This window comes from Meriones unguiculatus, chromosome 18 (genome assembly GCF_030254825.1).
Source record: "Meriones unguiculatus strain TT.TT164.6M chromosome 18, Bangor_MerUng_6.1, whole genome shotgun sequence".
In the NCBI taxonomy this organism is placed as follows: Eukaryota; Metazoa; Chordata; class Mammalia; order Rodentia; family Muridae; genus Meriones; species Meriones unguiculatus.
Genome location: NC_083365.1, coordinates 19,344,889 through 19,415,137, shown reverse-complemented (window position 1 = coordinate 19,415,137; position 70,249 = coordinate 19,344,889). Strand labels below are relative to the sequence as shown.

The window sequence follows — 70,249 nt, the reverse complement described above, 5'->3', positions numbered from 1 at the left end:
GTGAGCGAGGAGGCTCAGAAGAGGAGCAGGGAGGACGAGTGGTTCTTAGCAGAGCCTTTCTGTAGAGAGGGTGGAAACCGCAGTTGCTGGAGGAGGAAGTGAGGCCAAGGGCTTTTCTTTGTTCTTCTTGTTAAATGGGAAAGTGATAGCATAGTTGTGTATTTGGGAGGGAAATGACTAATAGGAAAAAAACAAACAAGCAAAGGAATTGCTGAGGGCAGCCCTTGCTTTAGAATGTCTTGGGAAGCTGTTGCAACTTTGTGTCTAATGTGTCTCATCTAGGCTAGATACAACGCCCAAAGTTCTGGTTATGCAAATGCTCACTGTGCAAAGTGTTTCAAGATCCTTAGGGAAGCCGCAAGCCCACTATATATGCCCGAGGTCAAGGTGCATGGATGGAAATGACAGTTTCGGTGTTTCAGATTTGACCCGGAGGTACGTTTTCCTGGGCTTCCACACAAAACCCAGCCGAGAAGCTTCTATTTGTAATATAGGCAAAAATAGATCGTAGCATTTCTGATGTTTGGAAGAGAAAAAGATTTCTTTATAGCGTGGAAGTGGTTTTCTTTTTGGTACAAGGTACATGGGAAATTCTACTCAACATTTTGAAAGGTTGTAGGTACAATCGAGCATAATGACACTTGTAATCCTGGCGCTTAAGAAGCTAAGGCAGGATGGTTGTTATCGGGGCTGCACAGAGAGGCTCTCAAGAGGAAGACGAGCACAGCCTTGAGTACGTGTGTCCACGCACACCACAGCACGTGTGTGGAGGTCAGGGGTTGGTTCTTTCCTTCCACCACCAGATGCGGGCGTAGAATTCAGGTCGCCAGCCTTGCATGGTAAGCGCTTTTACCTGCCGAGCCATTTTTCTGGGCCTGAAATAAAAATAAATAAATAAATAAATAAAACAAGAAAAATACTTCTTCCCTCTGGCATGATCCATAGGAGTCTTTGACGACTCTAAGAAAACGAGAGAATGGACTCATGTAGGATTGTCCAACATTTTAAAATCGCCAAATTACCCCTGAGAGCAAAGAGAACGGAGAGAATGCGAGTTCAGTCAGATAGAGCCAATGAAATAGTAATGTTTCTTCAAAGTCTTCTTTTTTAAATATTAAAACTCACATGAATTTTACAGTCCATACTTTAACAGTGCCATATATTTTCTTTTGGGCTGAAGTAGATGGCTCTACAGTTAAGAGAGTTTCCTGCTCTTCCAGGAATTGGTGCCCAGAACCCACTGTGAGTGACTTAAACTGCCTATCACTCTAGCTCCAGGGGGATCTGAGGACCTCTTCTATCAAGCATGCGTGTGTATGTGCTCATACACACACAGAGCATACATTTATACACACACACACACATAAATAAAAATAAATATTTAAAGTTTTTAGTTTTTAATTTTTATGATACCGGTGGCTTAACCCAGAGCCTTATGCTGCTGGGCACAACACATGCTACCCCTTTAGCTCCATGCCCAGATAATAACACTTTAAATGATGAAGGGCATATTCTGCTCGTCTTACTAGTTCATCAAGAAACTGCTGCTTTGTCCCTCTCAGGAAAACCAGCTGACTCATCACATTTCCAGTTTTGGGAGTAGATTTTGACCCTGTGTCAAAATCTCTGTATCTCTGGAACCCAGATACACAGAGAAACAGTAGGAAGATGGCAGCAATTTTCCCCTCTGTGTGATTGGGGTAAAAGGGAGGGGCTAGTCCCAGAATGCATCTAGAGGGAGTTACAGTGGAATAGCTTCATGTTAACATGACAGAAAAATGTTGGTAGGTCTGTCATCCTGCATACAGGCCATATGACTGGTGTCGTATGCTCCCATCAGCCTCTTTAACTATTTCAGGAGACCTACATGAGTTGAATGTGTTGTACTTGGTGCTTAATGCTCTCAGTGTGGCCTTTAAAAATCTCCTGAGCCCTCAAACAAACCAACACAGAACATCTGGCTATGGGGCTTAAAGATCTGTGCTTCAGCAAATATTCCAAGTGGTTCTAATGCACATTAAGGTGCTATACTTGAATGTCATAGGAAGGGATCACTTTGGGGCAAGAGAATACAGATTAAAGAACAGGCATTTTGGCTTCTGGAAGCTAATTCCGTATTTTGCAAGGTCTGTACCATGATGCACCCACAGAATTGCTTCCAGACTGACACCCCTTCCTTTCTGCACTGGTGCGTCTCCCAAAACCCTGGCATGATGTGAACCCTCACTTTTTAGGTATTTACATACTCAGATTGAACCATCTTTCTACAGGACCTTTATGAAGATGCACTGCTGTTCAGATGAATTAATTTCTGATTATAGAATTCCTGATTTTATTTAATCTATTTTAGAAGTAAAGGCTAAGGAGTTGAAGGAAAGTTTACAGCTACAATAAATACCTTTGTGGATATTTGCCTAGTGAGGCCACATGCCTCACTAGGAGACAGGCTTGTGGCACCATGGATCCTTGTATAAATCATAAGTACAGGCAAGTTGGTTTAAACTTCTTGTGAACCCAAAATATAATGGGGCTACCAAGAATGTCTAAATTAAGTACAAATCTTGATATAAATAAATACAAACTCTTGTTGTAATTCCTTATACCTGTTCGCTTATGGCATAATATACTGTCATTATAAATTTTACTTTGTTTCTTGGCATGAAAGGCAGGTACAATTATTGTCCTAAACTCACTATAAACTAAGACACAGCTGGAAAATGTGTAGCCAGGTCAGTTATAATTGAATAGACATATATCTTGTTGTAGCATTGTGGACCCTGTTAATGTTTAGGTCTTATCAACCTTTGTTGTCTGCCCTGGACAGCACAGGTAGGAGGCTGAGTCCTACCTACTCAGGGCTCATCACCTGGTGGGCCCATTTGGGATTTGAAGAAATCAAATCCATAAAAATCACTCACAGAAGGCTGAGCATGAAGTAAGAGTATGGAATAAGCTCTTCCTAACGGCAGACGTCTGCCGTCTGTTCTTCCATTACAACTGTGTAATCTCAATGATGCAATCTGATTGGAAATGTCAGCCAGTGGCACCAGTGCCCGGAGCCTCTGGCAAGAGTCCACAGGCCCTACTTAATGTGAACTCTTCTCAGCCTCTGAACTAGAAAGGCGCCAAATGCTTCCATTATTCTCCTTTTGAAAAACACTGAACAATCTTGTTATTGAGCATTTGTGCAATAGCCCCAGTAGTCAAAGGACATGGCCATGTCAAGACTCAAAATATCAAACATATTATGGGGTGGGATCAGAAAGCATTTCAAAGCGTTGAAGAGACACAGTTCTGAGATGGAAATAGTATATACAGGAGCATTCAGTTAGGAGCCTCCTTGACAAACTTTAGGCCCCTTTCTTGTAGGACTTCTAAGCAGGAAGAGTTGACTGTTAGTATTGTTGACAGACTCAACCTATCTAGCAATTACCCTGACAATCAGCTTGGTTAAAGATGATGGTTCTAGTATCAAGGGTCATGGTTCAGTGTGGAAAACAGCTGCAATAAATTCAGCATGTGACAAAACCTTCATTTGTGGAGAAGATTAGACTGCCAAGCCAATGGGCTGGAATGACTTGTGTTCCAGGTTTGACAAAAGTGAACATTAAAACCCTCATGCTATATCTATGGATGTGTAATGATCCTTGGGGGTCACTGACAGTGCAGCTGGTCTAGCAAATGACCAATAGGGGACTGGACAACAGAAAAGAATTGAGAAGATGGTAGGTACATGCAAGCATGGCCTGCCAGACTCCAGAAAATAAACTAAAGAGAGTTGAGCAACAGCAATGGGTATTTTAAAGAGTGGAAAAGGAGGGGTAGGCCAGCTTGTCCATGGTGCTGGTGGGAAATGCCAGGAAAACTCTCTCTTCTCAGTACTCTGAGCCAAGTGTGTGGCACACGGCACTCTATGCAGCAGCCATGTGATGCCATTTATAAAAGTTCTCTGTGGCTGGAGAGTCAGTGGATTCAAGGATGTGCCACACAAGCTTGAGGACCTGATCTTCTGTGTCCACTAGAAGCTGGGAACAACAGCACAGACCTGTAGTCCCCGTGCTGAGGAGGCAGAGGCAGGGAGAGCCCTTCGGTCTTTCTGACCAGCCAGTCTAGCTGCATTGGTGCACTCCAGGCTCAGTGAGAGACTGTCTAGGAAAACACGGCCTGGGGAGATGGCTCATAAGAACACTCACTGGGCAAGCATGAGGAGCTGAGCTCAGACCCGTAGAACCCAGTTAAAAAGCTGGACGAGGCTATGTGCTTCTGTAACCCCAGAGCTCGAGGTATGGTGGCATAGGGGTGCAGACAGGAGGAGCGCTGAGACTTTCTGGCTGCCAGAGTTGCTCCCAGATGGAGAACCCCAGGCTCAGTGAGAGACCCTGGCTCAAGAGAATAAAGCAGAGAGCAAAGAAGGCCCTTGATGTTCTCCTCTGCCTCCCGTTCACGAGCGTCTGAGACACCCACCCAGATAGACGCATGCACACATAAGCACCTCTCCCATATAGTAATGGCAAAGGGCGGGGTGTGAGGGGAAGATACCCAACGCATCTTTTGGCCTCGGCATGCATGTGCAAGCACCTCACAGTTCACATGTACACTACACACACAAGTGAAAAAAAAATGATAAAGTTGAGAGGAGTGATAGAGTAATACATTCTGTTGACCTATGACCTCCATAACTACACAAAGCCACACGCATACAGAATGCATGTGTTACACACACACAGACTGAGAGAGAGAGACAGAGAGAGAGAGAGCGAGAGCCTTGCTGTGTTGGAAGCTCAGCAGCCTGAGACCCTTTGAGAACCCCAGGGAAAGTGTCATAAGGCTGTACATTGAAACCTGGTCCATAGAACACTGCTAGACAGAGAAGAAACTTTGAACCAGAACCATGCACTATTCAGCAAGCTGGAAACTGGTCAAAGACAAGAGTCTACAAGGAACTTAGAGATAAACTTGAAGCAGCATGCCAGACATTCAAGATAGTACAGAAAAAAAAAAAAAAAAAAACAAAAACAACCCAGACTGTATTTGCAGACAGATCCCTGAAGTATTGCCTAGAGGTATACCCAACACCTGAGGCTTGATCTGTGAAGCACATGGGCCCAGCCAGGATCTTGAACCTGATCTCCTCAGGGAAGATCTGGAGGTGAGAGTGGGTTGCAAGCAGCTATGTCCTAGTTAGGGTTTCTATTGTTGCAATGTAACACCATCACCAAAAGCAAGTTGGTGAGGAAAGGGTTTATTTGGCTTGCATTTCCACACTGAAGGAAGTCAGGAAAGGAACTCCAACAGGGCAGGAACCTGGAGGCAGGAGCTGATGCAGAGGCCATGGAGGGGTGCTGCTTGCTGGCTTGCTCCTCAAGGCTTGCTCAGCCTGCTCTCTTATAGAAGCCAGGACCATGAGACCAGGGGTGGCAAGTTTAACACAAAACTAGCCAGGGCAGCCTGTGAGCCAACATCATAAAGGGTCCCCAGGGAAGGAACACTGAGCATGAACCCACCCCACAGGTCAGCGTGTGCTCTACATCTCCACCCAGCTCTCTCCCTTTCACAGTTGCTTCTCCTTTATTTACTACCCAGTCGACTCAGCAGGCCATCTCTGTCCTTGCATCTCCTCCTCTTCCCTTTCTCTCCATTCTTTCCTTTCTCATTTTCATTTCCCAGAGACCCAGGCTGGCATGATTCATGGTGTCTCAGTGTCTCAGCCTTCTGAAACCTGGGACTGTTCTATGGTATCTGATTGCATTTCTTTACCTCTCTTTTCAGTCTATCCTGTAACCCAAGTTGCTTCATCTTCCCTCCTCTCATTGCCTGAACTGTTTCTTTCCTCTACTTTATAGCAACTGAACACAAATCACTGGTCCTAATGTGCTCATTGATTCCTTTTAACACTTCCCCACAATAACCAATAGAGCACAAGGTATTTTATTTCCTGAAACGGTTGGCGATTACATGGTTATTGCCTCTTATATGACTATTACTATATTAAAATTTTTTTTAATTTATTTGTATGTGTCTGTGGGAGTGTGGGTGCCCACAGAGGTTGGAGGAAGGTGTCAGATCCCCTGGAGCTGGAGTTACAGGTAGCTCTGGCTGCTTAACAAGAGTCCTGGAAACCAAGCTGGAATCCTCTGGCAGGCGCTCTTGACCGCTGAGCCATCATCTCTGTCCAATATTACTATATTGTCGATAGCGACTGCTGTTACAGATAGTATTGTACTCTCAGCGGAGACCGGGGATTGAATATGAGTCTAGATGAGGAAAATAACACCTCTACCCTAGTGCAACCTAGTCGCTTTTGAACATTGCAAACACTCTCATTGAATGGATAAAAGTAACAGGAAACATTTTAAGGAAACTACTAAAACCAGATGCACAAAGTCTCAATGTATACACAAGTGAAACATGATGCTTCAAGACAACATGATGCTTCCAAATATTACCTGTCAGTCCCATTCTTCCAGAAAGAATGACTTAGATGAGATCTCAGACACGCAATTCAAAAGAATGGCTATAACTGTGTCCAAAGAAACCAAAGACACAAACAAGCTCTTGAATGAAGTCTAAGAGAACCCAAACAGCTGAATGAAATAAGGAAGTTCATACAGGATACGGCCAAAGAATTCAATAAGGTGATAGAAGGAAGTATGAAAGAGAAAGAAAACTGAAGTGATGGAAGCAAAAAATTCAAGAGGTCAAATAAATTATACCCTTTGAACAGAGCCTGAAAATATGCCTGACTTGAGCAACAATAGGCTGATTACAGTTCTCAGTCATTCAACAGGAATATGCCGTAAAGAAAAGATGGCTGTAAATTGGGTAGCCAAATAAACTATTGAAGTTACTTTTAAAGTATAAGAAAGTAGCTGGGCATGGTGGCACACGCCTGTAAGGGTGGCAGCACTCTGGGAGGCAGAGGCAGACAGATCTCTGTGAGTTCGAGGCCAGCCTGGTTTACAAAGTGAGTGACAGCCAGAGCTACACACAAAAACTGTCTTGCCCATCCAACCCTCCCCCCCAAAAAAAAAGAAAAAAAGGAGAAGAAAGTTTATGCTGAAATTTATTATTTTTTTACTATAAAGTCCTAATATGTGGTCCTGGATGGTCTTGCTCTTAGGGTTCCTCTCCCTCAGTCTCCTCAGAAGCATGTAGCACAATTCCCCTAGTCTAAAACTTTGGTGTAGGCCAGCTTGATGTTTAAATCCAAATTAACCAATTATTACAGATGTGTGGAATCTGCATGTACATTTTGAGTCTAGGATTTATAAGATGTGGGGAGCCCTGGAACTAAAATAAGCCTTTTTGTCCTAAAAGGGCTTTGAAATGGATCAGAGATCTAGACTGTGATACAAGGGACTGATATCTTCTGAGGTGAGGAGCACACATTCACCTCAGGTGGGTGGTTCTGGGGTTATGGAAAAGACAGGTGTAAAATGCTTCCGAAGAAGGAACCCGTGATAGCTCATAGATTATATTTGTTTATATAGAAGTTTCTCCACATTTGCTATAGCGGTGAGAGAAATCATGCTTCTAGAGCACGGTGTGTAAACACAAGCACTGAAACAAAGCCTGACATGGTTCTCTAGAGTAGTGCTTCTCAACTTGTGGGTCAAGATCCTCCCGGAAGACACAGGTATTTACATCACGATTCATAACAGTAGCAAGGTTAGAGTTAGGAAGTAGCAGTGAAAGTAATTCTACGGCTGAGGAGTCACCAAAACAGGAGAAGCTGGATTGAAAGTTTGCGTCATTAGGAAGCTTGAGAACCGCTGGTGTAGAAGCTTAGTGGGTAAAGGCCAGGAGAGGGAGAAGGGCAGCGTGGGCTGCCATGTACCTGCAGGGACTGGGCATCAGCTGGAGGAACTGAGGTCCAGGGGTCTCTATTTCCTTAGAGACAAATGGAGTGTGCTTGGTTGAGAAAGCGGAGGGAAGGGCTGGGACAGGTACTGAGCTGGATACAGAGGGTGTTTATTAGAACTTCAGAGGCGGTTCAGGTCCTGCCTGGGTGCCTTGAGTGTGCATGAGCCCACACAGCTGCATTCATTTCTCAGGCGATATCAGTTCGAGTGCCACACGAGCGCTTCTGTGTCCTGAGATCTGACATGAAGCAGTTAAAGGAATGGCTGAAACCAGGGATTCATTTCTCATCCTATGCAATGTTTGTGTGAGCATCCATTAACTCCAAAACTGAGGATCCCTTTCCTTCGGGGCACCAGGACTGCCCCCTCCATGCTTACAAAACATTCAGCTTTGAATGAGTGAGGAAGTCAGTAAGCCAAACTGACTCCTGCTTATTTCTTTTCCTTCTCTTCCTTTCCTGTTTTTGCCTTTTCTTTTTTCTTGTTCTCATCTCTTTCCTTCTCTGCTTTCCTCCTTCCTTCTTTCTTTATTTTTTCTAAGACAAGGTTTCAGGTAGCCCAGGCTGACCTGGAACTCCTGATCCTTCTGCATCTACCTTCCGAGTGCTAGGATTATGACCAATCTCTGTCAACCATTTTTGAATGTAATAATAGGTTTGAATTTGGGATGAATATCTTGGTTATTTCAGAAAGTTTAAATTCTGCTCCAAGGTGGGCTGTTGGAATGTATGCAATTTACCCTCGTTCATTCAAATGCTGATTTCTCTACCCCACTATCTGGTTTCACATTGCATTGTGATACTTATTCTAAGCATCACCTGTCTCAAGTTTGTGTAAACATGCCATCTTTTGTTCTCTATATTGTCAGTTAAACAACCAGCCCCAATGCTGTGCAATGGTGAGAATAGGGTGGGACATCCTGGTCCAGAGGGAGTAGGAGAAGGAAGCGAGTAGGAGGAAGAGGAGGAGAGGAGAGCAAAATCTGGCAGGAGAGGTCTTGGAACCACGTGGAGAGATGGACCGGACTTAAGATATGACTCAAAGCAAGTATAATGGGTGAAATCTGCATGGGAGGAAGCTATGAGGGCTTGGAGGTTTAGGCTGGAGTAACTATTGCCCAGCATTGTGGTCTAGATTAATTAAATAAATCCCAGTCTCTGTGTGGTGATTTGGGTATACAGCTGGTTTATGACTAACTGCTGCTTAACTCAAAGGTATTTCAAGAGTAAATATTAAAAACCCACAGCAGCGGGCTAAGAGGAAAGCTCTGATGGTAAAGTACGCATACAAGCATGAGATCTGCATTTGACCCCCAGAGCATAAGTAGAAAAGCCAGGTATGGTGCTGTACGCTTAGAATACCAGCTCAAGGAGGCAGAGACAAGGGTATCCCGGAAGCTTCCTGGGCCGGTCAGCCCAGCGTACTTGGTGAGCTCCAGGCTCGTGCAAAAGAGACCCTGTCTCAGCAATGAAGGTGGGTGGTGCCTAATGAATGACCCCTGAGGCTGACCTCTGACCTCCACATGCATACACACACAGGTGAATACCTCCCTCCTCTACCCATATAGTACACACACACACACACACACACACACACACACACTCAGCTCTCATCCAACAGCTTCACTCCTGTAACTTACACTAAAGTAATGAGACTAAAGCCAAACTCTAATAAAATCCAATTTGGAACACAAAAGTTTATTAGAATAAAAATACATATATAATATCCAACATTAAAATTATTTCACGTCACATGTATCTTTTACCTGCATTAGTCTCTTTAAAAAAAAAAAAGCCTTAAAACTCTATGCTTTAAATAATTTGCGCATATGTAAACAAGTCTTAGATTACCAAAGATGCCATTATACCTGTTAGATATTGAACAACAACATTCAGGAACGGGAACTCCGAGCTCTACCCTATCACACTGAGCACTGCTCTACATTTTTTTGGAAGGAAGGAAGAAGGTAAGAATAACCCACTTGAGATGAGGTAAGCTGCAGAATGATATTTTAGTATCAAATATTGACACAAGAATGTTAAAAAGCATTCACGGAAATGTCATTTCAGTTTTTTTTCAGTGTTTGCATAGTCTAGGTTATTTAAAAAATAATTTTAAAAAAATACCCAAATTTGTTTTTTTAGAAAAAAAAGACAAATATTTGACTCCACTTAGGATCTGTGTTTTTGTTTTTGTTTTTTTCTAAGTCTTTGTCCCATTTAGGAAAAAAGAAGTGATATGAACATTCACAAGTCTACCAAAGAGGAAAAAAAAAAATAAGGTTAGGACTGACATTTCAAGCTGCCTTTCGGAAAGAAAATTAAAAAGAGGTAGATGGTTAAATATTAGCGGCCAAGTTGCTTGAGTGACTAATTTTTGCCTTGGTATACATTTACTCAGCTTTTATACTTGAAGCCAAATAGTAGGAGAAGAAAGTAAAACCTAGCAAAAGTTATCTTCCTTATGTCAACGAAAAGTAACCCGGGCTTGGGAGCCCTGTGAAGGAGGTTGATTGTTCAAAGCACTACAGTTCATGCGTCGACTAAAGCGAGAGAGAGCGGGCCTTGCTGCTGCGCTTCTTGGGTATGGGTGAGGCTGTGCCCCAAGCCAGGCCTGCTCAGTCGAAGTACGACTGAAGGCTGCCTCGGCGACGGACGTCACAGGTCCAGCAGTGGAAGCCTCCTCCCAGGGAATTGGCATTCCGGATGTTAACCTTAATGGTACTGATGCCTGCGTTGAAAGAGAAAGACAAGGTCAGTTGGACAGGCTAACGTGAAGACACCCCTACAGAGGGTAAGCCCAAACACCCGGGGGAACACCGAAGTTCAAATCCCAGCCGTTGATTTGTGAACACTCAGCAGAGCACAACTTGAGTCTCTGTTGACTTTGGTGAAGACGGTGTATTAGTGGCGGGCTGGGTTAAATGACATGTAGTCTACGGAAATAAAATCCAGACCACCAGCCTGGGATGAGCAGATACACCTACCAAGGACTAAAACGAAGAGCTGAGAGGTTGACAACGGGGCAAAGGACACTTTCATCCTTTACACATTAACTGTGCCAGGCCACCTCAAGGAAATGGTGCATCGGCGTTGTAGCTTATCATCTGGGTTCTGTGGCTATTCAGGTGTCAGAGCTGACCCGACAGTTAGCTTTACCTGGCACCGTCTGTTAGGACGTGCCTGCAGTGTGAACGGGCTACTTACTTAGTAGCATCAGCGAGAATGTGTTATATTAGACACGGTAGGACCTTAAAATAGGAAATCTGTTCTTTTTCCTCCTTTATTTGAGGGGGCAGACAAGCTGCAGAGTCATTGCAGCGCTCATGGACGGTGGAGAGAACAAGGAGGAGAAAGACCCCCCCCTCGAAGACTAGGAGTGAGGTTTGAATGTGGGATAAGAAGCCTCCAAGTCCTGTCCAGTCATATCATACTCATCCTGAACTGGGGGAATCAGGATGCTGGATGAAATGTATGGAAGTTCTCCATGTCTGAAAGATGTTAACTGCAAAATTAAACCATCAAATCAGATTGCTTGGTACTTTTTTACTGCTTTAAGTTAAAAAAAAAAATCATAATAGATGAAAACGTGGAATCCAGACAATTTTGTTACTTAATGAAAGCCAAGGAAAGAGCTTGGTGTCATGAGCCCAACCATCAGATTCTGCTGGATTCAAAACAATCAAGCTATTTTTTTTTTAAACTGACTCTACATTAAGGACAGATTTGGCAAATAAGAAAATTATCTTCTATGGCGTATATCTGAAATGTAGAGCAAAAACTTAAAAACCCAATTCCAACAAGTAAGCTGCCTGACTCTTACCGAGTTCACACCGAGGGTCTGTCCAAAGGCTCACACACACGTGATCTATACCTTTGGCTCACGGGAAATCCTGCCTTTCGCTATTTTCCTCAACAGTATTAGAATCCTGGTCTAAAATTTAAACATCAGAACAGGAGAACTTTGCTCCAAGTAACACCCAATCCTGCTCTTGAAAAGTAGAACGGCTGGCTGGAATCCTTTATCATAGTTCGGAACCATGTTAACAGCTCTTACCTTACAAGCCCCCTGAAACATGTGATTACCGGTTGGATGATTTCTAAAGAGCCTTCAGTAAGTTCTTCTTTGGAGGAGGCGGAAAAACTCGTTTGAATGTGGGCGACGCTCAACGCACGGGCATCAGGAAACCAGCAGAGCAGCAGACATATTAACTACTGCCAAGGGGTGTTTCAGAAACTGGCAATGTACTAACAACCTTTAAAGGCTGTGCTTATTAGACACAGTTATAAAATAACCCACTGGTACCTTCAAAGGAAACATATGAACTCAACGAACCACATGCTAGACTAGCATGCCTTTTCGTGGGTTGGCGGTGAACATTTGCGCGCATGCCTGTCACACGTACCCAGCTTCTCGAACATCTTTTGGATTGGGACTTCGTTGGCGTCTACCATCACACGCTTCTGATCTAGCATTAAGACATTCATGGAAAGCCACTTGGATGACATCCAGAGGGGGTGATCTGCGAATAGCAACGCCTGTTAAACCCCGCATGTCTGATCCCGTTCTCCATTAGAGCAAGGGCTTACAGGGGAAGGGCCGCTGAAGCGACAGCTCAGTCCTTTCCTGCGTCACTTCCCGCATGAAAACTCATTTCACCATCTTACGGCACCCCGTTCTTTCTGACAGGATTTCTCTATGACACGAGATGACGCTGAACTTGCGATCCCCGCGCCTCAGCCTTCTCTGTGCTGGTGTTACAGGCCCGTCCCGCCATGTTCTGCTTTGTTTGTGTTTTTTACTAGGTTTTGTACCGCTGTGGCTCAACCTCAAGGCCATAAACATGCTAGGCAAGTGCTCTACCACTGAACCACATTCCCAGCTCTGAGAATTCAATTGTCAAACAACATATCTATAAATATTACAAATCAACCCGTATTCAGCAGACGTGTGGGATTCATCCTGTCTTATTTTAGAAGTCGTATCTTGCTTTATATCATATTTTTAAATTGTTTTCTTCTCTTTTCATTTTCTATGAAAGAAAAACAAACCCACACCCCAGCCTTCCTCTAGATCAGCTGTCACTTTACCGCTCGCTGGGTGGGGAAATGCCATCTCTAGTTTGACAAAAGTTGGCTATCCCTACAGGTGAGATCCTTGATGACAAAGGAGGTAAAAGCAGACCTACCATCTGGGATGACCGGTGTTGGAGGAGTAACTATGGTCCATCCTGCTTTCTTGAAGAGGTCAATCTGTAAGACCAAACAACCCAACAGACCTCAATTCAAATTTGCTGCTTTTTAAGATGGGGTCTGCCATGTAACCCAGGCTGGCCTTGATCTACCCACCTACCTCAGCATCTTAAGTAGTTAAGATTATGGCATGTGTTATGACGCTCAGCTGTCTTTATCATTAATGACTATATTTTGGCAAAATAAGGACACAAATTATTTTTTTTAAGTTGATGACTTTGTTCAAATTATAATTTAAAACAGCCATTGGGTCTGTACAAGAATGGGCTTGTTGACAGTGAGCCAGGAATGGAGGAGGGACTCAGGGGTCCCACCCTTCCCTAATGGAGTGTTTGCTATTCGTAGGATCACAGAGTCACTTTGTGCCTAGTGCTCACACAGATGGCCCTGGTTAAACTCACTGGGTCACAAACTCAAACCCAAAAGTCATGATTCTGGCCTGGAGGAGTGGGGGTGCGAGGATGATAGGGTTGACGAGAGACTGCATCGTATGTCTGAAACTGTCAAAGAACAAACTTAATGATGTGGTGTGTGTGTGTGTGTGTGTGTGTGTGCACGTGTGTGTGTGTATGTGTGTGCACGTGTGTGTGTGTATGTGTGTGATGCTTTTCCCTCCCAGTAATACTAGAAGGCAACAGAACTTTTAAAGCTCTTCAAAGTTTCAAAATTTAAAATACCAAAGATACTTTCCCAAGGCATCCTCGTTAAAGAAAGTTTAAATATGTCCTGTTTAGTTAAAAGAAAACGACATTTTAGGATGCCAGACTCACAATATGCTCCACAGTCCTACCATTTTGCACGGCCATGAGTAAAGACAAGTGTCAGAGATTTGGTCTCAGGGCACCACGGTTGCCACTGGATATCCATTCCAAGTCAGTCACCTCTACACGAGACCACACAAGTCAGTGTGTCATCATGCCACTAAAATGAAATCAGTCACCTTGGTGTGAAAATAAGGGATAGGAGTGAACTGTGCACGGTATGAAAGTGCTTCTGAAAAGGTGTCCTGAAGCCTTGCAAAGAAGTCACTGCCCGGCTGCACCGCGAGGCAGGAGGCAAAACGGGAGGCTGAGGGTGTGAGGGAGAGGGCAGCTGCAGAGTGGGGCACGCAGAGGGGAAGGAAATCACTGTTGAATAACGTAGCCAGAGGCACACATTTGATGAGCTGGCAGGGGAGTCTGACATTACTATACTAACCCATCTCTGCCTGTTGGTTATCTCCTAAATCCACCATAAGTAATTCAACGCCACCTATCACTGCTAAATTTGTCACCCAGCAGCACCAGGAACCCCAGAAATATGGGAGGGGTGCCAGCCTTCTCTTTAAAATGAAGTCTCAGGGGCTCACCAACTTCTCTGGCATCCTGAGAGCTCTCCTACCTGATGACATGGTCGGTCAGGGTTGGAGAGCACGAGGCCCGGCCCAATGATGTTGAAGGTGGCATCAATGTGCATCGGGTTGGGATCTTTAAATGAGATGATATGCACTCTGTAGTCCGGAGCCAGGTGCCTCCGCATCCACTCGATGCCCAGGAAGTTGGTGACCTGAAAAATAAAAACAACCCTTAGAGGATTCCATTCTAAGCTTGGAAAACCGAAAGTAGGTAGGGTTTAAAAGCTTTTAATTGAGGGCTAAGGAATTCAATAACGCAGTGTGAGATTTCAGAGCCAGCCTTTGGCAACCTGGCTTCTCTGGGCGAAAATGTCCCTTCCGGCTCGGATGAAGTCAGCGGCGTCAAAGCACGGCTCGAACTCAGTTGTCACAAATTTCCCCTGAGCGGCCAGTTTGTGTCTGTCTTCCACAGAGTGGATGGGGTAATTCTAGTTGGAACAAGAATGAACAACAGACAATGAAATTATTTTTTTAAGGAGCTTATTTACTAATTTATATATATAAATTAGTTCAACACAATTATTTTTCAAAAATAGTACCATTCAACTCTAGATGAAAGCACCATAGAAAAGATGTTGGTCGGTGATGATCAGCTCTAACTGCCAAGCTGACTGGATTAAGGAAAGCCTAAGGGATTAGTGAGGAATATCCCTTTGGCATTTTCAGAAACGACTAGATTATGGGGGGCTCTAGGCTAATGGATGGATAAATCCCTTGATGTCGTCATATGATGGCATTATTGAGAGGTGTGAAAGTTAGGAGGTGGGGTCTAGTTGGGAGAAAGTGGGTTGATGGGAGTGTTCCAGGGGATGCTATCTTGCTCTGATCTCTTCCTGGGTCCCCCTCTCCTCCCCCCCATCTCTTCTGTCTACCAAGAAGTCAAACATCTCCTGCGTGCTTCTGCCAACACACTGCTCTGCCAAAGCATGTGGGTGGGGCCAGCCAAGGAAATCACCAAACTCTGAGCCAAAAATAAGTCCTCTCCTCAGTTAGAGTCTTTCTCTCAAGCGTCTGGTCACAGCAAACAGAAAAGTGATATAAACAAGTCAAGGCAATAAAACCATCACAAGAACAAAATGTAAACCTGGGCCTTAGACTAACTCCCTGTTACTCTAGAACAGAAACAAAGGGGCACAGGGCAGTAATTGATTCTGAGAACAGCCCATGACACACATGCATGTAGCTAGTTACGATACTGAAAGCCAGTGGGGTGAAGTCACCCTGCTCCTTTAGAGAAGAAATTTGGTCCGGAGCCCAGGCCATCCCTTAGAATGAAATGCCATGCTTCCCCTGGCCAAATCTGCATTTGCTGGACTTAGTTTTCATTCCGTCTTTAAATAACTAGAGTAATTTTTTATTTTAAGATTATTTCCGTAAGTGATTTTTCTATGAAAAATAGATAGCTTAATTAAAACATACATCCCTTGTATTTGTGTGTGTGTGGGGGGATGGTTTTAGCACCCCACAGATAACAAAACCTATGGATGTCCAAGTGCATTGCATAAAATTGCACAGCATTTGCATAGGACCTATGCATGTCCTTCTATAGCCTTTCAAACAGCACTAGATTAGTTCTAGTCTTCACTGCTGTATTGTTCTTGAATGACAAGACAGACACAGTTTTCAAAATATACTATTTATGGATGGTTGGTTGAATTCATGGAAGCAGAACCTGTGGGCGGAAAACCAACTGCGCATTTCGTCTTACTGCGATTCTGGCCTAGACACCAGATTATTTTGCTGGAGGAAGAGAGAGAGAGAGACTTTAGCCTAAACATCTTCGTGGCTCCAGTGGTGGATGGCAATGCGCCCTTAGGACAAGTTTGGCTCCCTGTGATGAAATGACACCACTCCCTTCTAGAGTTCTTATAAGAATAAATGTGATGGATGATATATCTCGAGCCCAGGCCTGGGTACACAGTGAGCGGCAAATGTCAGCTGTTATTACTGCTGTTACGATTGTTATCATCTACTGTCCACTCCATCTAAGCAGAATCAGCTCTGAAAACGGAAATTTGTACCATGTGTGACGTATCAGAGCGGTCCCCTGTGGGTGGTTCGGAACAGTTACTGGCAAGCTGGTCTGTGCCTAGGGGCCTACCTGGTCGTAGAGCGCATCGGCCATCGTGGGCTTGGGTGCTGTTGTCCACTTGGCACCGCGGTGGAAGTAGTCTTTGATAATTGACCTGTATGCTCGGTACTCAAAGAAGCGTGAGCGCCACGCCATGGGGGCCTCTATAATCTCATTTCCCACAACCATCAGGATGTCCCGAGGCATCGCGCTGTATAAACCTATGGGTCCAAAGAGTTCCATGGGCGTCTCAGCGACGCAAATTTCCAAGACATTCAAGTTTGCGTGACATAATCTCTTTGCAGAAAAAGTTTACTAAAAACCCTGCATGTCTATATATTTACCTAAAACAGGGCAAGTGGAGCAATACACGCTAGACTAGACTGTTGACAAGAGTTTCCTGTTGGGTGGTGATGCCAAGCAAAAACGGAAAGGAAGAACTGAGAGAAAATTTGAACCACCAAGCCTTCTCTACTTGTAGGTCCCCCGTCCCCCTTTTAAGATACGGAAACAGAATTCTTCATGGGCAGTGTCACGCGATAAAAACCAGGCTAAGATCATTCTGGGGGAAAAAAAATCATAGAACTCAAGCACAAGAGCAGTTGTGAAGCAATGGCAATTTAAAAAGAGGGAATGTTTCCACTCCCCGATCAAAAAGAAATACACATCTGTATATCTGTGTGGGAGTATGTGCACCTGTGGATGGCTCGGAGCTGGAGTTACAAACTGTTACTAGCTGCCTGGCCAGGGCTGGGAACGCTGAACTCTCAGGTCTGCTGCAAGAGCAGTCATGGCTCTTAACTGCCGAGCCATCTCTCCAGCCCCTCTCTTTCCCCTTTAATTTCTGCCATTAAAACAAAACTAAGTACAGCCCACTGTTCTTATGTAGAATGTTTACAAGACCTAGACCTGTAGAAGGGGTGCCCCTCAGTCATATCAAAGGGAACCAGACTCCTTCTCAGTAATCTCTAAAGTTTTGAAGGAACAGCAAGCAAAACAAAGGATTCTTCAAGAAATTCTACGAGCGTCCTCCTTATGTATCTAAGAAGGAAACCGGAAATCAAGGCCCCGTGAGATTACCTCCTTGACAGAACTCACCTGTAGACTCAAAATCGGGAGTCTTGTACCTCACTGACCAGTCGATGGGGTCAGGCCGCCTCACCGTCACTCCTTCCATTGTTAGGATATTGCACATTTCTTCAACCTCAGCCACAGCCTTCTTCAAATGATCTTTGGGAAAATAAAGACCTCCATTTTTCTGGTAAAATGGCCAGTACTTTTCGTAGGTATTGGCCTGGAAGCAGAAGGAAGTAAATGGAAGCATTACAAAAGAATGACAGCTCAAGGTAGGTTCATAGGCTGTAAACAGTTATTCAAGTCTTATACAGGGGGTTTCTACCTCAGATACGACATCTGTAGTCAGTATTTTAAAAAAGTGGCAAAGATGGGTTAAAGACTCAAGTGAATTGGGGTGGGCTTCGTTTAGCTAGATATCCATAACACCTGGCAATCCTATCCTAAAGACAGGGTGCTCAAACACATGGCCTTTTCACATGCAGAGCCGTTTGCTCACTTCCTGCCTGAGTAAACAGGACAGGAACTTCAGCCCTCTGAAGGTCTGACTAGACGGTGTTGCAAACAGAGATAGGGGCTTGGCAACCCCGTTCTGTAAGTCTGAATATTTTCAGCCTGATGTTTTAATCCTTCCAAAGCTAGAATTATTTATTCTGACCCTTGTTCTTCAAGATTTTTGGTTTCATTTGCTTGCTTTGAGACAGTATCTCGTCTTGCAATCCTGACTGGCCTGGAATTCACTAATTCACTATTTAGACGAGGCTGACCTCGATCTCAGAGAGACCTTCCACCCTCTGCCAAGTGTTGGGAATAAACGTGTTTACCACCTTTATTGATGTTCCTAATAGTTCTGTTGACCAGGGCTGGACTAAATGTCTGGATCTTTAATGCCAAAGACATTTTTATCCAGGCCATGTCTCTGCTTCTTCCATAGTTACCTTAGTCTGGTAAACATAAAATATATGGATGCAAGCTAGCCTCTAGTTAGGCTGGGGGCCTGGCTGGATGATACAGGAGAAACTGACAAGCAGATCTTTCAAAATCAGGAAGGGTCCCAGCTAATTACGTTCTGAAAGCTGGGTCATTGGCGAACTAAGGTCCACAAGCCAAATCTAGCCAGGCTGCTATTTTTATAAACACATGTTTAAAGGGGCACAGCACTCTAATTTGTTTACACAGTGCCTGTGGCTGCTTTCCCGTTATAGTGGCAGGGTCGAGAATCAAAAAGCAGCCATGCAGACCTATGTTCTCGACAAAGCCTGAGTCATTTATTGTCTGACCCTCTACAGAAAAAAGTTTGCTGGCTCCATTTCTGATTAACTTGACTTTTGAAGATCTATGAACAAATAGCAGGCTCGATTTCTGCTCCAGAAAAAAATGTTATCAGTGCTAAACATTTGAATATTTTTATAGCTAATCCACTCTTAACAAAAACAAATCAAATCAAAACAAAACAAAAACCCTAACACTAAACCAAAACAAAAAGGTTTCTACCCCTAGGAATTTCTTCAATAACGGCTAGAAGAGAGGATAATAATGACTCTTTCTTTTCCTCTCTGACACATCCTGGTACTGCGACCCATCCATTCACCGCTCCCATCTTCTCATTCCAGGCACATCTCCTACAGTCCACTAAGGGACAAGAAGCCTTTGATAATCCAACACTGAATTGTAGCGGACACAGCCATGTCACTTGCCAGACTTACTCCAGAGTGTCCGGCGTGAGCATCAGAGCGAACCTGGCCTTGATATGAAACACTAAGTCAACTCTTCTGGGAGAAAAAAATGCTATTTGAACAGATGTCTGTGCAGTTTATAATCTGGCAAACATTGGACAAAGTCCAAATGATCAGGGTAAATTACATTTTCCAAGAAAGAGTCAGAAATTGTTTACACTTACTTTTTAACCTTGCCAAATGAGCCGGCAATCATTTACCAAGCATTTTCCAGGCAGTCAACACTGCACTGTGGCATGTGATGTCTTTAATAGCCTGTGGCAGAAGGAAGCTACACTTCGGGAGATGGGCTAACCTCTCTGTGAGAGTCTGTCTGCTGTATTAATTTTCAGACGCCCTCTTCGGAAAGCCAAGAAATACCAGTAGACACAAAGTTTTTGCTAAACTAGCATTAAACTTGTATCACATTAACCTTAACAGTATTTTTAAAGTCCTCTATCAAGGGCCTTATTTAAAAAAAAGAAAAGACAAAAACAGCTATTTACTATGTTTTACAAAAGAAAAAGGCATTAGGTTTTTGAAATAATACTTTCTGAATAGTGTCTTAAACTTGTATCACATTAACCTTAACAGTATTTTTAAAGTCCTCTATCAAGGGCCTTATTTAAAAAAAAGAAAAGACAAAAACAGCTATTTACTATGTTTTACAAAAGAAAAAGGCATTAGGTTTTTGAAATAATACTTTCTGAATAGTGTCTTTTTTTTGTACCTTAAAAAAAAGTTCCCCAATGCATGTTTTGTAACACTGGAAACTCTATCCACCGTTAGTAGAGATACTCTACTGTGTTATCTTATCATCATCATCATCATTATTTTTGTTTTGAAATGAGGTTTTGCTGTGTAGGCCAAGCTAGTCTTGAACTCAAGATCCTCCTGACTCAATCTCCTGAGTGCTAGCATTATAGGCATGTGCCACCAAGCCCAGTCATTACTTTATTTCTTATTCTGAAGTAGGGTAATTTACCTGTATTCCTGGGCCTAGCGGCCCATGTCTGTCCCCCAAGCATCAGGAGAGAGAGGCAGGAGGGTCAAGAATTCAAGGTCATCTTTGGATGCACAACAAGCTTAAGGCTAGCCTAGGCTTTGTGAGACTCGTCTGTCTCCCTTCTAGAGAATGTACCTTCTACTTACTTTCTTCTCCCTCAATACCAAGCTTGGTCCTGTCACATAAAAGAGAAGTGACCAGAAAAGTGACCGGAATCAATATGGCTAACGCTACTGATATCTACAGATATGGTACCTCCAGCTTTTGCGATGAACTTTGTGATGTAACTGGCAAACTGGATCCATACAAGTAGGAATTGTCATTTTCTCCTATTTTGCGTTTTTTTGGCATAGAACTTCGTTCCTTCAAGTTAAATCTGAGAGGTAACCCTTCAGCTTCTTAATAGGAGTGCTGCAGGCCAAGCAACTGATATTTCCAACTTCTATCAAATAACTCATTCCATGACAGCCTCCTGACTTTAATGACATTCATTCCACCAGCACTTTAAGCTACAAAGTCCACAGTCATAAATCAGGTGACAAAGCACTTCAAATGACGTCTGGTCTAGAATTTTGATTCCACAAGATCACATGATATTGGGGCTGGAAGTATGGTTTACTGGCTAGGAGCACTTGCTGATCTTCCACAGGACCTGAATCCAGATCCCAGATTCCAACTTCCATGGCTGGAAACTCAGAACCACTTGTAACTCTTAACTCCAGGGGATCTAACACTCTCTTCTAGCCTCCTTAGGCATGTACATACACACCCATACATGTAAGTTAAAAACATTTAAGGTCTGATCTTATAATGGTCAATAATCTTAAAGATAGTTAAATGATAAATTACTACCTGAGTTTGAGTTTTCACAATCAAAACAGTTAGGGATACTTCTTTTTAAGAAAATTCTTTGAAAGATTATGTCTTTTTTTTAATGTACGGATAGCATAGAAATTAATCTTTTCATCAAATTTCCATTATCGAAATCAAAGGTATAGTCAGAGCAACAGGAAGAAGCTATTGTCTCTGCCAGGTCTCACTCAAGAACGGTCTTCTTTCAGAATGCTTTGTAACCATTCAATGCTTGGGGTGGCTCTTAGCTCTCCTTGAACTTCACCTGCCTTGCCAGCTGGGTGGCCTCAGATACTTAGAATCTTCATCAATGAATACATCGTATCTCTCCAAACAGAAATGAAGCTTCCTCGGGTCAGTGCATTTCAGGTGATGGAGGAACTGACACAGACTTATTCCTCACTCTGCCTTACAAATGAAAATGTAGGTGTTTAGGTAGCATGCTCCAGTACACTCAAGGTGTATTTATAACTCAGGATTGACAAGATCTTAGCACTGCCTACAAAATGGAAGGGGCCCTTATATTACACACCACAATCACCTAGGCACTAGCCTATAAGGACCGTGGCCATAAGAATACTGCAAGTAAATACTAGGAAGGCTTTTGTTTTGTTGTTATTGTTAGAGTTTTTTTGTTTGCATTGTTTTGTTTTGTTTTTGAGACAGGGTTTCTTTGTGTAGCCCTGGCTGGCTTGGAACTTGTTCTGTAGAACAGGCTGGCCTCAAACTCAGACAGCTCTACCTATCTCTGCCTCCCGAGTGCTGGGATTAAAGGGTGTACTACTGCTGCCCAGCTCTAGGAGTTTATTTTCGAATAGGAAGATATTACTTGTTGCCAGGAAATTCTGGAAGGTATTGGGAAAGGCATTTTGGAATTAGATAGTGGCATAAGGGAGCACAGGAAAACGGGAGCAAAGAGCCGGCTTGTGAGGGGACGAGAACGCATGGAAGGAAGGAGTTAGTAAAGCAGAGGAATCATGGGAGCACAACGAGTCACATGATCAAATTCGGGTTTAAAACAAGTCACTCCAGTACTGACTGGGGTATGGTCTGGAGAGGGGAGTGAGTGGGAAGAGGCAGCTGGGAGCTAACTGCCACCGTCCAGGAGGAGATAAGCTCCAACGTAGGATAGAGGCTGGGCATGGGGCAAGCTTTCTTTCCACAGAAGACTTGATGTGGAGGAAGTGACTGAAGGAGAAATCAAAGACCTCTGGTGCTTTGATTTGATAAAGTAAGATTGTCAAAAGTTAGGAGGAAGAAATGAAGGCTTTGGCGTAGAGGTGTCTAGCAACTGAAACTCTAGCTGTGCCAAGCGTGAGGTCCTGTGGCAATACCCACTGGAGTTCTACACGGCCTGTGGGGGAAGGGTCTGGACTGGCGTGAAGCGGGGAGCAGAAGCCGAGGGAATGGCTACCAGAATGGGGCAAAAGGTGAAGCCACAGGCTGACAAGTCGTGAAGGGAAATATGGAGAAATACCCAGAGAATAGCTTCTCAGGAAAGTTCTTCCAGACTCCCAGGAGGCTTAAGGAGGAAGAAAATTGTGAATAATACCGGATGCTGGCAGTATCAAGCAAAATAACTTAAATTACACCCCCTACCCCAGCAAAGTGAACTGGAGGGAGGACCCACAGGTTCCTGGGGCCCTGCTTGCAGACCACAGGTTCTCATGGCTTACCTTCACCTCCACCGTGAATGGTGGGACACAGGCATTTTCTGCTCTGCCCACTATCACTTCCTCTAAAGGGTCCCATTCGTTGTAAGAGGAGACAGGGCAATCCTTAGGCAGAGGATCGGTGGCCTTGTCTTCAGCTGCACAGGAATTCTGGGAGGAGACTGTAGCTGCCTGGGTGCTCTGGAAAGTTCGCTGCACCCATCCTATCAAAGATCCTCCAAGCTTAAAAAAAGCAAAGACAAACACACATACACACACAAAAGAACCAGACAAGACAGGGCTAAAGTGTGAGAAACCAGAATAACACAGATACATATTTCAGGAGATACTAAGATGCCAGTTAATAGTGGGTTTGGGGTGATTAAGAACCCCCCCCCCTTTTTTTTCCTATAGATTGCTTTTGTTCATTTGTTGTTATACGCTGTAACTTCCTAAACTCCCTAGGAAGATCTGGCTCCTAGCCACCACTATCCCCATCTGGATGTCAGAATAATGAAGTTTCTGCAAACAAGCTTGCAGAAACTTTCTCAGAAGATAGCCTGTCCTCTTCCCATAGCTTCCGGCCGTGTCCAACTGTGGGAGGAAGTCTTTCTTCCCTCGTCTGGAAGCTTACCAAAACTGGGTTTCTTTTTACTGTAAATAACATGGAATCATTTGAAAAGACCTTATCTTTCAGAATAAGCAGCCCCAACTGATTGAAAAAAAATAAAAATCTCTGACATCTAGTTCACATTTTTTTTAGCATTTCAAGTCAGGGAAATGTCATCTGCACCATATTACATATAGTCCATGGTACCCTAGCCACTACAAAAATTAACCCTGGCAGGGACGGAATTCAAATTTAAAAAAGCAACCTAAGCATGTCAAACCTCTTCTTAAAAAACGCAGGCCTGTGTGACCGAGAGTGGGAAGATTCCCTCCCCGCCTCCCCCTCCCCCGGCCCTCGCGCAAACCTCACCCCCCATCCCCAAAACTCTCATCGAGCTGTTAAAAACCCTCCAGAAAGGGGCTGGAGGGACCCGCGGGTGGAGACCCAAAGCGAGAGGGCAAATGACAGCTGCTGGAGAACCAGGTGGTGGCAGAGCGCAACTGCCGGAGCTATTCCTGTCGGGGAGCCAGGGAGGGTCCGCAGGCGTGCGCGCGGACATCCCGGGGACGCCGAGGCCAGGGCGGAGCGGCAGGTGGGGGACAGGGTGGACTCACTCCAACTCCCCCCACCCCGTAAACCCCGGGAATCCCAGCCACAGCTGAAGTCAGCCTGCAGGCTCTAGCCATCTTCTCCCCCTGAACGGGGAGTCCGGTCCCCCTCTGGCTCCCCATCCTGCATCCCGCGGGGGACCGCGAGGCAGCACGCACCCGAGAGCCGATGTAGTGCACCGCCTCGGCGCCTCGGCTGCCGCCGCGCAGACACCGAACCCTCAGCATCGCCCCTGTCTCCGCCGCTGCTCCGCTCGCGCAAAAGGTCCCGGCCGCCGCCCTCGCGCCAGCTCCCAGCCTGCGGCCGCGCGCGCTGCTTTTGTAGCCGCGCCCCGGGGGCCCGGCCCATTGGCTGCCGGGAGCAGGTGGCCCGGGCGTCTGCGGGTCACGTCCCGCAGACGTGAAAAAAGGGCTGGCCTTTTTTTTTTTTTTTTTTTTTTTTTTTTTGCGTTTTGGGGGCTGGCTCAGGTCCACGCCCGAGGAGACCCAGCGCTTAGCCAGGATGGCTCGCTCGTCTCTCCTCCTGGAAGTCCGTTTTGCAACCTGAAATACAAAAAAACTCAAGGATGGTTCTAGGCTTAAGTTCAAGTGTTTGCACTGACCCAGGACCCCGTGAGACGACCCTGCCCTGCGTTAGCTTCCAACTTTGGCCCCTTGAGTCTGTGCGGCTAGAACTCCGGCCCTTTCGTGTGGTGTCTCTGGCTAGACGCTCCTGCCTTGAGAAACTCAGTCCTGAAAACAGTCAGCAGTAAGGCAGGGCTGCAGAGAGCTTCCCCCAGCCCAGCCCGAAGGAAGCACATCTTAAAAGGTTTCTTTCTACATGACTCGGTGCTTGACTGCAAAGCAGGTTCCCTCCCAGCTCAGTCTGAACTGCAGCTAGAGGACTCTGAATTGACACGTCGTTTCTTAAGGGAAGGGGCAGATCTGAGTACTTCTCCTTGTGACTTTTTTTTTTTTTTTTTTTTTTTTTTTCTCATGTTGCTCTGTGCTTTGGAGAAGAGCCTGGCTGGGTAGTCCAGTCTGTCCTGCAGTCCTGCATTCTCCTTAATTCTGTGATTAAAGGTGCGCGCGGTGAGAACAGCCCGCTTCTCTGTGCTGTGTTTTCCAGAAACTGGAACCAGTCACCTTGATCGCCTCTGGCCCACCAGCTAACCGGGGTGTGTGTGTGTGTGTGTGTGTGTGTGTGTGTGTGTGAAAACAAGTGGTGCAGGTCAGGCCTAGGCCACTCTAAGGGCTGTATGCTTATGACCTAATGCTCCGCCAACAGGGAGGCCCCAACAGGGAGGCCCCAGGGTCGGGGGTTGGTGAAAGGAGCCTTGAGTCTGGGTCCCTTACCTCAGCTCTGCTCCTGAAACGCTGTGTGGTTTGCACTCACAACCCTTGACCTCCCAAATGAAGGCTCATTCTGCGAGTGAGGGCTTCGGGAAATCTCAAGAATTTCTCAAGATGAAAAAAAAAAAAAGCACTTTTGTCTAATAGAAGACCACAATCAACTCTGAGGGCTACATTTCTGGGGAACTTAGGGTCATAAAGGGATTTAAAAAGATGGTAAACTAGGCCAGCCAACCAAATCCTCACCATAAACTTCATAAGGCCCAGCATAGTGGCTCAGGAGACATAGCAAGTTCAAGGCCAGCTTGGACTGTCTGAGTCCCTGTCCCAAACAAACGAAGACTGGTAAATTCACGTAAGAAGACCTTTGTTTCTCTTCACTTCAGTTCTGCCTGGGATCTGAGAGCATTCTTGTGTCTCTCATTAAAGACATCCTTCACTTTGAAAGTATGAGGTCTAAGAGTGTCTGACTAAAAGGAGGGTAGGGCGCAATTTCGTTTTTGATAATGGGAAACTTTCACAGTCAAATAGACGCTCTTATCTCTTGGCATCCAGTAGAAAAAAAAAAGTAGGACAGAGCCCCACACACCAGTTCTGCAGTTATTAAAGCAAATCAGAGCACCCTCTCTGTACTTCCTGCCCCCTATTTTGAGAGGAAGAGGGAGATCTAGGCAGTCCTGACGAGACTTGATAAGCTATGGACAGATGGCAGAGGAGGAGAACTTCCCCTTTCACTGGACTAAGGGGAAGGTGATGGAGGAAAGAGGGAGGGAGGGTGGGGCTGGGAGGAGTTGAGGGAGGGGACTTCAATTGGGATATATAACGAATAAATCGTAAAAAAAAATTAAAAATTAAAAAAATTAAAATTACGTATATTAAAAAATTGTAGTTTTTCCTCTCCCTTAACCTCATCAACTGAAATCATTACATATCTTCTAAACTGGTTGTATGCTTAATATTGAGCCAACTCTGCAAGGCCTTTGTGGTACTACTTGACAGTATCTTGTTCTTCAGTCGCTGCCCCATTCAGAAGATGTAGAATGGAGCGTGAACTCCTGCTCTCTCTCCTCCCACTGTTGATAACACCAGTTATCAACATCTTAAAGTCTAACAGCAATGTGCTTTGTAGATTAATTTAAAGGCGCATGGGAATGGGAAGACAAAGGACAGGGCTAGGCAATGACCTCAGAAGTGAGGAGAAAGAGTCTCGCTTTTCATTTCTCCCTCACTGGTGTTGCTGAGGAGACATGCCTAATTCTACTTCATCCCAACCAATAAAATACAGAATTTTGGAAGTATTTTCTGAGGTTGAAACGAAATAAACCAAAGTCGCTGGGTCAGCAAAATGAACAACAAAAGAACCTGTAATAAGAGCCCACACTTCATTGTTGTGGTTGACATCCAACCTGTGCGTAGCTGTGGAGTCTCTGAAAGGTTTCCATCTGTCCACACACAGTGGGCGAGGCAAGTATCTGCAGCATACGCCCGTTCTGAGACATGTTTGTATCTATAGTGTAGGGGATGGGCTACTCCCAAACTAAATCAGAAAAAAAAAAATTGCAATACTCAAGTTCAATAAGTCACGAAAGCTTATCTTCACAACTAGAATGGAAATAAGGAAAGCGGCAACTGAAGTATTATTTGACTGCTAGTGACATTCTGTTATAGCAGAAACATCCTTCCTTGCACAGCCATCCTCAGAGAAGCTGCCTCTTGGAGCAGATGAGAGCAAATACAGAGACCCAGAAGCAGACATTATGCAGAGAGAGAGAGAGAGAGACACCTCGGAACACTCAGTCCTAGATGGGATATCTCCATCAAACTCCTGTCTTCAGGGCTCAGGGAACTCTGCAGAAGAGGAGGCGGAAGGAGTGTAAGAGGCAGAGGGGATGGGACGCACCAAGGGAACAAGCCCTTCCAAACACAGCAGGGCCGACTCACACATGAACTTACAGAGGCGAGCGGCACGCACACGGCCTGCACAGGTCTGAGGCAGATTGGGGTCCCAGCACTGAGAGAGGAAGTGGACACAAGCACCCATCCCTAACCTAGAAGCTATCTCTGGTTGATAACCACTTGCAAAAGAAAAATTAGTTTTCTCTAGCGGAGTCTCGTTTGGTAAACAAACCACCCATAATGACAGACCTTGTGCCCAACCATAGATGGCCAATGCAAAATAAACTCAACGTCATTTTTGTAGGTTTCTTGTCTCATAATGCTTTGTCTGGGCACTATTTTTGTTTTTCTTTCTTTTTTTCTCCTTACAGTTTTTTTTTTTTTTTTTTTTTTTTTTTGCATATATACAGGTTAGTTTCCACTGTTGTGTTTTTATGGGATTTCTGTGTATACAAGTGTGTGTGTGTCTCTGTATCTATATGTGCTTTTTCTCCTGATAGTTTGTTTGTTTCATCCTATTTAAGTTTGTTTTTATTCTATCTTATTATTGTTTTTAGATGCCTGTTTATATTCTAATGAGAAAGAGAGAGAGAGAGAGAGAGAGGATATGGATTTGAGTGGATGGGAAGTTGGGTAGATCTGGGAGGAGTTGGTGGAATAAAAAACATAGTCAGAATATATTGTATAAAAATCTATTTTCAGTTTTAAAAAAGTATTACTTAGGAAGAATTAAAAACATTTCTTGGCAAGGAGACATAGAGGGCTGATAGCTTACATTGTCTGCAGTTGGCTTGGTATTAGGATGAGAGTTTCTCACAATAAACTGTTGTAGTTTTGAATTTTGACATATGAATGAATTAACCAGTAAATAAAAATATACTTGCATTTAACAGAGGTATGATTACCAACATGGAATTACCAACATGGAATTTGAAAAGGAAGCCAAGGGCATGTCCTATCACAGTCTGTCGACCTGGCACCAGGTAAGGGTGAAATCAGAACAGACAGGTCTCTGGAAAAGTGAAACCAGTTGACAAGGATGATTCATTCCTCCGAGCTCACAAAGCAACCTTCTTTCTGGGACCCTTGATGTGGAAGGGGTTGGAGGAGTCACCCAAGCAGGCCAAGACTAAGAGATCTGGAGGCTGAAAGACAGGGCCCTCCTTGCAAAGTATCAAATAGTGTGTGGGCTTCTCTGTGAGAATCTTGTGAGCTCTATGTAAATCAGACTTTCCTCTACAGTATCTCCTCCTCCTCTTCCTCCTCCTGTTTCTCCTCCTCTACCTTCTCCTCCTGTTCCTCCTCCTCCTCTTCCTTTTCTTCCTTCTCCTCTTTCTCCTTCTCCTCCCCCTCCTCTTCTTCTTCATTGTTATTATTTACTTCTGTGATGCTAGGGTTAAAATTTGGTGCCTTATATATGTGATAATCAAGTACTTGACCTCTGACCTATATCCCTGGCCATTGTTTTCCTTAATGCTGTTTTTCTTACTCGCATAATCAATATGAGGAGCTAATGAAAACGCCTTTTCTGTACCTAGGATGCTATGGGCTTGACCTCTTTACTGGACACACAGTGTTTTTCTAGCTCACAACATTCTTTCCTGGAGTCTCCCACTTGTCTCTTTTTCTTTCCATAGGCTGTAGAATCCTCAAGGACCAGGGGTCCGTTTTATCTTCTACTGAACCCTGAGCACAGTGCCTGACACAGCACAGCCCTCCATTGCTCAGTGCAATTCCTTTTCCAAGGAAGCTTCGAAAGCTCATGACGACAGCCTCTGCACTAAAACGTTACAAATCCACTCAGGACTGGTGTCAACTGTGAACAGCTATGTTCTAAGTGTTCAGCATCCTAATGAGGAGTGTGCTCTCATCAGAAGACACCAGTGGGCTCTTTCTCCCCTCTCAGTCAAATGTAGACTAAAAAGATGTCAACCAGTCTGGTAGTATCCTGCTATCAGAGTATACAGCAGCCAGATTTCTTGACTCAACTGCCTTTGCATCTCACACTTGCAGAGTCGGCCAGACACGTGGTAACATTTCAAATACCAGTTTCATTTGATAGAATCCACACAGCATAAAGCTCGTCTGTGCTTCCTCCCTCATTCCATTCTTGCAGCCCAAACTCCTCCCCCACCCCGTTTTCAGCAATATTCTGCAGGCTGACTCCAATCTTTGTTTGTGATCTAGATCTTTAAGTGAAAACGCAATAAAGCAAGAAAGAGATGGAATGATCAAGCTCCAGAGAATGGTTCAGGGAGTTGCAACACATTTGACGTAGGCCAAAGTTCTTGACTCTCAAACGAACAAATATGTTCTTCTTAGTGAATCTTCCGTTTTTATTTTGAGATTTAAACCTCTGTTATTTATTGTGTGTGAGAGAGCACACAACTCCATAAATGTGTGCATGGGTGGAGCTCAGAGGACAACCTAAGGGAATCAGTTCTCTTCCACAACGTAGGTCTCAGGAACGGAACCCAGGTTTTCAGGCTCGGAGGCACGCAGCTTTACCTACTGAGGAATGTCGTTGGCCCCTGGATGTTTCTTAGGTGAATGAATAAAACTAAGATTAAGAATAAACAAATTTCATCATGGGGCAGAACATGCATCCTTTAAGGAGGAGGTTTACAAAGAGATTTCTAATTACCCAGAACAACTTTAATATCAAAAGCTAGTGACTGTCTTGGGCTAGAGATACAACAGGCAACCTGTAGTTCCCTCTGCTTCTAAGTATCTTTCGTACTTTTCTACAAGAGACATTATTACATTTATAATCAGAGAAAGGGAACCCCAAAAGCTGTTTTTCTTTAGACACAGATGTTTCCTTGTTGTCAGTGATATTTTCCTTTGCAGCTCAACTCGGGCAAAACTGTAGGCCCTGCTCTGGGAGAAAGCCTCCCACAGCCACCTGGCTCCCTTCTGCCCACAGACTTACAGATTAGCGTGGGAAAGCGTTTCTGCCTGGCTCCTTTGCACTCTTTGCTGGGCGCTCTTAGCTCCGTGCTTGCTGTTTCACCCTCGTCTGTCTCACACAATGCTGCTGAGCAGTTTCCCAGAATAACTGTTCCCCAAAATAAGGTTTTGTGTTCTGCAGGGGTCCATACGTCCGATCTTGGGCAGTGTCACGCAAGAAGAAAGCTGTCCTGTCATTCTCTCCACCTATGAGCAAAGAGGCAAAACATTGCCATCGCCATTTATCCTGGCTTAAAAAAAAAAAAGCCTGTGTGAGTAGTTATTCCAAATTCATAAACTTAGTTTTAAACTCTTGCTTAGGAAACCCCAATTTCTGCTTCTACTATTATTCAAAATGTAAGGGCAGAACAAACTATTGGAAGTCCTAAGCCAGAAATGTTGCAAGATGGAAATGGAATGGACCTGAGAGGTAGGGTTTTGTTTTTTATTTTTGATTATGAAGGCCTAATTCAGACGTGACAGACTACGACGGCGGCTTACTGCCTTTCCTGCAAAACAATTAGTTCAGCTTTGTGGACAGATTTCAGACCTGCCAATCTTCCTAGCAGAGGCTTCGGTGACGTCATGTGCTTGGATTACAACCTAGTTTAGCTCTGTAGCAGAGAAATGTCAAGACTCGGAAGCTCCTCAGCTGCCGGGTGGGGTCGGGGTGGGGAGGACTCCCAAGTAATCTCCAGTGTTTCCAGTCGTTTAGGCACATGTTTGCTGTAACTGGACTGAGTCTTCACTGAGTCTGGTTAGATGAAATACTGTTTCACGTAACCCTAGGGTTTGTATCTAAAATTCCTCTAACTTCTACAGAGGGAGTGAATTCATTTCCTTGTGGACCAGCACGACCTGCTCATAGCCCCTTTGCAGCACTTACCACGTAAGCTGTAAGAGCTGATGGAGACATCTCTGTCAGCAGGGTCAGACCTCTGGAGAGATTTTGTAGCTAACACAGCAACTCCCACCTAGGGCATGTTTGTGGAATTCATTGCCTAACCCAAAAGTTCCCTTTGCCTTGATTCCACACTTGAACACAACATTGAAACTGTTTGAGAGAGATTATACATAGAATTTTAGACCTGGGGCAGATCTCTTTCTACAGGCGGAATACAGAGCACAAGAAAACTGGATGAACTTTTTTTTTTTCATGTGTTTGTGGGAAATTACTTATTTATTCATTTCAAGAGTTCAACTCAGGGCCCTATGCATGTTAAGAAAGCCTTTTTCAACTGGGTTACATCCCAAACCTATTATTACTATTAATTATTACTATTGTTTATTTTTGAGACAGTTTTCTTAAGTTCCCCGGGTCGGCCTTGAACTTGCCTTTCTGCCTTAGCCTTCAGAGTAGCTGGTATTACAGACAGGAGCTGCCATTCCTGGCCAGGGAGTTTTATTTTCTATTGTAGTGTTTTGACTTACAGTAAAGTTAGGAAAGTGGTACAAGCCTGTCTATTCATCAGCCTGATTCGTTGCCTTCACCCTCCAAACACAGCCGTCTTCCATGGATCCCGTTATATTTGTCCAAACCAAGGAAACAACACTGTGAATGATCAGCTCAACCGTACATCGGGGATTTGGCCAGCTCTAATGGCTCCTTTCTGATCTGAGATCTAATTCCTTATCTGTGGTCCTCTGCTCTGTAACAGCATCGTATTCTTTTTAGTTTAGTAATGTACTGTTTGTTACTTTTTTTTTTTTATGATCTTCTTATGAGCGTTTGGAAATAAAGGACACGCCTTTATCGGGGCATGTAATCAGGAGGTGGGAGGCTATCTTCTCACCGGTAACGGTAATTCTGATTGGTTCTCAGCTGCGAATTAGTGTCCGCCCACCCCAACCCCTACTCATTGGAAGTGAGTCTTTAGGAGAGACCAGAATCAGAAGAGATGTGAAATTCCTTTGCGAGAAAAATACGTATTTCTCTCCATTTGCTTATAAAAAAAATTAGTTTAATAAAAAAAATAGTATTTTTGAGTTTGTAGAGAGTTAAGCTAAATTTGTAAGTGTTGAATGCAGCAGCTTTTGACAGAGACGCCGGGTGTACAGAGAGAGCCACGTCAGCCAGGGATACATTGCTAGAACCTGTGAAATTTTTTAAAGAATGGAAATAAGTGGGTAAAAAAGAAGAACCAAACCAAACCAAACCAAACTCTTAATGCGTTTCTGTCCTAGCCCTCAGTAAACTTCTGTGATAACTGAAGCAAATTCCTTTAGTCCATGAATTTAAAAAAAAACACTATGTAAGCATTTATTTGGTCCCGAACTCCTTTTACTCTTTTGAAAATAACATCCTGAACACTATTAGCCTTTCCAGAGGGGACGAGAGGTGGGGCGGAGGTGGGGGTGGTGATTTCACTGAAGTTCACCACGTGATGACAGCTAAACTTTGTGGTCTGAGTCTTCCAAGCTGTTTCTGTGGCTTAGCACCAGACAGAACTAATAAAACTAGACAAAACCAATAAAACGAATAAAATGGCAGCTTCATACTACCAAGAACTTGGGCTTTGCTTTTATTTATTTATTTATTTTTTTGCTTTATTTTTAAGTTGTGGCTGTTTGCACTTGCACGCACGCATGTAAACTTGTACATGAGTGTGTGCATGTGGGATACTGAGGAGGTATCGGCCCTTCTTGAGTTGGAGTGACAAGAGGTTGTTAGCAGCCCAATATAAACTCAGGTCCTCTCTGCAAGAGCAGTCTTCCCGCTCCACCATCTCTCTGCCCCTCACAGACCTGTTTTTAACTTAAGGTGTTTTCCAGGGCATTTGGTTTTATAGTCTCAGCCTTAGCTGTAAACCACAGATAATCAGGGTGTTCACACACAGGGACCCAGGGCAGCAGACAGGAATCACATCCAAGCAGGTGGTTCAGAAAGAAAAGTTCTCATCTGGGTCTGCAAATTTACATTTTAGTGGTGGTGGTGGTGGTGGTGGTGTGCATGTGTGTGTGAAGTTGATAAAGGCCAGGGAACCTAACACCCTGAGAGGGTAGATGCCTAAAGATCTCCCAGACATGGTTAACATTGCAAAGTACGATGAGCCAGAGAGCCTGCACTGGGGAGCCTGCTTGCTCACAGTACCAGTAAGAAGCTGACTGTTGCAAAGACTTTCTCTTAGGCTGTGGTGTTTAAATTGATCACGCATCGTTTGCATGAAGAAGAGACTCAATCTAAGAACTGTTCTCAGACCTGCACACTGAGGCATGTGCCTCCACTCCTTGCCATACCTACACAATAAAAATAAGTAAGTAAATAAATAAATAAAGACAGAATTATATCGCTGGAGAGCTTGCTCAGTGCTTAGGAGTACTTGCTGGTCTTATATTGGAGGGTTTGATTCCCAGCACCTACATGGTGGCTCACAACCATGGGAAACTCCATTGCCAGGGGCCCCAACACTCTCTTCTAACTTCCGGAGACACCAGGCAGGTGTACATTTGGTGTGCATATATACATCCAGGAAAACACTCATATACATAAAAGAAAAAAAACTGTAAAAAAAAAAAAAAAAAAAACAAAAACAACCCAGTGACAAAAATAAAGAATTCAACTCTCTCTTTAAAGAAGTAAAACAGTGGGGTGCAGTGGCTAAGGCCTGTAAGCCCAGCACTCAGGAGGCAGAGGCAGGTGGCTCTCTGTGAGTTATGGGTCAGCCTGGCCTACAAAGTGAATCCAGGACAGCCAAGGCTACACAGAGAAAGCCTGCCTCAAAAAAAAAAAAAAAAAACAAAAAACAAAACAAAACAAAACAAAAAAAAACAATTACAACAACAACAAATCAATGGGAAGAATTCCTAAGTCAGTTTCTCTCTCTCTCTCTCTCTCTCTCTCTCTCTCTCTCTCTAGTCAGTGACAACAGCCAAAGATTTCATAAAACATTAAGACGGTTTAACGAAGAAAAACAAAAATAAATTTAGTCTCCTGTTTCATTCTAGTCTTTTCTTTTCTTTTTTTTAAGTTTATTCTTAGTTCAAATAAGTTTCTATTTGACATAATATTTAAGAGAGTAAGAGTTGGTACAAAGAATTCTTTGATAAGTACTTTTTTTTTTTTAATTTTGACTTTTTTTTTTTTCCAGAGCTGAGGACTGAACCCAGGGTCTTGCGCTTGCTAGCCAAGCACTCTACCACTGAGCTAAATCCCCAACCCCATTCTAGTCTTTTCAAGACTAGATTTTTTTGTTTCTTTGGTTGTTTTGTTGTTGGTTTTTATTTTTTCCCTTCCCCTCTAGTTGCAACGTTTCCCTGGTTACTCACTCTTTAAAAAAAAAATGCTTAAAACTTAAAAGCAAAACAAAACAAAACCACATCTGCAAACTGCCAGAACTGCCCAGAACATTCCTTACCCTGTGGCTCCTTCGATGGTCACAGGAGGTCCACTACATCAAAAAGCTTAGGGGAGCAAAGGACTGGAGGGCAAGCAGAGGGTCAGGGGCAGAGGGTCAGGAGCTCTCCCAGCTGAGAGCTCCAAACCCAGGCCCAGCACAGGCCAGCAGCCATAGGATGCTTCCTTGCTCAGCCTGGGGTCCTGGGTCTCCATGGCTCCCTGCTCTGTTCTGATCTGCACGACTTCTGTTATGGGCCGGGGCAAAAGGAGCGGCCAATTCACTTCCCCTGCCCACAGGGTTATAATTTGTTTGGTTCATAAGCTGAAGGCAGCCGCTCTTCCCGGACCCCGAGTTTCTCCCATGGTCTTGCCTTTTCTCCACTAGAATCAGCATGGCTTCGAACTCTCTTCACACTTGACTTGGACCCCTCATAGAAGGACTAGAAGGACTAGAAAGCTTAGTATGGGGTGGAGAGGAGCGTCGTGAAGAGTCCAGGTTTGGACTTAAAAACAGCCATTCAGCCAGCGGGGTACCCCCTGGCAGTGTTGTGCTTGCGGGGAGCTCCGGTTTAGAATGCAGAGGGCTGTGGAGAGGCCTTGCTGTCTTCTCCTTGGAAAGGAGGCAAAGCGAGCTGTTCTGGACCCTTTCACAAAGAGAGCACTCCCGCAGCATAGCAGCATACCGTGGAAGCCTTGGCCGGACAGTGACTGGCCCAGGCGGCTTATGAGAACTAAGCCCTGTCTTCAGTTACTAGTTTTTAAGATAGCTTGTATGTAACCTATTAAAAAATCATAAATCTCAAAGCATAATTTAACCTTTCATTCTCTGTTTATAATTTTATGCCTTTCCCCTTAAATCTTGCAAACCTCGACAACCCTTTCTTTGATCCAGTTAAAAAGAAAAACTGGTTAGTTTGAAAACATCGGTTGACACAAAAAAGAATGTCCTCATCTGGGTTGTAGCTGAGGGTTTGAGGACTTACATCAACGCGGATCTTATTAGACAGCTTCTGCGCCTGCTCTCTCTGTCCTTCAAGATCGAAGCCGTGGCACCTAAACCCAGGTAAAGCTCCTAGAGCATCTGGAATCTACCCGGTTAAGCATAACATAAAGGGTATGAGTCTCATGTGACAGGCAGTGCAGTTTTAAGGCCGTCTTTCCCGGTGTGTACACGGCAGCCGGTCGGAGAGCTCTGGAGGAAGTGCAGCCTGCATGTCCATCAAGAGCACTGGTTCTAACCACTGCTCCACCTCTGTGCTTAGCCCGGGAGGAGCTTCACCGTCTCTGCAGGCCTAGCTGCACAGACCAGTCAATCGCAAGGTGTCTTCTGAGTCCTAGTTTTTCACTAATCCACCTTGATGCTTTTGAAAGGCATTGCGCTTGCACTTTCAGGAAGCATTTGACTTTTTCTATGATAACATAAACTGCTGCCGATTTTATGCATAACCTATTTTTCAGTAAGTGGCAACTGGAGTGTCACCTTATACCAGAGAACAGCACAAGAAAAACATGAACACTTTGATGTTATTTCTTTTTTCTTTTTAATTAGTTAATTTATTCACTTTACAGCCCAATCTTAGCCCTGTCCCTCCTCAACTCCAGATCCCACCCTCCCTCCCTCTTCCCCCATCCCTCCTCCCCCATTCCTCAGAAAAGAGGAACCCCCACCCACCACCCCAGATCATCAAGTCACACCAGGACCGAACTCGCCCTCTCCCCTGGCGTTATTTCTTAGATATGTTGTGTTGCAAACTATCCCACGGCTTAGTTAACACTGTGCAGAGCTGTTGCTGAAGATTATTTCCTTAGATAATCTCTCTCTCGCACACAATGCACGCACACACACACACACACACACACACACACGCGCGCGCACACACACAAAGTTGGTGGCATGAATTATACTTTCAGTATACTTCTCATCGGAAGTAATGAATATCACATTAGAGTGAGTTTTAGTCCACGTGAACTCTACGTCTGTTGATAGAGCTATAAAGACTAAAGAAGAAAACCTCTGTCTGCTCTCTGAACATTTTTACCACAGTGCCACGGCAGGCAAAGGACTCCGAGTCTACAATTTACTAGCCGGATATTATGTAAACGGTTTAATCCCTCCGTACCTCAGACTTCTGGAATTTGATAGGCTGTAAGTCATGGAGATGTTGTGATCGAGGGAGCTAATACACGTGGAGCTCTTTCAACACCCGTCACTCTTCTTTACGTGTTGTTGTTACTCGGAACTGAAATGGGAAGAAGAGGAAGCAGGCAGATCAGGAAGGGGCATTAAGAAACAAGAAGATGCTGACAGTGGGCTCAGAAATGGGAAGAAAAATACTTTCTATGTCTGGCTTCCACACTGAGAGCTCATTTCCCGTGCATTACGGCACCTTTGTCTTTTTAAGACAAAACTTACTCTGTAGCCCAGGCTGCTTTTGAACTCATAGTTCTTGTATATCTGCCTCCTGAGTGCTTAGATTATTTATGCACACCACTGTACCTGGCAGGACAGCACATATAAAACTAACTAACTAACTAACTAACTAACTAACTAACTAAGCTAATACTCTGTGTGTGTGTATATGTGTATGTGATATTTTAAAACAATTTCATATATATCATCACATTTGATTACCAGCAACCTGGAGAGGCGAAGTCTTTTTATAAAACTCGGGAAATACATACAATTCTTAAGTATGTCAGGCATGTCAGGTGTAGGACAGCTGTTAAGAGTGCCAGAATCCAGAGTAGAAGAGCATTGCACGCCCTGTTTCCCGGGGGCATTAAGAGCCATGGTTGCTGGGCTCTTTGGCCCGTCAGCAGAGAAGTGACATGGTGCCATATTGCTGCCCAAGCTGCGTGTGCACACCCACTGAATACACTTCCAGGTTGTTGGCTGTGCCACGCGTATTTTGTACATCTCGCCTTTATGCTTTACTTTTTTGATGTCCACGTCAATGCATTTTTCTCCGGTCCCAAGAGACACTTGGTTGTTGAGCTTTGTTTGTTTCCCCTCAGATATCGAGGCAGTGTTCTATAGATCAGAAATATTTAAAATACCCTTAGGGGACATAGGATGTAATATGGAGCTGGGAATTAGGAGATGCATGTCAGATACATCCTTAGCGGGATACTTGTGGGAGTAAAGTTGTCCATTTCACACAACTTAGCATCACCAGGAAAGAGAGTCTCAATTAGAGGTTGTCCAGATGAGACTGGCCTGTATGTGACTGTGGGTGGTTGTCTTGGCTGTCTTAATGGATGTTAGGAGGGCTACTCTTAAAGAGCCAGGACCATGGTTTGAGGAGCTTGATTGTAAAAGAATAGAGAAAGCTAGCTGAGCGTCAAGCCTGCCTGTGCTCATTTCTCTCTGCATTTGACTGTGGATGTGATGTGATTGTAAATTCCTGTTACGTTGACTTCCCAGCTATGTCGGGTTGTAAATTGTTATTGTAAGTTAAATACACCCTTCCTCTCCCAAGGTTTTTGTTTGTTTCTCTGGATGTCCTGGAACTCACTCTGTAGACTAGGCCTCAAACTCACAGAGAGCCACCTGCCTCTGCCTCAGGAATGCTGGGATTAAAGGCGTGTGCCACCACCTCCTGGCTCCCAAGTTGCTTTTTGTGGTGGTATTTTTTATCAGAGAAACAGAAATGAAGCTAGAACATTATTATTAAATTAAAATAACTATCATTGGTTACTTAATAAGTGCCTGGCTACATGGGGAATTGTGTGACTTTTCCTAAGGAAATAAACAAATATCTAGTCACTGCAGCTAGACAGACCAAAGAAATGGGTCCATCCAACTCTAGTACAGTGAAATATTGAGTTTATCGGGTTCTTTACACTTCTATGGCTGTGGGGTTCCTTAGAGGACCATGGATCACTCAGTGGTAGCTGAATCACCAAAAGATGACAACTCTTAAAAGCTGCATGCTTGGAGTTCCAGGCCAGCGGAAGAACCTTCTCATCCCAGAAATGGTTTAGCGCTTTTCTAACCTTGGTGAAGGGCTTTGTGAATCTTGCGCCTTTAGAAGGCTTGAGCCTTCTGGTTTTCATTTCTTTTCTATGACTTGCATGTTCTATTTACTTCTGGAGACTCACGAGCCCTGATCCTCCCTCTAGGAGGGAATGTTTCATTTTATAGGAAAGAGCTACATAACACATCCCCCCTTTCTCTAGCTTTTACACTCTTTCCAGCCATTCTTTTACATTTTTTTTCCCGGAGCCTTGGGGGAAGTGATATGGATGGCTGATTATTTATCTCCACCTGTGACTGAGTATTGGGCCACTGCTAGAGCAACAGTCACAGTCACCTATCTTCAAGAGCTTGACTGATTGTGAGGCTCTGAAGTTCACAGCCCATTGCAAAAAGACGTCTCTCCCCACTATCAATTGAGCCTGACAGCAGTAGTGAAATGTACGATTATAAAAACAAATGTTTAGAAGGCAATATAGCAAGGACACCACATACATTTAACACAACAGTAGCAGTGGCCTTTCTTTGAGGACTATTGCGTCCAGCCATGGCTTTGGCTGTGGTCACGAAGCCATAAAGGAATTACTGCCTACGGAGCTAGCTTTATGTCCAATCCAAAAGCAGTAACATTTGTAACAGTTGTGCCCCTGCTTCACCATCAGGCACATCTTCTTGGTAAGGTGGTACCGTAACATGCGGGATTCATAACTGAGAAGCACTTTGGTGACAATTCTCCCCAGCCTCTTGTATGTTATCTTCTAGCACAACGAAAATCATCCAGCAGGAAAAAAACTTCCATCTGTGTCCCAACCTGAGTTCTCGATGCCCTGTAGTCAGAACACAGTGTCTGCAGCAACAGTGACTCACCCACGTAGTTCTAGCATGAAACCCACAGCAAGACAATAAATGGTCTTAATGGTTCATGAGATCTCCACGAAATCTTTTCCCAGAAAGATTGGGTAGGATCACTAAAGGCCCACCAACATCCATTCCAAGTACATGCCAGATGCACTCAAGCAGCTAAGAGGATGCTACCATGAAACAGGAGCAATACAGAACAATACAATACAGAACAATACAACACAGAACAAAAATACCTTGACACTTCTACCAATTATTTTGCCAGAAAGACAAATATATGTTGGGTAGAGCAACATGTATGGAATACACCACCCTATTTAGCCAACTTTAATCAATCCCCAGTTGTTTCTCACGAGATAGCTTGCTTCCTGGGGTGCTGCTATTATGGGGCTGTTGCACATCACCCCTGGCCATCTTAGTAGGGCAACCTTGAACTACCTAGTGGGGCTCGGGCTCAAGCAGGGGACATGGCTGTGCACTGTCCTGCTGTGGAATTGGTTCTTCAGTTGTGACACACTATGAACCAGCACTGTGGCGCTCGCCTTTCCCTGTAAGCTCCTGTAAGGACAAAGGTTTGGTGCCAGCTGTAAGGCCTGTCACGGAGTGTGCGTCCACCAGTACGTCCCATACCACAGGGAAAGGTAGGTATATCAGGGTCACCCCATGAGCATTTTGCCCCCACATGGGTCTGTGTCGGCTACACGCATCAGCGCTTATGACAGGGACCACACAAGCATTCCTCCCCAGGTCGACTTCGGTTCTGTCAGTCTTTGTTCACCAATCATGGTGTGTGAATCTTCCTGCAGAGAGGTGAACAAATGTCTATTCACCCTAGGTAGGACACCTAAGACAGACGTAAGAAACGATTCTCTTCAAGCCTGGTATAATGAACTAGTGAGTTTATTTGTGTTTTTGTTGTTGTTGTTGTTGTTATTGTTTGTTTGCTTGCAAGAACATGGGTGATGGGTTATTTAGAGGGCAAGGAATGACTCAAAAACGCTGCGTCACAAAAAGCACATCTCAGCATGGATGGCGACTCCTAAACGCTGCTGTGTCCTTGGAGCTCTCTGCACTACTTACAGGCAGCTTGGCCAACCATGTGGTCTTCTCATGACAGTATTGTTTACTGCTCTTATAGCCTTGGGGAAGAGCCTGGTGATTCTTCTTTCAGGGGCTCCTAAGATTTTTATTTTACTCACTGGGCCTCTTATGTTTCATTTATTCCCAGAATTTTATGAGCCTACATCCTCCTTCCAGGAGGAAATATTTTAATGTAGACCCAGTTTTTAGCCAATAGAAGTGTATTGTGAAAATGGAGTTATCATAATGTTACTCTAGTCCCCGTCCATGTTAAACAGAAGTCTAGAATCATTTGCTAAATAAATACCTTCCTACCAAATGGGATCACACAGACAATGTGCACACCTGTCACTGTAGAGCTTCGTGTCACATGCCAATAAGGCTTCAGCTTCTCAAAAGAAATTTCAATAGATTATCTGGGAGTGTTCTTATAAGGTGTGTGCTCATTATTACAGCCACCACAATGGTATATCACTTAATGGTCACAATGATTTTGTAGAGTCTAAGAATTCTGTCTAGAGAGGCTGAATGAATTCTCAAGAACAGCTCCTTCCAGAATGAAGCCAAGTGCTAGCAAGGGCTCAGGTTGAGCACCGGAGAATGGGAGGATGTGAGTGAATTCTTCCTTGAGATAGCACATTTGCCAAGATGCCAAGCCAGTGGCTCTGAAACAGGTCAAGCACTATTTTCAGTTTCTGAAACATACTGTGTTTACTTGAATTCCAAAGATGGGAAGGTCTGGGAGTCACAATGCAGAAAGAAGTGGGCCAAGAAAATCTTGAAAAATGCCTTAGGCATTCATAGCCGCTCCTGCAGAGTTCTGGGTGTGGGAGGAAAGCAGTGACCTTCACTACAATGGATAAACGGGACATTCAGCAGCGAGGATAACAGGCGTGTTGTGGTTGTTCTGAAGGAAGTCTCCTATCTGCTCAGTTTCTGACGACTCAGAACCTGTATCTTCCTCCCTTTGTACTCAGTCTTGCTACTTTAGAACAAGCAAATCAACTTCTTCCTAAAGAAGCCCTCCCATTTTAAGGCCAAATGGTCACAGGCCTTCTTTTTCTCTCTTCTCCCTCAAGGCATACACAATCCAGAGAGGTCTTGTTGGTCAGCAAAGCATAACAGTTCGGCAAAGGATCATTTCTCCCTTCTCTGCTTGGTACTATTGTCTTAGAAAGCAGAAATTGAAGACTGCATTTCTTATGTGGGTGGGCTGATGAAAATCACCAGAGAAAACTTTAGTGAAACAGAGCCCCTGAATCACTTTGAAGTAGCCATTTTTAGACAGTCACTCTCTCTAGGCTTGTTTTGTTTCTGCTCAGCCTGTAGGACCAGACTGTATATAATGCTGTCAACCACTAGTCCAGTTAGGCATCCAAGAAATACAGAAGTCACTTGATGGACTGAAAATCTCAGCTCTAATAAAGCCAGGTATAATACCCAAACCAGATTTCCTGAAAATCATCAAACTCATTCTCTAAATTCAAACAAATCTAAGTGAACTCACTAGCTATTGAAGAAACAATGAGATTTCATTATTGAGCACCTAGCATTTTACTTCAGTGTTGGAATGGGGAGCAGATCATTCCAAGTTATCAAAAAGAGGGACTTAACAATGGAAAGACAGCAGAAAAACCGTTTTCATAACTGGCTAACAATGCAAACAGAATTAAACTAGATACACAAATGTAGGGTGACACCAGACCACAGGGCAAGAGAATGTTGAAGTAAAGATGCAGGGGAATCTCCTTGGAAGACACTAGATTTGTGTGGATAGTTTTTAAATGAACCGGCAGGAGTAACAGGTTTACTAGGGCGAGTGGTTACTGTTACTCTGCTGCCTTGGTCATTAATGTGCTGTGCATGTCATTCCATCTCACTTCCTAGCATCTTGCCTGGCACAGAATGTCAATGAGATAGCACCGAGTTCTTTCCTCAATGAAATCCCCGTTTCCAGTCCAGCCTGCTCACTATTCTCTCATTCATTCATTCAATAGGGTTTTTGCTGTTTGGTTGTTTTAACGCTTACATGTTTGGGGTATCTGTGGTAGGCACAAAATACCCAGGGAAAAGCCACCCCTTTTCTGTCCTTGAAGGGTTTAGGCCAAAGACAAAGCTGGTAGAGCACAGAGTCTTGTATTCATGGAGCAGATCTGGGTTCTATTCCGAGTAGCACAAACATCACACTTGGCGGTACACATTTGTATTTCCGGAATTTGGGAGGAAAAGTCTTGTCTTTCTTCTGAAACATCACCAGCCAGATCTCCATTGTTTGCTTTTCTTTCAGCATTCCCTTCCAAGTGTGTTGGCATACTTTTTAAAAAACTATTTACATTTCTTTCTCCCTACTCCACTCCAATCCCTTCCAACACCCAACACCAGGTAGGAGAGAGAGAGAGAGAGGGTTAGTGGAAAAGTGGGGTGTAACTCTCTTAGCTGCTTCCTGATGGTTAGGGTCATCAGGTTGCAGTCCAGTCCTCATCTCAGGAGATCTCCAAGTTCTTATCTCACTGCATTGACAGTAACAGGAGCCGAAGTGGGGGAGCAGCAGCCGCCTTGTTCTTTCTCAGAACTCCCCAACACTCTCTGGGCTCTGGCATTTATTCTCTCTCCAGAGTCCTCAGACTTAAACTATCTGCAGCTGGCAAAGAGCTCCTCTCAGAGCCTGCGTGAGGCAAATAGTTTGCTGCTGTGGACTATCTTAATCAGTCCCACATCCCACACCTGGGATTAAAACAAAACCATGTTTCTATCCACAACACAAGTGTGCACAATAGCTCATTAAACTCTGAGCACCTAATGGCTTTTGCAATTCAAAGCTCCAAAATTCTTTAGCTTCTTTACAGAAAACATCACAAAGCACAAAAGTCACATGGTTGGGCCCATTACAGTAACAGCTCATTCTCTGGTACCATTTTCTGTCCTAGTTTGCTTTTTGTTGCTATGATACAATACTGGCCAAATTTAGCTTGGGGAAGAAAGCCCTTATTTGACTTACAAGGCTATAGGGTGTCACCAAGGGAAGCCAGGACAGGAGCTCAGGGCAGGAACCTAGAGGTAGGAATGCGGCTCACTGGCTCACTTTACCTGGCTTGTTCAACTGCCTCTCCGTAGACTTCAAGGCCACCTGCTGAGGGAGGCATTGCCCAGAGTGGACTAGGCCCTCCTCATCAATCACCAATTAAGAAAATGCCCCCACCGACGCTCCCATAGGCCAATCTGATTGAGGCAATTGCTCAGTCGAGTTCCCTCTTCCCACAGGTGGCAACCAAGAACAACCACGACGGTGTCATTATAAAGGAGACCCAGGAGGGTTAGATCCTTCCTTTTACTATCTCAGGAAAGGGTGAAAAGGTACATGAAGGAGAAAGTAGGCCCTCACGCGGTCTTGAATCACCCAGCACGGACACCTTTGTCTCCTAAGCTTCCAAAACTGTAAGAGGTAAATGAACGCACGCCACAAAACTGTAAGAGGTAAATGAACGCACGCCACGCACTTACGTACGTGAAAGCAAAGCACCCGTGAAATAAGACAACTAAAATCTAAAGGGGGCTGGAGAGATGGCTAGTGGGTTAAGAGTATATATCGATGCCTTTGCGGAGGACCTAAGTTTAATTCCCAACATCTGCGTGGTGCTTACAGACATTTATAACTATAGCTCCGAAAGATCCAGTGCCACCGGACTCCAGGGACATCTGCCCGCGCGCGCGCGCGCGCACACACACACACACACACACACACACACACACACAGTGCACTCACACAATTTAATTTTTTTAAATGGGGAAAAAAGCAATTTGCTATTGCCCATTATAAGTTGAATAGCGTGTGGTATTTCGTTACCATAGCCTGGCAATATAATAAGACAATAAATAGGCGATTACAGCTGTTTCCTACAAATGGGTGTGAACCAACCTGAGGGAAATATAGTGGAAGCTTCAGTAGAGAAAGCCAGGTTTTCTAAGGGCCTGCGGCCTTCAGTTGCTGGTTCTGGACGCCCTCTAGTGGGGCATGCCTTTCATGCCCTAAATAGTGCTCATAGAACTGCCAAATTTGGGGTTCTGGAAACAAACAAAAGGACCACAGAATACGATGTTTTTCTTTTTTTCCTTATTTGAAACATTTTTCCATCTGTAGGTCGTGCTGGCCTAGACGTCACTAAGCGGAGCAAGTTCTACTGGAAATTGTGATAACCCCTATGCAGGCTCCCAGATGTTGGACTACAGGTGCAAACCATCACATCCGGGGTTAGAACGGTTTCCCACAAGACTATGTCATTGTAGGTGAGATAAATTCAGATGTGCAGATGGTCGAAACGATACATTGAAAACGATCCGACTCAAAGGAGCGGGATGGATTTACTGGCTGGGAAAGATAATTCTACCGAGAATGAGGGAGCAAGAGTTGAGAGCCTAGGGACTGAATCCCTTCTTGATATCTGTGACGTAAGTGGGGAAGCTGTGCATTTCCCGGCTAAGGTAAGAGGACCTTATGGTGTGTCCCTGAGTTGTACCAGCCTCTCCAGGCAACATGTACGCTCCCGTTTTCATTCAATGCAGACATCTGTAAGCTAACATTAGCTCCAATGGGCTCCTCATGTGTACTTCCCTCTGCTGGCCTCGCTATGGCCACTGGCTGTCCACCCCTTTAAACCTCCCGTCTCCTGGTCAGTTCTACACCACAGCTCTCCACACGTGCACCGCTAACTTTCGCAGACACGCCTTTACACAAGGAAGACGGTTATCGTGTCCTCTTTCCAACGTCTAGACGCTCAGAACTTTTTGGAGCGAGAGTAAAATATTTCCTAAGGCGTGAGTATCACGGTTATTAACTCGGCAAGTTTTTTATTTACACCTTCAGCAGCTGGTTTTTTTTTTTTTTTTCCTTGAGAAGTCTTTTTGCAAAATGCAAACCCTTATGGCCCAGTGGGGCGACGCTGTGATGCCTGTCAGACGTCAGAGCGGATCGGATGAACAACCCGGTGCCTGCAAAATCGGCGGAGACCTAGCCTTTTTGCAGTTTCCCATAAGCCTTTTCGACTGTCAATCAGAGGCATGTTGCTTCATGGCGCATGCGCGCCGCCTGCATCCGGCAGCCGTGCGGAGCCGCGGCCGGGCTCTCCCCGGCGTGGCTCGTCCTAGCCATGGCTCCGGACTCGGGGCCCTGCCCTGACGGGCAACTTCTGAAGCTGCTGCCGGTGGATCCCCGGGACCGGGGCACTCAGCGCTGCCGCTTGGGGCCGGCCGCCCTCCGCAGCCTGGGCGCGCGCCTGGGCTCGCCGCTGCGGATCTCGCTGGCGGACGGCGGCTGCTGCCTGTGCACGGCGTGGCCGCGGCGCGACGGGGCGGACGGCTTTGTGCAGCTGGACCCGCAGTGCGCGAGCCCCGGGGCGGCGGCCGCGGTGGCGGCAGCGGGGAGGCTCCGTCTGGACCGCCTGCAGCCGGTGCCGTGTCCTCCCCTGCGGCGCCTGGCGGTGTGGCCGGAGCTACGGCCGCAGGCGGGAGCCCCGAGCCCCGCCGCGGTGCTGGAGGTAGCGCACGAGCTGCTGCGCCACCGGCCGGTGTCGCGGGGACACGTGCTGGCCACCGCGCCGGGCGTCCCCGGCCCGGTGGCGGCGCTGCACGTGGTGGGCGGGACGCCGGACCCGGAGCCGGCCGGCTGGGTCACGCCGCACACCCGCATCACGCTCGGCGACAAGCCGCCGCCCCAGGTCCAGCCCCCCGGGGAGGTGGCCCTCGGGGGGCTGTCGGAGACGGCCGACTCCCTGCGGGAGCTGCTCCTCCTGCCGCTGCGCTACCCGCTCGCCCTAAGCGCGCTGGGGCTGGCGGTGCCCCGCGGGGTGCTCCTGGCAGGACCCCCGGGGGTGGGCAAGACCCAGCTGGTGCGGGCCGTGGCGCGCGAGGCGGGCGCCGAGCTGCTGGCGGTGAGCGCCCCGGCGCTGCAGGGCTCCCGGCCCGGGGAGACCGAGGAGAACGTTCGGCGCGTCTTCCAGCGCGCCCAGGAGCTGGCCAGCCGCGGCCCCAGCCTCCTCTTTCTGGACGAAGTGGACGCCCTCTGCCCCCGGAGGGCCACCTCCCAGCGGGCTCCCGAGGGCCGTGTGGTGGCCCAGGTGTTGACGCTGCTGGACGGCATCCACAGCGACCGAGAGGTGGTGGTGGTTGGAGCCACCAACCGGCCGGACGAGTTAGACCCAGCGCTGCGCAGGCCGGGAAGGTTTGACAGAGAGGTAAATGGCGAGAGCAGGCTAGAACCACCCCCCCCCCCCCCTGGTTCCTGGAAGCTCCTTTTTTGGACAGCTGGGTCAGGCAGGATTTGTAGCTCTCACTATTCCAGAGCCAAATTGTCTGGGAAGTGGGATCGTTCTTAGGTTTGTGGAGGTAACAGCCTGTTGAAATAGCCTTTGGAATCAGTAAGATTCAGCAAGAGAAGGATCAAGAGAGGCAAATTAAAAACAGGCACTACCCCCTAAACATGTATTCATTCCTTGACAAGATCCCAGCTTCCTGTTCTACAGGTGACTTCCCGAGTTGTCAAGAAAGTTGAGTATTCAGTGCCGCCTTGTCTTAGGACCTCAAGTGATTTTTCTCCCCTTAATTTCTAAGGAATAGTAAGAATAGTTAGTAATTATGTAGTAATTAACATTTGGGGTAGGGGTCTGCATAAAAATACCTTTGAAGGAAAGATTTCAAGCTGTATGCTGTTACGTTTCCTACTTTTTGCCTTGCCTGTAGGTCGTCATCGGCGCTCCCACACTTAAACAGAGAGAGGCCATTCTTCGAGCGATTACTTCAAAGATGCCCATCGCCAGTCACATTGATTTGGGTCTCCTGGCAGAGATGACCGTTGGCTATGTCGGTGCTGACCTCACAGCCCTTTGTAGGGAGGCTGCCATGTGTGCGCTTCTCAGGAACGAGAAGGTAGGACGTGTTGGCCTGTGACCAGCCATGTTAATCTTCCTGTTAACATGGCAGATTGATTTGGGGGTTTAAAAAAGTGCTAAGAACATTCATCCCTTGGCATGGTTGGTAGCCCCACAGCCATTTCCGTGTGAGTGTGTGTGTGTGTGTGTGTGTGAATGAACATATCATGTATACAAATATATCCTCCATGAATTTTCTTCACTGCATGGTAACTCCCTAGTGCTAGAGCTCGAAGCAGTCAGGAAAAGACAGTGTCCCTCAGAAGAGTCAAGACAGATTTGAATCTAAAGCTTTAAAGGAACCACTGGAGACATAAAACAGAAAGATGCAAAAAAATAGTTCTAAAATTTTGTGTAGCTTTCACCTGGGTTACCGAGTTGTAACATTCTACTGTGTTTCCTTTGTCATTTCTTCCTCTACATGTTTGGGTTTATGTGTGTGTGTTTGTGTTTCTGAAGTGTTTTTGAATACTCACTCCACAGCCACGATACTGCAGCAAGAATTTTAGTCACTGATGATGATTAACTTCACCAAAGTTAGCTTTGATTTCTAGAATACGATGGTATCTAAAAGATTTTTTTCATTGTCAAGATACTGTTTTTTTTTTATTATTGATAAATATCTATGGGAGAAATAAACTTTCATAATCCAAGAAAAATTGGGTACTTGGAATTTTATTAAAGATTGTTGTTGATTTTCAAATCTTATATCCACAATTACTTTAATAATATTTAGGATTATCTCAAATGTAATATTTTACTATAATACTAATTTGAAAACCAAGTCATTAAGTATATGATAACCCAAGTCTCTAAATCTCTTCAGCAAATAATGATTTCTGCAGCTGAGGATTCTGGGACATTTCCACTTCATAGCATCCTAAATTGTTTTTATCTAAATAATTTATATCTTTTCTAACCTTAGCGTTTTTTTCATTGTAATGCTGAAGGTGAGAAGAAGGTATATGAACTTCTGAGTACGCATCTTAATGGATTTGGTACCAAGGGGCGTAGAGTTTTAATGAGCTTGTTTGTGTAAAGGTGGGAGAATAGATAGGGAAAGCTTGAGCATTCCAGAGTGTCCCTGGGAAGTGAAGCACATTCAGAATTCCCTCTGCTTTGAAGTCCCAGGCTTGATCTGCAGCATCTCTGGCTTAGGTGGAGCAGCCAGCTCTCTGCCACATGAGGAGGGCCCTACCTAAGTTCAGAAACAACCCAGGGGAAGTAGAAGGAAGAAGGGACAGAGATGTCTGGGAAGGTACTGACTCTTCTTGCTTTTTTCCTCCCACAAGACAGATGAGGGGCTCTGTCTGTTCCAGGGCAGACAACCACTGAAGTTTTTCTGAATAGCTTGAGCAAAGAATTAGAAACATAGCTTAATAAATACAAAGGAGAAAGGATTTAATGACTGCAGGGGTGTTGAGAGGGAAATGATACGTGTACAAGTGTAGATTTTTCAAACGCTAGCTGATCTTATCTAAAAGTTAATTAGTGTTCAGGTACCTAGGATCTAATATTGTAAGCCAGTAAAGCAAAGAAACAAAACAAAGAATTATGGTTATGTGCCTGTAAGTGTTTCTGTCAACAGTAGAACCCAGTCAGCTGGTAATATTTTGTCAGAATGTGTCCCCAGCAAACAAATGACTGTCACTAAGCAGGACAGGAAAGCATGAAGAAAGTGAACGTGGCCTAAAACATCATGTTAGGGATTACTGTTGTTAACATCTTTCAGTAATACCATTCACACTAGGCCTGTCGTAAGTATCTGCTTTCATGGTCTTATATAAATGCATAAAATAGTTGAAAATGAGAATTTGTAGACAACCCAATGCTTTGAATTTGATATGACGGCAAATTATTCAACAACAGTACAGGTAAACTGGAAATGAGCATAAGGAACTTTTAAAATTGTGCTTCACTGGAATGATTAAGAAAATCATAAAATAGTGTAAACACCTAATGTTAGGGGGAGATGGGCTTTGAGTATAGCAAAGAGAGCCAATGAGGACATGACTTAAGCATTGATTTGAGCATTGGGAGATGTGAAAAAAAAGCAAACCTAAGACCAGGAGAAAGGCTTTAAGCCCAATTTCCCTCCTATGGAAAGAACTTTTAAAGACAGCAGTGCGAGAGAAAAGATATGGACAGTAAACAGTAAGACACCAGGAAACATACAAATCTTCTTGGTTTCTTTAAAAGTCATTTCCTTTTAAGGTTTTTTTAAAAATAATTTTTTTATTTTAAAGTAATTTAAAATTTATTGGAAAGTTGCGAAATAATTACAGAAAATTTCATCCAAACCCTCTTACCCAAAGTCATAATTTTTAACATTTTGCTAAGTTAGCGTTATCATATTTTCTCTTGTCAACTGTGTGTGTGTGTGTGTGTGTGCGCATGTATAATCAACACAGTGTTGCATAGCATTTCTTTCTGTCACATCGAAAACTTAAAAGTTCGTTAGAGTCCAGGGGGGAGAAGAGCTTCCTGTTACTGAAGGGGAAGGACTGGGAATGGCTTCCTTAGGGGACCATCTGTTGACAGCTGTGACTGTAAGCTCAGCGCTTCTGCTTTGAGGATGTGATTGGCTAAGATGCTTGAACATGAGAGTAGTGATGATTGGACTTGTAAGTTCAAAAGAAGATTTTTTTTTTCAAGTGTTTGTTGTGCGTGTATCCGATAGAAAAGGCCTACCTAATTTTTGGCTCCGTTTTTCTTTTTGGATTATATTTCTTCAGAACCAAAACAGCCCCAAGATTGAGGAAACAGACTTTCTTGAGGCTTTTAAAAAGATTCAGCCCTCATCGTTTCGAAGTTCCATCGGACGGATGGACGTCAAGCCTGTTGGCTGGGAACAGATAGGTGGACTTGAAGATGTAAAGCTGAAGTTAAAGCAGGTAGCAGTTACCGATCAGCTTACCCTTGCAGAATCGCAGAGCGCCATTCTGCGTCTGTAAATGCTGCTGTCAGATTCTGGCTCTCGGCCTACCAAATTCCTGGTCATGTGGTTTAGTCTTTATTTAGCGAGCTTTTGTTTTTCCCCATCTTAATCCTCTTTTAAATTTTTTGCTTTAAAGACTCTATTATAGTATAGGACAGAGGTCAGCAGAATTCCCGCGACGAGCTGGATAGTAAATGCTTTATTTTTTGAGACATGCAGGTTGTCACAGCTATTTGTTTGCCGCCACAGTCCGAGAGACGGTAAATGAGAACATTTGGCCTTTGTGTCCGTGGTTGAATCTGTAGACTCAACCAGCTGTACAAAATACTGTCTGCACTGACTTTTTTTGTTGTTATTTTCCCCTAAACAATGCAGTATGCCAACTGTGTACATGCCATTTACATAATTTAGGTATTATAAATGATAAAGATAATTTACAACAGACGGATATAGATTATATGTAGACGCTATGCTATCCCCCACCCCCACAGTGCTGGGGTTTGAAGCTATGGGGAGCCTTTGTCAAATCCAGGGTCACTAATGCCAGGTGTAGGGCACACGCCTTTAATCCCAGTACTTGGGAGGCACAGGCGGTGGATCTGAGTTCCCCGATGGCCAGGGCTACAGAGTGAGATCCTGTTTTGAAAAAATGAAACAAAACAAAACAAAACAAAACAAAAACAAAAAATGGAGTGCAGCCAATGGGCTCCACCCCTCCACCTAATTCCCTGTCTCGTGAGTGCAGTCAGCCAATGGTTCCCTGTGAGAAGTGCGGCAGCAGAACTTTGTTCAATACCGTTCCTTATGTTTGGGTGGCCAGGCTGCCCTTGCCATCTCCCTTGACTGATCCCCCTGCCTTCAGTTTCCTTCCAGGGCATTGCACGTATTTTTGCATGGTCAGGTAGAACTTTGAGGGCTATTGTGGTCTGTCTCCATTTCACCCCCAATGCTTCCGCTCGCTATTTCATTACATCTCTTTGTAGCATCCTTTCTCCTCAGAGTGCCTGTTCCTACCTGGCTGTTAGCGTGAAAGTCTCTCTCCTCCAGAACAGAGCTCCCCACCTTACACTCGTTTCTTTCTTTCCTGAGGCCCGTGTTGGTCCTGCCACCTCTCCAGCAGTGAGGTGGATAGGTCCGAGTCTAACTTTTCTAGGCCTGAGCTTCTGAGTCTATAAAACCACGGTGAAGCCATCTAGCCTAGAGGTGGTCAGGACTTCCTCCCTGTTAAGTAACTTCTACTGAGCGTCTGCCTTAGGCAGGTGTTATTCTGGGTATTGAGAGTTTAGGCATGAACGCTGCTGAGTGCCCCACCAGCGTGGAAGAGGAACAGTGATGAACCATAAATGAGCTAAGTAAGGCTGAGGTCAGTACCGGCTGTGGCTGGCAGAAAGGCCTCGACCCTGTGTGTGTGTGTGGGGGGTCCTTGGGGCAGGTGCATTTGAGCTGAGGCTGGAGAGGTAGGATAGCCACATGGGCTGGAGACATGGCTCAGCAGTTAAGAGCTCTTGTGGCTCTTGCAGAGGACTGGGTCCAGTTCTCTGCACCCAGATGGCGGCTCACAGGCATCCATACCTCCAGTTCTAAGGGATCCAGTGACTTCTGACCTATGCAGGGACTAGGCTTGTACATGGTACATGTACATACATGCAGGCAAAGCACCTAAACAGAAAAATTGAAAGATAATTAAAAATTTTAAAAGAATAGCCACAGAGAGATGTTGGGAGAGTGACCAGGCCCAGCGTGGTAACACAAGTGAAAGCACATGAAGCAAGTGAGTGGGAGCGGGGTTACCGTGCTGTGGTGAGGACCCGAGGCACCACGGAGGCTGTTTCAGCTCAGCGGCTCTGGGAGGTGCCGGGTGAGGGAGGCGTTTGGCAAGTGGCTCTCACGCTGACGCCTCTCTGTCTCTCTGCTTGCTTACAGTGTGTTGAGTGGCCCCTGAAGTTCCCTCAGGAGTTCGTTAGGATGGGTCTGACACAGCCAAAGGGCCTTCTCCTCTACGGTCCTCCCGGGTGTGCTAAAACCACCCTGGTGAGGGCCCTGGCCACCAGCTGCCACTGTTCCTTCGTGTCAGTGAGCGGAGCTGACCTCTTTTCGCCGTTTGTTGGAGATTCAGAGAAAGTCTTGTCTCAGGTCTGTTTATTTTTAAGTATTCTCTTTTCCTGTTGTGAAAGTCGTACAGGTTTACATTTAAAACAAGAGCTCTCTTCCCCGTAATCCTTCCACCTGCTGCTACTGTTGGGTAAATTTCCTTTCTCTGATTTTGAGTAAGGCAGACGTGAGGTTTTTATCAGTCTGCGATAATATCTTTATTTTTTTCTCTTAATTTTTAATGATCATGTATATGTGTGTCTGTGTAGAGTGTATATACTTTCATGCCTGTGCTCACGTAGACCAGAAGAGGGTACTGGGTTCCCTAGAGTTGGAGTTGCAGGAGATTAAGGGTCTCCCAGGGTGGGTGCTACGACCTGAACTCAGGGCCTCTGTAAGAGCAGTGAGCACACTTAACCTCTGAGCCATCTCTCCAGCCTTTTTTATCTTGGTTTTTAAAGCTAAACATTGTCACAAGATGGGTGTGGTAGCATATGCCTTTAATTCTATGCTCAGGAGACAGGGACAGGCAGATCTCTGAGTTTCAGGCCAGCTTGGGCTACATGATGAAATCCTGCCTTACAAGAAAACAGTTTGCATTGTTGCTTCTGAGACATCATGCTTGTTAAATATCTTTTGAGAAGACCATTTTTTAAACTACTGTCTACATCTTTGGCCCTTGTTTTATTTATTTATTCCCCAGTTCCTAAGCACTTAGAATCTTCGCTTTTCTGTTTTAACAATTAAAAATAGCAAAGTGAAAATAGTCACCGGAGTGGCGTGTGACGTTATGTTTTTCTTCCCTCACTAAGGTATTTCGACAAGCAAGAGCCAATACTCCAGCGCTTGTGTTTTTGGATGAAATTGACTCAGTGTTGGGGTCTCGCTCAGTCGGCACCTTGGGATGTGATGCTCGGGAGCGGGTTCTCTCAGCTCTGCTGAATGAACTCGATGGTGTGGGAGTTAGGACGGTAGAGAGAAGAGGGAGTAAATCAAACCAACAGGGTAAATACCAGGCGCTGGGACCACGGAGCCCTGCTTGCTGGCCAGGGTGCACCAGAACCGCTCGCTGGCCAGAGTTAAAAAGCATTTCTGCACGTCTGCTTCTCCTGGGCTGGATTCATGTTACGGAGGGATTTACATGATTTCATTTGAATTCTTGGGACTGTTACAGGACTGATAAAAATTGTGAATTGGGGCAGAAAAGGGAAAAGTTCTATCATTATCTTAGATGTGAATTTTGTTTTTCCTAAGAATGAGAAGTATATTTTACTTAGTAGAGAATTTATTCTCGTGTGTATATTCTGAAGAAGGACTTACCCGTCTTCATTTTGTGTGTGTGAAACATTACAGAACAAATTAGCCCTTCAGTCACTTTGGTAGTTGAAAGCAAGTAAAGGGTGGCTTTCGGGGTCACCTGCCTCTGTGAGCCTCTTCTTCAGAGAGAGTGGCTTCTTCTTGTTGTCCTGAGCAGGCCATTTCTGATTTCTTTTTATCATAATCATATTCTCTTTTGTTTTACGTTTTTAAAAACCAGAAGGAGCAGTTTAGCCGCTCAGTAGAACGAAAATACGCTACGGTTAGAAGGGAACCACAACAACCTGATCTCAGGATGCAGGGATTCAGTATACAGCAGCCCGTTAGCTTGTGGGGAAGCTTGCTGCTTTGAGGGTGACCACTGGAGAGCTGCTTGGCTTATTCAACTCAGTGGCTTTTAGGCCTCTCCCTGTCTGGCTTTTAAATGTTCCCTGCCTTGGGCTGGGGATTGCTCAGTGGCAAAGCAACTGTCTGGCATGCGCAAAGCCTGGGTTCTGTCCCCAGCACCATATAAGCCAGGTGTGCTGGTGTGCCCAGGACTTGGGAGGTGTGAGCAGGGGAGTAGAAGTTTAAGGTCAGTTCTGTTGGGTAAAGAGTTTTGGTACAGCTTGGGGTACAGGGAACCCTGCCTCAAACTAGAACAAATGTTGCTTCTCATCCAGGGTCTGCCTAACCACGGGTCAGGTTGATTGTCATTATTTCTGCCTCTGCAAAGAAGACTGAAAAGTAAATTTCCATCTTTGGGGATATTGGAAGCCAGACTTGGTAAAACAATACCTGTCTCCCATTAGTCATGCATTCTGCCCATGCAAGCATCCTGTTTGCAGCTGCCAGTCAGTGAGCGTTGAGAGTTGAGTGTCTGGGTGGATTTGGGCACCGGCCGGGTGTTCTTCCATTGGCCTTTCATCAGTTTTCATGCGGAGAAACGCCCAGCAGGACTAGCCTTTCAGACACACAGGGTAGCTCTGTGATTAACGAGTTGTTTGTGGGGTGGCCTGATAACCAAGATGGTGGCTGGGATGGGGCACAAGCATCCCAGTTCCAAGGGAAGGTTGTCCCTGTTCAGGCACAGCGCTTTCCCATGCGTGACTTAACTTGATTTTTAATAAGCAGCGGTTTGTTGACATTACCTTGTGCTACCTGCTTTCCCTCAGAGTGTCAAGAAATTCTCCATCGAAGCGTCATGATCGTCGTGGCAACAAATAGGCCGGAGGTGCTGGATGACGCCCTGCTACGACCTGGAAGATTAGATGCCATGATTTATGTGCCCCCTCCCGATCAACAGGTAAACCCTGCGTGTTTCCTTGGCACCCAGGCAACCGGCAAATGGCGAAGGGCTCTCACAATTAATTTTTCCTTCCTTTTTTTTAAAAATCATATTTTAAAGAGATTTTTTTTTTAAGTAAATGTCTGTTTCTAAATGTATCAGATAGTTCATGCATTTGTTTCTAAAACTGTTTTGATAGCACTCTCTGTTCCCAAAAGAATCATCTTGTCTCATAAGGAGAAATGGTTATGATCGGCTACTCCAAAATTTATTATGACACTGGTTTTATCATTGCTGTGTGGATCATGAATGACTCAGTCTCTTTCAGAAGCAAGAGTGATTTTAATTGTTTGAATATTCACACACCACACACACACACATACACTATACACATACCACACACCACACACAAATACACACACCACAAATACACATATAGCACACATACACAAACACGCACCACATACACCACACACACTTTGTAATAACGATAAGAAAACTGGAACGTAAGGTGTTTACTGTGCCCGTGTTGAACATAAATGTGAAGATGATAAACATTTTGGTTTTGCTTTTGTTCCAGGGCAGGCTTTCTATTTTAAAAGTCTGCACAAACAACATGCCAGTAGGACCTGATGTTTCCCTGGAAAACCTAGCAGCAGAAACCTGTTTTTTCTCTGGAGCTGACCTTAGAAACCTCTGCAAAGAAGTAAGTGTGCACTGTTGTGTTCTGAGCCTTTGCAGGTCTTTCTTTTTTCTGTAAGCTTCGCTGAGTGTAAAATTGAGAAGAAGGCGTTGATCTTAGGGATATAATATTGATGGACTGTAAAGTGACCACACTTTTAGAACCACCACTTGTGTCAGGAAGAGATTGTTGGCATCCCAGGATCTTGCTTGGACCCCTCCTACTCTCTGACCCTGCTTCCCCTCAAAGGTAGCCACTCTGCCCACTGGAGGTGAGTTTTGCAGCTTTTGAGCTCTGAGTGTCTGCATTCTGCCACGAACAATTTGCCTGTCGTAATAGTGTGGAGTTGCATCTTCCATATATGTACATGGCCACAAGGAGAATTGCTGGGTCATAAAACATGTCATTTTTTTATTTTCTGAGCAGTGCTGTGTACACTTTTCTACCTTGGGGTCAAGATTCCTCTCATCTTAAACTGTATGTGGACTCCAAGTGTGTATGTTATTCTGAAGTTTACCCATTTAAGGCCAGATTTTTAATATACAAGAAGTTATGATCTATGGTGGATTTTTGGTCACCTTAACTTTCAGCTTAGTGTTTCTGATGGCACTGAACTCCTTTGATGTGAGACTGAGGATTTGTCACCAGACCAGTGTTGACATGTCATTACTGGTAGTTTTAATATGAAGCAGATTAACTGTTCCCCGTTGCTTGTCTCCTGCAGGCTGCCTTGTTTGCTCTGCAAGAAAACGGACTGGAAGCCACCACAGTGAAACAGGAGCACTTCGTACAATCACTTAAGACCGTGAAGCCATCCTTAAGTGTGAAGGACCTGACTTTCTATGAAAACTTATTTAAGAAACGACTTCCTAACTTGGAAAATCATTAAATTTTTATTTTAATCAGTTTTTTACATGAATTGGGATGTGAACTTGACTGTGGTTGCAACTTCATACTTTCATGGAATGAAGGGAGGGAGGAAGAGAAGAAGGGAGAGAGAGACAGAGAGACTGATAAACTTGGCCTGATAAGGACCATCTTATTTCTAGAAGGTATATTAAAACACCATAATGAAAAGTGTGGCTGTGACTTTGTTAGGTAATTACTTTTGGTTGATCACTTTTTGTGACTTTGAAGTGTGTCATGATGACAGAAAAGTTGCAGGCTAGAACAGGGGACTTCAGCTTTCCCTGGCCCAGATTCTCCACTCTAGCATTTTGTCTCATTTCGTTTCCCCCCTTCCTGCATGCGGTCGCTCACACACACATGGTTTTCTGAACTGTTTGAGACTAGAATGCTGTTGTGCATTCACTGCTCAGTGTTGGGTGTGACACTGGGAAGTGTGACATTAGCTTTGTTGTGAATGTCTTCACGTATTAGTGTTGTTTTTCCAGCAAGACAGTGACAGCACTACCAGTTAAGAAAATCTTGGGAGTTCACTGTCATGCATGCCTCTCCAACACCATATGGCTCGTGGTTGTTTGTACTCGGTGCTCCAGTATAGCTAGGGTTGAGTGTGCGTGCTCACAAATAAAATCGCCTTGGTTCTACAAGTCGCTCACAAGCTCGGGAAGTTTAGCATCGTCAACAGTATTTTAACATTCAGTGGGTTTCTCTCTTTGTCCCAGTGATGTCCTGTGTGGGCATCTTTTTCTGTCAGGTGATCTACACATCGAGTTTAGTTGTCAACATGTCTTAACTTGGGAACAGTTGTCAGTCTTTCTTGGCCTCAACGTCTTTGAAAAACAGACCAGTTTTTGTTTTGTTTTGTTTTGTTTTATAGAACAGTCAGCCCCGGGGGTTTGTGTTTGTCAGTGTCTCTGCGTGTAGCTTGGAAAGCTCCTGGTGGCTCCGTCACCGGCTGGAGGCGTGGGCTCTCCACATTGTTGGTGATGCTCATTCTCTTCACTTCCTATTGTTCGGTTTCTCTGTTGTACCCTTATCTTTTCCCTTTTGTAAGTACAAGTAACTTGAGGCAATAGATTTGTCTGTGTCTGTGTTTTTATAGAAGCAATTAAGAATTGAAAAAACCCTGTTTGGTATTTAACCTTCCAGTCCTTGATTTCTTTTAACCCCCAAATAGTAAGAGTAGTGCACACGCTGATGACTGCACTAGCAAGGCAGCACCTACCTGCCTGCCACCGAAATGCCCAGGAGATGGCAGGGTCTGACCCGGTTTCCATTATCAGAAGATCGCTCTGGACAGCTTCCAAGACTAGATATATAATTTTAATTTTCAGTTAACGTTTTGTGGTGTACTAAACTGGTTGTCATGACATTCCATGCACATGTGCCTTTTTCATACTGCCTTCCTCCACCCCTTCTTTCTCAATGGGCAAACAGACCCCATTCCCCTTTCATGCCAAAGCCTTTGCGAAAAACAAATACTTGGCCTGCAAAGACATGGGTGAGTTGGCAGTGTGTATTTCCCCCCTGTACTGAGCTCAGACTGCTCTCTAGCCTTTAGTAGTTGACCCGAGCATATAGAAGGCCTGGAGATCCCACTGTCAAACCTGGTAAAGCAGCCACTGAAGGATGAGGTCACGGGATCAACGTAGCCCTCTGCCCAGGTTGGTCAGAAGGAATCTCAAACAATAACGAGAATGTTCTATTTTTCTCATGAGGCCTGGGCAGGGCTGATGAAGTTTAGATGCCGAGGGTGAGAGCCAAACAACCATGGCTTGATGTGTCTGTAAGTCAGGTCACAGTAGATAGGGAAGGCCCTAAAAGTGTCCGGCATTCAAGTTGGGGAGACAAAGCTTCCCTCAGAGAATTGGCAAGATTACAGCGATACTGGCTAGTGGGAGCTCTGACACCCGCTTCTCATCCCAGTCTCCCAGACAGCAGTGGCCTGGTGTCCCATGTGGATGTCAGTATCCAGTGCTTGAGTGAAGGGGGCATCTGTGGTCCAGTTAGTGTGACCCTGAGGCTGTGGGGAACTGTTTATATTCTGAGGAACTAGGTGATGAGAAGCTCTGGATGGTTCAGCCCACGGCAACCTCAGACAGAAGAGCAAACGACATGATAGTTCTTTAGTCACTTACCTGACTTTGTAACTATTGAGCAAATAGTTTACTATTTACATTGCTGCATTTGCCTTATTAAGTGAGATAGTGAGATTAGCTGCTAAATAAAAACCACCCCCAATTGCTATAATTCCTTGAATCTAAGGGGTTACCCCTACATCTTCCAGAACTCAGCACACCTGAGAGTTAATATAAAAGGACGAGGAGTAGCTTCCTGGATCTGTCATTGCTGTAAGTTAAAAAAAAAAAATCGCATTTTACAGGTTATATGAGCACATTCTAAATGTACATATATATTTTCCATTCATTTAACGTTTTATTCTGAAAGCTTGGGTACAAAAGTAGAATAATGTAACAACTCTCCTCACTCTCTGGCACCTATTCTGAGTGATTATCAAGGTAAATTTGCTGGCTGTTGTGACTAGAGCAGTTATGAACATGGTTGACCACGTGTCTCTGGAGGAGAGAAAAGGAGTCCTATGGACATGTGCCCAGATGTGTCCTGAATGGAAGGGACTGTGTAGGCTGCTGAGGGACGGGGGGGGGGGGGGTCATGAATGGCCTTACCCATCTGTGAACTAGGAGAATGACCAATGGGTGAGGCCGGCCTGGGCTGTGTTGTAGTAAGATCCTGCTTCCCCAGCTCCCCCTAGGTGCTATGGAATTAACCAATCGTTAGACAACAGATTGGATTTAAGACCCTCTCCACAGAAGGAAACCCATGTCTGGTATTGTAACTCTGGCCAAGAGCCTATAGCTGGGAAGTTCACAGGCCCCAGGCGTGAGCCCACTATGATACCTATTCGAAATAGACACACCGCTGCCCCTTAAATCCATCTCTCTCTACTGGTAGACTAGTGCAACTCCCAGACCTCAGCACCTCAGCGGAGTTTTCAGTGGATAACGGTCAGTGCTCAAATCCACAACCAGCTAAAACGCAGACACTAAATTGTCAGTTGAGTACTCAGCCACAAACGGGCCATCTATGTCATAACACCGGCCCCCAGCGTTCAAAGATCCCCATGTAAGGGGTAGGGGGCGATTATAAGAACCAGAGGCTTCTGGAGGACTGGATCTAAGCGGTGTCTTCTGGACTTGACAGGATCACAGCACTCGTGAACTCACGGCAGCTGGTTGCCTGCAAAGGACCTGAGGATCAAACCAGCCAACAGTTTAGCATGGGAGGGGAAGGAGCCCCAAGCCTGGACCCTTGACTGAGAGCTGATGGCATTCCTGGGAGGGAGAGTCGGCTTTCTCTAAGACTGTGGCCCTCAGCAGGTGGCCATGCTTCAATGGATGACCCCACACCCCAGATCAGAGGGGAAGCACACACACAAAACTAGTTAATTGGGAGGGTAAGGAGGTAGGAGTGGATCTGGGAGGAGTTGGAGGAGGAGGTGGAGGTGAATATGACCGACATACCTTGAATGGGATTCTCAAAGAGTAAAATCAAAGAGTTAGTAAAACATCTTTTAAAAAGATGTTCTCTTTTTTGCTCTCTGTAGTTGTGCACATTTATCATCCCGACACTCAATCAGCTGAATGCAAGAACCTTAAGTTTGAGGCCAACTATGGTGTAGGAAGATGCTTCCCCCCCCACATACACCCCAAAAAAGTTTAATAACTGCAAAAAGGGGTTTTGTACTGGAAATTTGACCCCCATCACAGGATCATCCAACTTTGCCATAGGCTGTACACTCCAGCACAGTCTAGGCTAGGGTTTTCCCACTAAGATACAAGTTCAGCCCTTCAGCGTGTTTTTAAGTAAAGAAACAAGCCTTGTTGAAGGATGCCCTAAGAGTTCTGTAGCCAGGCTTCCGTTCCGACTTCATCTTTATACTCCCTAGCTGCGAGCCTCCAACAGCTCTGCGTCTAAAGAGGGACCATCCCCGCCCCCACCACACCCCTGTCCACCCCATCCAAGGAATCCAACGCAGCGTCTGGTGCACAGCCGCTGGCCTAGCGGAATTGCTTCCAAAGAAACGGAGCGCCAAAGCTGCTGAGTTAGGAGGAACCCAAAGACAGAAGCCAACAGTCGGAGTCCGCAGCAATGGGCACTTGGGATCTTCTGCAGTGGAATTTTGTTTTGTTTCCCTTAGCTCGGAGCTTTCTTTCTTTCTTTCTTTCTTTCTTTCTTTCTTTCTTTCTTTCTTTCTTTCTTTCTTTCTTTCTTTCTTTCTTTCTTTCTTTCTTTCTTTCTCTCTCTCTCTCTCTCTCTCTCTCTCTCTCTCTTTCTTTCTTTCTTTCTTTCTTTTAATCAGGACACTGTTGGAGTTCATCTGAACTTTACAATTTATTTTTTTTAAGAATCTCCGTGTGTGCGACGTGTCGCGTTTTGGAGCTTTTACGTGGTCGAATTTGTCCAAATTCGCTCTGCCTCTGGCAAGCTCTCCTGGTACTCAGGGTGAAGGCCCCACGCTGGGGCCCCTGCCCTTCCTCAGCCCTCCCTCCACCCCCGCTTTTTAGAAGGTCTGGACATCTCTCACCCAGGCCTTGGCCATCACACCGGAACCTGAACCTCCCAGACTTTTGGAGGCACAGGACTGGGACAGAAGGTGATGGATGGGGAGGGAGCGTGAGAGGGGAGCACGGGTTAAGGACCGCGGTCAGCGGCCGCGCTGCGCCGCTGTCCTGTAGGGGGCGCCCGTGAGCTGGCTCGGCGCGGTGCGGTGGAACCGGTCCCCGCGTGACCAGAACGCGGCCCTCCGCGAGCGGTTGACTGCTTATAAGGCCGGCTCGCTGCTGGGCGTTAACATCTCCCGGCCGCAGCCGCCGCAGGTGCGTCTCCTCTCCGGAAAGTTCTGCCGAGCGGGCCCTCGCCGGGCCTTCCGCGACTGGGTACCGGGGTCCAGGGGAAGATGGTTTTGACCGGTATCTTGGATTTTTCCTTCTTCTAGATTTGGAATTCTACGCTAAAGTCATCATGGGCATTTTCCAGACGCTGATGAAAAATAAGGAAGTAAGTGTTTTAAAGCAATAAGTACATCTGGACTTCTGAGAGTTTGTTTTTGTTTGTTTTCTTTAAAGAGAGAGGGAAAGGATGGGGAAGACTTTTTGAACTTTTATGCTATTTTGTTATATTTCCGTTTCCCGCTGAATTTCTCTGTCACTTGTTCTCTCTCAGCTCATTCCTCTGGCGCTTATCATATCTACGGCCGCCACTGGAGCCCTCTCTTTTGGTTTATATGCTTTGAAAAAAACCGATGTGGTGTAAGTATTGCCGCCTCCTGTGGCTCCTCTGAGGAGCTTTTCTCCGACCCCCAGATTCTGAAACACATGCTGTCAGTGTCTGGGGTTTTCCTACGCATAAGAGCATCAAAGTGGGGACTGAAAACAATGCTGGTACCAGAAAGACTGACGGTGGCGTTTTGTTTCTTGTGTCTGAACCTTCTACTCCCTTGCAGTGAAGTCAGATCTGATTTCTTTTTAAATTTAAGCTTTGAAATTGAGGTACTTAAAAACAGTTAAACATACCACCGCGCATGACCATTTTAGGTTTCAAGAGTTCAATCTGTTAGAAAGTTCTGTCCCGGCGTGGTGGCGTTGATACATTCGGCTGTCTGCAATGAATTCTCATAGTCTCAACTTTGGCTAAAAGAAAATAAAAAGCCTTGTCCAGGGTCACTGCTGGTGCCTGGAGCCTGCCCCACCCCGTTCAAGCCTAGCCCTCCGCCCCGCCCCCCATCCCATCTAGAACCCCTGATGGCTCTTCCTGCTTATCCTTTCACCTCCATTGCTGCCTGTTTGTGGGAGTAGCCTTTTAGTCCTGCCCAACAAAGCAAACAGACCTCTCGCCGTGCCCTGGTGCCCTGCGGAGGAAGGGAACCTTAAAGATGGAAACAAACTGCCTTTTCAGTGGCTGCTTCTCTAACTTCAGCTGTTAGCACCAGGTGGCTGAAGTTGACAGTTCTGGTGTGGAGACAAGAGTCTGTCTAGTTTATAGACCCAGTGTCCTTTCAGGGCCTTCGTCGACGAATTGACCTTCACTTAACTAATCTTCTTTTACTTTTAGACTTGATCGAAAAAAAAACCCAGAACCTTGGGAAATGGTGGATCCTACTCAACCCCAAAAGGTATCGATCGCTGCGTTTACAATGCGTGATTGGCATCCAGTCCAAACCTTGTTCAGCCAGGCAGATGGCAGCCCTTGCCCTTTCGGAATGACATTCAGCGTCCCTCGGAAACAGTGTTCTAGAGACCTAGCTCAGGTCCTTGCTCTGCTCTGCAGAGAGGACTCTGGGCGCCTTGGCTTCTCGAATCTGTGAAAAGGGCATGATAATAAACCTCGCCCCGATAGCATTTAAATTCAAGAGGTGCATTCCTTCCTTGTAAATGGGTGTACAGCACTCCAAGCCTACAGAGCCTTTTAGCATTGTGCCCAGCCCATGTTTAGCACCCAGATATAAACCTTTATCATTATTGAAATATATGACCTTGTTTCCATATTACTTACCTGATATAAGGTGCGATAAACAAGAAGAGTTCCTGAAAACGGGAGTGGATTCTTTCCCAGTGGAATTAGCTGTCACTTTCTTTTAAAAGACTGTTCCAAAGGCTTTATTTTTTAAGCATTTACTTTTAATTACTTGTAGGGGGGTGGTTAAGCCTGTGCCATGGCTCGTGTGTGGAGGTCAGAGGACAACTGAGGATATCAGTTCTCTCCCACCACGAGGCTCTCAGAAATCGAATTCAGGTTGTCAGCCTTGGTGGCAAGCACATTTACCCACTGAGCCGTCTTGCCATCTCACTAACCTAGGTTTTAGTCTTTGTAATTTAAATATTCTGAAGGCTAGAGGGGTGGGCTCAGAGTAAACACCTGTTAGGAGGCCAGCAAGGCCACACAGAGCAAACCCCTGATAGCACTTAAGCCAACTAGGGCTGTTCAGGATCTTTGTAACTTTCACTGGTGAAGACCAACAGGCGTGTCTGACTGAGAACTGATTGAATCACTTGTGCCTTCATGAAGCAGTTAGAATGAGGGGATTTTTTTAAGAGCCCACCGTGTGCCTCGCCCTGTGCTAGGAACATTGTACAGCCTTTCACAAGGACTGAATGTACCTCTTGCATTTAAACACGATCTTAGCAAATTAAAACCAGGCGCAGTGGTGCACACCTCTAACCCCAGCACTCAGGGAGGCAGACGCAGGTGGGTCTGTGTAAGTTTGAGGCCAGCCTGGTCTACAAAGCAAGTCCAGGACAGCCAAGGCTACACAGAGAAACCCTGTCTCAAAAAAACAAAAACAAGACCAAAACCAAAAACCAAAACCAAACCAAACCAAAGAAGCAAAATTCTTGAAACTGCTAGTGAAAATAGGGTATAAGTGTGTGTCTGCTCCCCCTGATCCCGTGGAATCTACATACCCAAGGGCTTTAGGGGATAGAGTAGTAGAAATAGGCCCAGTTTGATAATCTGTGCTTGTTTCAGAGATGAGGAGAGGTGGTTCTTTTATTACTATGGTAATATTTTTCCTTTGGGAGTATGGACAGATCCCCAAAGAAGGGCGAGGACAGAGAGCCTGCGGCTAATACAGTGTCTTGCTTTGTTTTCAAAGCTCATTACCATCAACCAGGAATGGAAGCCCATTGAGGAGCTGCAGAAAGTCCGAAGGGCGACCCGATGATTGCTCTCCTCCCTGTTCTTCCAAAGAACACTCTATGAATCTAGTGGAAACACTTCTGCACAAACTAGAGTTTGGAGCCAGTGTGCGGAAATGCTTCTGCTACATTTTTAGGGTTTGCCTACATTCTTTGGGTCCTGCGTGAGCAATTGGAGGTAACCCATAGTCTGACAATAGTTTTCTGTGTTCAGTGCTGTAAATTTTAATTTTCACATTTGAAAATTTATGTTTGTGATGCTTGGATTTATCCCTTAAAATGTATAAACATGTATAAATTAGATTACTACCTGTAATAAAAATTTTTTTTTGCAATCTCAAAAAATTACTTAACAAATGGAAAACATCTTTTTTATGGGAAAAAAAACCACATTTTGAAAGCATAAAACATCATCTTTTAAACATCATTAAGTGCAGATTTTCCTAAGTTTTACTTCCAAGGTCACTTAACCCAGAAGCTTCTTGAGCATGTATCAGTTACAATAAAGCAAAGAACAAGTGCAAAATTTGGAAGGATGTGAGCACGGTAAGTTCGGGAGAAAGGGGAAGTAGAGACAGGTGAGAGAGTTGCATGAGGATGGCTGGTGAGCAGGAATCCCAGGTTTTTGGGAGATCAGCCCTGCAGAAGCCAGTGGGAACTCCGCTGCTCCCTGGAGGATGGAGAAGGGAGACTGGGAGCCCTGGCCAGCATCCTGTAGAGTCTGTCCAAACAGAGACTTGACAGTAATGGTTTGATCGTATCCAGCGTTGCTGCCCACCCCCCAGCACTGCCTCTTGACTGCCCTTACAAAAGGGATCAAGTAGGAAGTTGAAAAATTTTATGTGAAAAATTGCACGTAAAACAGAGATATAATTCACATGCTATAGTAGTCACCCTCCTAAATTAAACCTCAGTGTTTTTTATTATGTTTACACAGTTGTGTAATCATCTCCATCTAATTCTAGAGCATTTGCGTTGTTCTCAAAGGAGCCATGTGCCCGTGAGCAATCACTGCCCCTGACTCCTCTGCTCCCAGTCCAAGGCAAACACTAATAAACTTTCATTTCTGGGCTTGGGCTATTCTGGACATTTCATATAAACAGGACCTTGTATGGACTTTGGTTTCTGACTTTACCTTTGAGGATTTTCAAGTCATTTTTGTTGTATCGCATTTTCAGCGTCCCATCCCTTTGTTAAAGGATTCTATCCTGTTGTATATTAGTCCATATATTGTCTGTCCATTTGAAAATGATGGACATTTGCAGTGTTTCCACTTTGGGCTATGGTGAGCAATGCTAATAGAAAACAGTCGTGAGCAAGCTCTTCTGGAGGCCACATATTTTCACTTCTCTTGATTATGTACGGAAGATCATTAGCTATTAGATTATGGTGGTAAAGATACTTTTAACTTTTTTTTTTTTAAAGACAGGGTTTCTCTGTGTAGCCTTGGCTGGCCTGGACTCACTATGTAGAACAGGCTGGACTCAAACACATAGAGATCTACCTGCCTCTGTTCCCCCCCTCCCCAAGCCAGTGCTGGGATTAAAGGCATGTGCCACTGCACCCAGAAGTTTTCTTAATTTTTATATAAAAATGATGGAACTACATGAAAAGGACTAAATTCTTGTCACCCTCATAGCACTAGAAACCCACGTGCACTTGGGAGTTCGGAAAGGATGCACACTCCTCTACTAATTCTCTCAACCTTTGTTTCTTATCGCCTCAGATTTTTCCACAGGGGAGTCCCGATGGTTAATCCCAGGGCTTACACAGAACAGTCAGGAGTTACATTTTTATTTGCTTAAGTTTTTGAAGTAGAATATGGTCCGACTTAGGGAAATAAAATTGAACAGTTTGGTGATGGTTAGCCAACCCCTAGAGCAAAGTATAAAGTACTCTCAGAAGGACAGCCGAGCCAACGAACTTCCAAACACAAAGCTGACCATGGCAGTGTGAACATGGTGGTGGAAGGTGCCGGTTTGCAGATCTGTGAGGAAAAGAGCGCAGGAGCAATGGCGACAGCTGGGGGAGCAGGAAAGGGCCATCGTTTTATGACAAAGGGGGAGAAAAGCATATCAAAGTCTTACTAAGACCAAAGACCCAGTTAGAATGAACTGTCTGCATTTAGGCTTAGTTTCCGCTAAACTTGGTCATTGGGTAGAAATCTGATACTCGAAAGGCCTCCAAGCTACTGCTGGACTTTGGGGTCTGGGGCAGCGGGAGGTGGGTAGCAAGGCCTTTATAGATGTTCCTGGGCCTGTTTGTGCTGCCCTCCTTCCTTCTGGGAATGGAGCTTAGTGTTTTCTGAGACATACAGGATAGGGCGGACACCTTGTCTCTGACAAGCTCTCACACAAAGAAGTGGAAAGAATCGATACTTTCAGGTTATATGGCTGGTTTTGCAGAGTGGTGGTTCTCATGTCGATGGCCCATCTTGAGAATGAGGAATTTTGGTTTTGGCTTCTGGGAAAGAACGAGGCTTAAGGAACAGGTAGGAGAAGGCCAGAGAAATTGCTTCAGAAGCCTACGCTTTGGGGCATCATTTCCTGAGTCCTAACGACACTTTAGTTGGAAAAAGTTTTGGTTCCTAAAGTTGTGATCTTCTGCAGGGCAAGGTGGTCTCCACCTGTAATCCCACTGCTAGGGAGGCAGAAGCAAGAGGATCAAGGGTTCAAGGCCAGTTTGGGCTATGTGCGACCCTGTCTTTAAAAAACAAAAACTAAATAGCTAATTAAGTAGATCTATATTCTCAGAGCTAGCTGAGAATGATGGTTCACTCTAGCAAGTTTAGGAATTGGGAGAATTGCAAGCTCAAGGCTAGCTTGAGCTCCACAGTGAATTCTAAAGGTAGTCTAGGCTGCATGACAAATTCCTACCTCAAAAACTAAAACAAGACAGACTGAAAGTGTTGTTAGCTTGTTTGCAAACATTGTCTTAATTCCAGGTGTGCAGAGAAGCGGGAAGGCTAGAATTAGGAACATGCATACTTTTCAGCTGATGTTTTATCATGTTTGCTGTTCGTGTCTGGCACTTCAAAATGAACTCTTCGAAAAGAAGTCATGTAACCTAATTTGTTAGGATGACAACTTGTATTCTGACAGTCCCTAACAAGGTTCCCCATCTGCAACTGGCCAGTAAAGAAGACAAGCAACACTAAAAAGGAGAGAAGGATGTGTTCAATATAGCCACATTGGAAAGAGGCCCGGTGACCCTGCCCTTCAAGTCTATTTCCATAGTCCTGAAATGAGATTCAGGTTTAGAGAGAGGACGAATGGTACATCACTAAGCAGTCCTGGGCAGGCTGTGCTCCTCCTCATCACTGGCTGTCACTGTCTTGGTTTCAGTCACCCCTGCAAGGTGCTGTGACAGATGAGAACCACGTGGAGTCTCTTTCGGGAAGGTAAGCTTCTCCATCAGCTGGCACCAGGCTCCATCCTTTTTCTTTTCAGCCTGGGGTTCCTGGTGATATTCCAATAGCTTTGGGGCCACTATTTCAATAGTCTGACCACAAGGGAGGAGAAGCCCACACGTCTTCCTTCAGAATGTCTTCTCAAGGCAGAGAGGCAGAAAATGGCTGCTAGATGCTGGGAAACTGACAGAGTTTACTGCATGGATTTTTTCGCATCAGAATACCAAGAGGGAGAGACTGAAAAAGCCGATGATTATCTTAGTCGCAAAGGAACTGGAAGGGGAGGCTAAGTCAAAGAAGAAGATACCTCAGTAGAGACAAGACTGTAGCAAGTAGAGACGGCAGATGTTCACCGATAGAGCCTTGAAAGACCAAAGACCAATGTCCATGGGACAGAGGAGGAGAGCCATGACCAGCCAAAGCAACGGCAGAGGAAATTTGAATGACCAAGGAAACGACAGCATTAGACCCTACCTCTAAAGGCTCCACCAGCTCCCAACAGCCCAATGCTCAGGGACCAAACCTTTAATACAGCCTCTGAGGGACACTTCCCCAAACCACAGCAAAGGCACACACCTGAGAGAAGAGGGCTTCAAGGCTGTCGTTGGTCTCTTGGCACACCAATGGGTTGAGGGTACAGTGCTAGAAATGAAGGTGATCAGGAAAAAGCTTAGCTGAGCAAACCAGGAAGAGACCCTCCTTGTCTGTGGTTGGCAGGATTAATATTATCAGCTATGAGCCCTAAAAAGTGTTTTGGAGGAAGAGCCTAGGAGGAAGCAGGGTGGCCACCCTTGTCCTCAGTGGTGATGGACAGTATGGCCCACACCCTTTACCTGGCTGGCTCTAAGGTCTTTCACGCAAGCCTGTGACCTCACCCTGTGTGGGTCTGGGGAAGGTCCCTCCTGGGTTTGTTCTCTGAAGACCTTAGGCAATGGAAGTGACATTGTGATGGGAAGGACATTCCCTCAGGGGCTCAGCTCCAAGGAAGGCCTGGGTAACACCTGCTCTATTTCCCTTACACAGTGGCCACACTGGGTGTGTCCTTCATACCTGGAGAGCTAGCTAACAGCTTCCTCCCTGCTGAAAAGGAACTCAGCTGCCCATGACGGTCAGCTACAGCTGAAGATGCTTTGCATAGCAAACAAAAGCTGCCTTTCCTGGTCCTAAATTCCCTCTGACTGTGGCACCAAGGCTGACACGTGGGAGATGTTGGATTTCCTCTCACTGAGAGACTTCTGGGAAATCACTTGGCTAACTCCTGTGTTCAGCGCTTACTACGCCCCAGGCACCTTCCCAAGCATACTTTAAACATCACATCACCTTTTCTTCCCCACAGCCCTAAGGCTAGCGGACCTGAGCAGAGACCCCCCCCCTTCTCACTTTTCCTATACTGAGAGGTGGGTGCTCCTCCTTCAGACCTGTGACCCCCAGAGCTGGGACTGGTATTGCAAAGTCCAGTGTGACTGACATGACACCCAGCTCTGAGCTCTCGCCTAGCACCAAACTTCCTGCTTCTCTAGCTCTGAGTCACAGCCTGCCTTGGAGATCACCCTCAGACCGCAGGCCTGTTCTGGTCCCTCGGGCAGGATGTCCTCTACCACTCTAACCCCGTGACAGGAGGAGACAGCTTCCCCTGCCTCACGTAGTCTCTTTCACAGGAAGGAAGGTGGGGGTATGGCAGCAGAGGCAAGGGTCCCAGTCCACCGCCATCCTGGATAGCCAAGCTCTGCTATATGTAATTGCAAGATCCTCGGATGCCCACTTACCCATCAGATGTTTAAACGAATGTCAGACACAGGCCACATGTAAGTGATCAATTGACAGCACAAACTAAGTCCTCACAGGGCTCCAGCCTCGGGGTGGAAGAAATACCTCCCCAAGTGCACACAACGCTCAGTTATAAGGCTCAGGGAGGAAAGAGGACAGGAGCATGTGCACAGACAGGAGGCGCCACTGGGCCCAGAGCAGGCTTCCAGCCACCACATCCACTCTCAACTGTGTTTCAACAGAGCAGGCTCCTCTTCCAACAGGCCCCTCAGCAGTGGGAACAAAGTGAACATCAGGATGAAGCAGCTTCAGATCACATCATACACACCCCCGTTCTTAACACCACGGCAGAGTATGGAGCACCGACAGAGGCGGGGGAAGCAGAAGAGCACAGGTGCGGCCTTTCTGGGGCGCAGCGTGGCAGCCTGTGTACAGAGTTTCCGCCCTGGTGCTTTGGGGGTCCACTGCGGGAAATACTCCTAACGAAGACACAGTATCGTCGGGAGCAAAGTACTTCCCAAGACAAGTTCGCAGGAAGAAAAAAAAATCACACGGCATTAAAACATAAAAGAGGCCTCTATGGCCTCACGAAGTGAGCCCCTCAAAGTGGTAAAGATGTGCGGCATCCTGCAAGTGAGGGGTAAGCAGACAGCAAAAGGCAGGGCAGGAAATGCAAGGGCCATAGCTGTGCAGCCAGTAGCATATTACTGAA

The 70,249-nt window shown here is 45.3% G+C and overlaps 3 protein-coding genes across 6 annotated transcripts; 2 read left to right on the top strand and 1 right to left on the bottom strand.

Moving 5' to 3' along the window:
- Nucleotides 1–9,538: 9,538 nt before the first annotated feature.
- On the bottom strand, nt 9,539–24,411 carry Gatm (glycine amidinotransferase). Its single transcript, XM_021645064.2, has 9 exons — nt 24,255–24,411; nt 22,902–23,120; nt 17,677–17,872; nt 16,609–16,799; nt 14,798–14,935; nt 14,495–14,659; nt 13,051–13,114; nt 12,268–12,384; nt 9,539–10,592 (listed from the first exon to the last, which is right to left on the bottom strand). Exons 1-9 carry the CDS (start codon nt 24,321–24,323, stop codon nt 10,480–10,482), a joined length of 1,272 nt encoding a protein of 423 aa, XP_021500739.1. The 5' UTR covers nt 24,324–24,411; the 3' UTR covers nt 9,539–10,479.
- A 21,184-nt stretch (nt 24,412–45,595) lies between these two features.
- Nucleotides 45,596–56,659, top strand: Afg2b (AFG2 AAA ATPase homolog B). 3 transcript variants are annotated; one of them, XM_060372245.1, is made up of 8 exons: nt 45,596–46,752; nt 47,258–47,443; nt 50,181–50,342; nt 52,307–52,516; nt 53,287–53,479; nt 54,946–55,076; nt 55,639–55,764; nt 56,465–56,659. In XM_060372245.1, exons 1-8 carry the CDS (start codon nt 45,598–45,600, stop codon nt 56,627–56,629), a joined length of 2,328 nt encoding a protein of 775 aa, XP_060228228.1. In that variant the 5' UTR covers nt 45,596–45,597; the 3' UTR covers nt 56,630–56,659. The 3 variants fall into 3 exon arrangements, with proteins under 3 accessions (XP_060228228.1, XP_021500746.2, XP_021500745.2); XM_021645070.2 differs by having other exon boundaries at nt 45,597–46,752; nt 50,181–50,339; XM_021645071.2 differs by lacking the exon at nt 50,181–50,342.
- Nucleotides 56,660–61,430: 4,771 nt separating this feature from the next.
- Nucleotides 61,431–64,698, top strand: C18H15orf48 (chromosome 18 C15orf48 homolog). 2 transcript variants are annotated; one of them, XM_021645080.2, is made up of 5 exons: nt 61,431–61,544; nt 61,664–61,725; nt 61,891–61,976; nt 62,779–62,839; nt 64,319–64,698. In XM_021645080.2, the coding sequence occupies exons 2-5, from the start codon at nt 61,690–61,692 to the stop codon at nt 64,385–64,387; spliced, it is 252 nt and encodes an 83-aa protein (XP_021500755.1). In that variant the 5' UTR covers nt 61,431–61,544; nt 61,664–61,689; the 3' UTR covers nt 64,388–64,698. The 2 variants fall into 2 exon arrangements, with proteins under 2 accessions (XP_021500755.1, XP_060227648.1); XM_060371665.1 differs by lacking the exon at nt 61,431–61,544 and having other exon boundaries at nt 61,558–61,725.
- Nucleotides 64,699–70,249: the final 5,551 nt, after the last annotated feature.

Coding starts and splice junctions, on each gene's coding strand:
- Gatm (XM_021645064.2), bottom strand. CDS start 24,323: ATGCTGAGGGTTCGGTGTCTGCGCGGCGGCAGCCGAGGCGCCGAGGCG. Junction 17,873..22,901: donor CATTCACGGTGGAGGTGAAG/GTAAGCCATGAG, acceptor TTCTGCTTCCAG/GCCAATACCTACGAAAAGTA. Junction 14,660..14,797: donor TTTTCGCCCAGAGAAGCCAG/GTTGCCAAAGGC, acceptor TTTATTTTTCAG/GTCACCAACTTCCTGGGCAT.
- Afg2b (XM_060372245.1), top strand. CDS start 45,598: ATGCGCGCCGCCTGCATCCGGCAGCCGTGCGGAGCCGCGGCCGGGCTC. Junction 46,753..47,257: donor CGGGAAGGTTTGACAGAGAG/GTAAATGGCGAG, acceptor CCTTGCCTGTAG/GTCGTCATCGGCGCTCCCAC. Junction 47,444..50,180: donor CGCTTCTCAGGAACGAGAAG/GTAGGACGTGTT, acceptor ATATTTCTTCAG/AACCAAAACAGCCCCAAGAT.
- C18H15orf48 (XM_021645080.2), top strand. CDS start 61,690: ATGGGCATTTTCCAGACGCTGATGAAAAATAAGGAA. Junction 61,726..61,890: donor CGCTGATGAAAAATAAGGAA/GTAAGTGTTTTA, acceptor GTTCTCTCTCAG/CTCATTCCTCTGGCGCTTAT. Junction 61,977..62,778: donor TTGAAAAAAACCGATGTGGT/GTAAGTATTGCC, acceptor TTTTACTTTTAG/ACTTGATCGAAAAAAAAACC.